General features: G+C 46.5%; 1 pseudogene; it reads right to left on the reverse strand.

The window, feature by feature from the left end:
* Positions 1-25,764: 25,764 nt before the first annotated feature.
* Positions 25,765-32,843, reverse strand: LOC123050773 (disease resistance protein Pik-2-like; annotated as a pseudogene).
* Between the last annotated feature and the right edge of the window lie 39,246 nt (positions 32,844-72,089).

Genomic DNA, 72,089 nt, shown 5'->3' on the forward strand with positions numbered 1-72,089 from the left:
CCTGCACACAAGTAGATCACAAGAACCCTTGCCAGTTTACCGCAGGGCGGGTCATAATATCTTACATATGACAACTGATGTGTAAAAAAGAGTCACAGATAAGCCTGTTATGAATCATAACTATAATATCATACTTGTGATATTGAATTTGCATTGTCGGTTTATGTGACCTGCACAGTAAGGGTGATAACCCAATCTTTGATACGCGCATGATTCCAATGGCGCAATTCAACACATACCGGCGGCTTAAAGTCCATAGCCAGGGCCAGTTTAAACATAATCATGTATAAACAATATCATACCTGTGATATTGAATTGTACTGCCAGCTTATGATATCTGTGCAGTAAGTGTGATAACCCAATCCTTAGAAGCCAATGCTTCCACATAGATGATGATTGTCATAAGCCAGCGACTTATCATCAAAAATCAAGCCGGGTTTAAATAGAAACCACTCATATACACTTTAGATGTGTTCAAAAGAACTTTCAAATAAAATCCCAAAAATTATTTGAAAAAAGAGACTTCAAAATTTTTGAGGCTTCTGCTTCGAATACGATCAAAAAACCGTCCCAAAGGGGTTAGCTAATATTCGAATACGATCATATAGCCCCCAGTGGCTTTGGCGTTGCCGATCAAGAGGGTACCGACAGCTATGTTCTCTTTGGTTCGAATACGACCTATGTTTGAACAGGAAGCCCCCAAATGACCTTGAGAGTTGTTTAACAACGCTGATTCGAATACGATCCACGTCGGTTCCCAAGAGGGGTTGAGCTATGATTCGAATACGATCAAGAAGCCCCCTAGTGAGCTCGGCAGTGTGCCGATCAAGAGGGTACCGACAGCTATGTTCTCTTTGGTTCGAATACGACCTATGTTTGAACAGGAAGCCCCCTAGTGATCATGAGAATATTTAACGACTCTGATTCGAATACGATCAGGGTCACACCAAAAGGGTTAAGCTAAATTCGAATACGATCAGCTCCCAATGGTCATTAAAGCAGGGTACCTATGTTTAGGTTGTGCTTTGTAACAGACTCTTTTTGGTCCCTTTAATTTTTCCTGAGAACTCGAACTTTTGCGAGAGTTAAATTCTTTTTGAACCGGAAAAACCGGATATTGAAAGTTTCAAAGCTCTGTGATAAATAAATTTACCTTGAACCGGATTTTGAACCGGATTTGAGAGCTTCAAAACTTTGTGGCAGATAAATTTCCCTTGAACCGGATTTTAAACCAGAATCCTTCTTTTTAAGCCGGAAAAATTCTCGCGCCTTTAAACTTTTCACCAATATAGCGGTAGCCTCCGGGACCGAATTATTTTTCCCTCCAATGACCCGAAGTCCTTGAATGCATTGAAACCGACCAATGCTGGCGAGTTATATCATTGTAGCCCCTGAGTCTCAAGATGACTCAAGGAGTTGGCTTTGAGATTCTCCATATTGACCATAACATAAGGTGTATATCATTGGTGTTCATAACACGATGTAAATCCATAGAAGGTTGATGTGACTGCGGCGGGTTATAGATGATCCCATATGAGCCGTGTCAGCAACTCGGCCAATGGTTCCTTCCAACTGGATGTTTTGAAGTTTCACCAAACCGTAGTGGCGGCGACTTGTTCGCCCGCCCATTGAGCCGTCCAGTGCAGACGGCGGCTGATAACACATGATGATTTTCCTCCAAGTTGTTGGAAGAAAACCAGGCTTCCCAAGCTGTGACTCGCTCATACTCAATAAACAGCTCATGCAGACTGGTACGGCCCGGTATGTTGATGTAGACCAGGCCGCGAGAGACGGACGGTGAAGACGACCGCGGCTTCAGAGGCGACACAGACAGATGAGTCGGCCGCGGTATTGTAAACCGGCGTGGACGGGCGAATTAGCCACGTCATATTGATGTAAACCGGTCTGCAGAATGGCGGTTTGCACATATATTCATCGAGCTTGATGGCATGATAAGATACTAGCGCATTTATAATGGTAGCGCGAGTTTATACATCCATAGCTTTTGCAGTGAACAATTGTCCTGCATAACAATATTGCAGACCAAGGCAAAGGTAAACTGTTCTTTGACAAAAATAATATGTGCTAAAAATATATTTTAGATGGATATCACTTGATGTGTTTAGGACAAAAATAATCCGCCATGAAGTTGATGATCACTACGTGAAACTGAAATCAATCACGGCCGAGCCGGCCGCGGGAGCAGACATATGAGCCGGCCGCGGTGTTGTAAGCCGGTGTGGACGAGCAAGTTGTCCTCTTTGTTGTAAGCCGGCGCGGAAGCGTGAACTGGCCGCGAGAGTGGACGGGCGAGTCGTCCGCGGCGTTGTAAGCTGGCGTGGTCGCGAGAGACGGCCACGGCGTTGTGAGCCGGCACGGTCGCGAGAGACGGCCACGGCGTTGTAAGCCGGCGCGATCGCGAGAGACGGCCACGGTGTGGTAAGCCGGCGCGGTCGCGAGAGACGGCCACGGCGTTGTAAGCCGGTGCGGGAGTCCGTTGAGTAACGACAACCACCTGTGCCAAAAGATGTTAGCATGCCTCATCTCCGCGGTATAATATTACTTTGTAATAAATAATTCTCCTGCATGTAAAATACAGCAGGGCAAAGTAGTTTTGCTCGGATGAGTTAAAAAAATAGGGTAAATAGCACCTGATTTTTGTCCAGACGACAGATGATCCTTTGTGCGGATCAAAATTTCACTCATGGTGCCGGTTGATCTTTATCCACTTCCTTTAAACCCCCCTGGGCAGTCAACACACCCGTGAAACGGATCCAGATAGAGCCAACACGGCCAGCGAGCAGTCAGGCGCAGGCAAGCTAGCTGTAGCATGGTTGATGGATTGGGGGTGGATCAAGGCGGCCGCGAAACAGAGCGTATCACAGTGCGGCAGAACCGGCTGGGCAGCTCGACTTGAGCAGAGGCGGCTCCAAGCAGATGAACCTGCGGGGCAGTTTGACGCGCAGACGTTGAAGCATGGTGGCAGATTAGTGCACATGTGAGGCGAGTGACCCGGCTCATGGTACGGCGGTAAAAACACCCGGCCGGTTCATCGGTGGAGAAAGCTTGCAGGTGGAGCAGTACAGAGGCATAGGGCTGGTGGCCCTCAAGTGATGCAAGGCCGCGCGGCCGAAGCGGCCCATCGGCAGAAGCATGCGAATCGGCGGTTGAGGCGACTCGCGCATTCCGTTGCTGAGTCGGTTTTTCTGCAAAAATCCACGTCCGTCTCATCTTTCGGGTCGTGGCCTATTCCTCCTCTCTCTTTTTTTATTTGAACTAGCACATTAGCAAACTCACGTGAGGGATCTTTGGCGCATATGTCTTTGTCCTTCCCATGTAGGAGTAAGCAGTAATATTAGTTTTTGATTCTTGCGTAAACATTGGTGCTTGGTCCTTCACATGGGGGCGGGGCTGTAGCTTCAGAGATGTGACATCGCTACTTGAACTTTTGACAGGACCAATGGATGGACCACTCGGGGGTTGACCCTTGCCCGCACACGCGTTTGTTGATTGATCGGATTCAACGGATCACTTTGCATCGGCGGCGCACAGCAGAACTCCAAACCCTTGCGTCGGCGGCTTATTCGCTACGGGCGACTCACGGCCGTGGGCGTGAGTTTTGCACGAGGGCGGTTCAAAGTGGAGACGACCCGACAATCCGGTGAGGTGAGTTGACGAAACGGCGGCCCGGGGTGCGGCCGTTGATCGTAGCAGAATAGTAGCGGGAGGCGAGGCCGCGTGTGAGGATGCGCGCCCGGGGAGGCTGGACTCATACCCAGTGACAGATAGCAGCGGCGGCAATCAAAGACAGGGCCACTTCGGCGAGAGGGAAAACAAAAACCGGGCCGGTCCGACAGCGCGCCAGTACGAGGTCGAGTCGGAGCCGAGGAACAGTGGGGCCAGCTTGGCGCGGCAAGGATGCACGTCCGTGGAATCTCACGCCCGTTAACTTTCTCCAATGAGCCGTCATTGACGTACGACGCTGGTGATTGGACCTGTTGCCACCTTGACCCGGTGTTGCAATCCTTGTCCAAACATGCATGCTCACGTGAAGCAGGGCAGGTTGCCTCCCCAAAATCACTTTATGCAATCCGTAACAATGTATAGTCTTGCCTTCAAGCAACAGTAGCATAATTGTTTATTGGAAGTAGTACTACTCCGAGCAACAGTAGCAATAGTCTTTGGCAGATCAATTTATGAAAGCACCTCGTATTTTGACTCTTGCCCACACGCGCCTGTCGACGTAGATTGATCTGACGTGGTGTACGGCAGCTGGAGCACAATTCCTGTCAGCCTCAAAAAATTGATCTTCTATCCAGATTTGACGGATGGTGTTACATCGGCGATACGCACAGGAACGCCAAACCCTAAATTCCCTTGAACTCAAAACTCATACTGGACAGTTGCAAACTTCTCGATCCCTGGGAGCGAACCCTCCAAGAACTCAACACCACCGTGCGCAAGCCCCACGGTGGGCGCCAACTGTCGTGGAATTGTCACGGCAAATGTCCTTAGCGTGAGGACTTAGTCGTGAGGCCAGCGCATCTATGTAGTAGCTTGAGAGGGGTTGATTGGGATGAGAGACGCAGGGCGGATCAATGCACAAGACAAGGGTTTAGACAGCTTCGGGCCCGGGAAATATCATCCGGTAACAACCCTACGTGCTGTTTGAGGCTAGGTCTCATTATGATCACGCGAGAGTCGCCGGCTCCGGCTCTCGGTGTTTAGCCCTAGAGATTATTTCTTGTTGCCTGTCCCTCTTTGGGGTGCCCTGCCCCTCCTTATATAAGTTAGAGGGGCGGGTTACATTTGGAGTCCTAGTAGGACTAGGACTAATCTATCTTCTCTTACAAGTTAATTACAAGTCCGGGTCTTGCTTCCTCGTAAAGGAAATATTCGTCATCCCTTTCTTCTTAAGCCGGCCCATCATAAACGTTAGCCGGCCTTCTGGGCCTTGGGCCTAGTCTTCTATCTGACTCGCCGTCGGGGTCATCCGTGAGTCGTCAGGCTCGTGAGTCGTCTGACAGTGAGCCGCCAGACCCGTGAGTCTCCAGTCCTCTGGCGGGTCACGGTGAAGCGCCAAGTCCGGCCGGGTCATACTTCCAGCCGGGTCATACCGCGGGATATATCCCCGACACTACGGGTATTTCCGAAAGTGTCTGTTGAGTTGGCACGGATCGAGACTGGGATTTGTCACTCCGTATGACGGAGAGGTATCTCTGGGCCCACTCGGTAATGCATCATCATAATGAGCTCAATGTGACTAAGGAGTTAGCCACGGGATCATGCATTACGGTACGAGTAAAGAGACTTGCCGGTAACGAGATTGAACAAGGTATTGGGATACCGACGATCGAATCTCGGGCAAGTAACATACCGATTGACAAAGGGAATTGTATACGAGATTGATTAAATCCTTGACATCGTGGTTCATCTGATGAGATCATCGTGGAACATATGGGAGCCAACATGGGTATCCAGATCCCGCTGTTGGTTATTGACCGGAGAGGTGTCTCGGTCATGTCTGCATGTCTCCCGAACCCGTAGGGTCTACACACTTAAGGTTCGGTGACGCTAGGGTTGTAGAGATATTAGTATGCGGTAACCCGAAAGTTGTTGGGAGTCCCGGATGAGATCCCGGACGTCACGAGGAGTTCCGGAATGCTCCGGAGGTGAAGAATTATATATGGGAAGTCCAGTTTCGGCCACCGGGAAAGTTTCGGGGGTTATCGGTATTGTACCGGGACCACCGGAAGGGTCCCGGGGGTCCACCGGGTGGGGCCACCTATCCCAGAGGGCCCCATGGGCTGAAGTGGGAAGGGAACCAGCCCTTAGTGGGCTGGGGCGCCCCCCCTTGGGCCTCCCCCTGCGCCTAGGGTTGGAAACCCTAGGGGTGGGGGGCGCCCCACTTGGCTTGGGGGGGAAGCCACCCCCTTCCCCCTTGGCCGTCGCCCCCCCTTGTTGATCTGATCTCCCAGGGTCGGCGCCCCCCCAGGGGTCCCTATATATAGTGGGGGGGAGGGAGGGCAGCAGCACCACAGCCCCTGGCGCCTCCCTCTCCCCCTGCAACACCTCTCCCTCTCGCAGAAGCTTGGCGAAGCCCTGCCGAGATCCCGCTACTTCCACCACCACGCCGTCGTGCTGCTGGATCTCCATCAACCTCTCCTTCCCCCTTGCTGGATCAAGAAGGAGGAGACGTCGCTGCTCCGTACGTGTGTTGAACGCGGAGGTGCCGTCCGTTCGGCACTCGGTCATCGGTGATTTGGATCACGGCGAGTACGACTCCATCAACCCCGTTCATTGGAACGCTTCCGCTCGCGATCTAGAAGGGTATGTAGATGCACTCCTTTCCCCTCGTTGCTAGTATACTCCATAGATGGATCTTGGTGATGCGTAGGAAATTTTAAATTCTGCTACGATCCCTAACAGTTCTTACTTGAACAAAACTCATACTTATGATTAACCCTCTCACAAGCATCAACAGCTACGAGAAAATTATTAAGAATAAATTCTAACCATAACATTAAACTTTTGGATCCAATCAGTCCCTTACGGAATAGCGCATAAACTGGGGTTTAAGCTTCTGTCACTCTCGCAACCCACCATCTAATAACTACTCCACAATGCATTCCCTTAGGCCAAAATATGGTGAGGTGTCATGTAGTCGACGTTCACATGACACCACTAAGAGAATGGCAACATACATACCATCAAAATATCGAACACATATCAAGTTCACATGATTACTTGCAACATGATTTCTCGCGTGACCTCAAGAACGAAAGTAACTACTCACAAATGATAAACATGCTCAAGATTAGAGGGGTATTAAATAGCATAATGGATCTGAACATATAATCTTCCACCAAATAACCATATAGTAATCAACTACAAGATGTAATCAACACTACTAGTCACCCAAAAGCACCAATCTATAGTTTTGATACAAAGATTAAACACAAGAGATGAACTAGGGTTTGAGAGGAGTTGGTGCTGTGAAGATGTTGATGAAGATAGCCCTCCCCAAGATGGGAGAGTTGTTGGTGATGATGATGATGATGATTTCCCCCTCCGGGAGGGAAGTTCCCCCGGCGGAATCGCCCCGCCGGATGGCAAAAGTGCTCCTACCCAAGTTCCGCGTCGAGGTGGCAGCGCTTTGTCCCGAATGTCCTCTCCTTATTTTTTCTAGGTCAAAATGACGTATATACTAGAAGATGGGCACCGGAGGTGGGCCGAGGAGGGCAGCACCCACCAGGGCGCGCATGGGCCTCCTGGCGCGCCCAGGTGGGTTGTGCCCACCTGGTGGCCCCCCTCTGGTACTTATTTGCTCCAATATTTATGAAATATTCCATAAAAATTCCCCGGGGCGTTTCAGCTCATTTGGAGTTGTGCAGAATAGGTAGCCTGACGTAATTTTTTCAGGTCCAGATTTCCAGCTGCCAGAATTCTCCCCCTTGGTGCATACCTTGCATATTATGAGAGAAAAGGCATTAGAATTACTCCAAAAAGCATTATTATACAATAAAACAACATAAATAACAGTAGGAAAACATAATGCAAAATGGACCTATCAGACTCGCACACACACCCGTGTAACCGCAAAGGTCGGCTCTGATATGAATTGTAAGACCCCGATCAAACCCACTGGGTCCTGGTTGTTGCGCTTGGGATCTAGACTGGCCCCACATAGCAACACTAGTCTTCCTTACGGACTTTGTCCTCACTTATGCGCACCTAAGATAAAAATTCCAGTTGAAAACCCATCCTCATATTGCTCAAAATCACAGCACGCTTAACTTTGAGGTTCCTTTCGGATGGTCTCCTGAAAAATAAGGTGCACCTTGTTGATATGAGTAGTCTATTATTCCTATTAAGCCGAGATGTCACACTACACCTGCACCACCGACCTGACAGGCTGCGCTTCCTGTGCTTCTCTCCACCCCTTCATATAAAACATCATTGTGTCAGTCATCGCATGTTGATCAGCAATATTCTTCCCGTCCTTAGCCTGTATACACCCTAAAACATCATTATCGTGCGTACGACGATCTATGGGACCGACAACGGCCCCTTTGCGGTTTGACTATGGGGATCGACGAGCACAAAGAGCAGAATTAGCAATCAACAGAAGGGATTTACCCAGGTTCAGGCCACCGTGAGGTGTAAAACCCTACTCCTGCTTGGTGGATTGATGAATATATGTGCTCAAATTACAAGGAGCACAGCTTGCTGACAAGATGCGCGGGAAGTGCAGCTACATGTGCAAATGAGCAAAGTGTCGACCTTCGTAAAGGTAGCCATGGGCCTCCTTTTATAGATCAAGGGGTCACCATAGTGGCAAAGTGGTAATTAAATGTGCTAATAGTGGCTACAGTGCCAAATACCTAACTCTGACGAGTTAGGACCAGAGCATTAAATGTGTCGTGAGGTGTCGTGCTGGGGATGTGCCCCGGCAAGGAAGCGCCTCTCCCTCTGTGTCCTTCGCCCAACTACCTCATATTCCTTTGTCGCGCCACTAGGACGAGTGGCAGTAAAGTTGGTCTTCGGCGGCGTGCTGACACGTGCCCCGACAAGCCTCATCTAACCACCTGCCCACTCGACCCCTATTTGACAAATGACCGGCGTGCCGCTGAGGTGAAGAGGTGGAATGATGGAAGAGAGCTTGTCGGCACGGAGCTTGCTGGGTCTCCACTTGTCGGTATGTAGCTTGCCGGCAACCAGGAACTTGATCTTCAGTACTATCTTAGTACTTCTTGATCACCTACTTGGAGGTCTTCTCCATGGTTTTAACAACCAAGTTTTGAGTGTATTAAAATTCATCCTCTGGCAAGCCCTTGTCGTCCAGAGTGCTACTACTGCCCGTGCATAAGTATAGGGGTATTAAACACACATGTTTTGATACACCGTCAGGAGCCCCCGGGCCTGAGCCACACACGCATGGGAGGCGTCGTTGGGCTAGGCGCAAACAATGCATAGGCATACATGGCGGAGGATATTTGTTGTAATCATCATTGTTACTGTGCCCCCACGATGCGCATTAAATGCGGGACGTGGGAAAGGTGGACTAAAATGGCGGAGTGGGGTAGTGCGCCTGAAAAAAGCGCATCCACATCAGATAGTGGAGAGCCAGCCCCGCGCCTTCCCCATAAGAAGGCATCTGTGAGGGTGCTGATCATCTATTGCTGCCATTCCCAATCTTGTCGCCGCCATCGTCTTCAATATTGCGCAAAAGCAGAGCTCTTCACCAACGCCACACCACGCCTTTTCCACCTCCGAATCCATCTTCTCAAACCCGCCATGGTGCCAAAGAAGGCTGATTAGCCAATCGACCCGAAGGCAGAGAAGAGGAAGGCGACCACGATGGCGCTGCGGAGGGAGAACATTATCTTTTCTCTAGCGGCGCTGAATCACAATGATCTTGTAACGCGGTACGCGTACATGTGGGGGAATGAGACGATGGCCCACAGTGCGCCACACGTGCTTCCCGACAACGTCAAGCCCTGCAAGGACAAGTACCCCTTCTTCGCCGCGTATTTCTATTGCTGACTTGTCCCCACATTTTCTGATTTTTCTCTCTCAGCTCATGTGGACCTATGGGTTCCGGCTCTTGGATTTCACCCCAAACGCAGTCACATGTATGTCTGTGTTTGATCGTATGTGCGAGAATTTCGTTGGAGTAGAACCCAACGTAGCTTTATTCCACCATTTCTTCATCCCATGCATCGAAGGAGATGCCCTTTCTAGCAGCATCACCTATATCCCTAGGGCCGGCAGCAAGGAGGTCTATCTTGAAGGCCAACTGCACTTGAAGTGGAATGAGTGGCGAGGGATTGGTGTTGGATCAAGGAAATGACTTCCCAAATTTATGCAAACCCCAAACAAAGAATGTGGAACACGTCAAGGATTGGAGCTATCTTGACGCTCATGACCAGAAGCTCACAATTTCCATGGACCATATCCTCTGCCTCGAAGCTGCTGGCCTCACCATTGAGATGGTGGACGCTGATTTCCTTTGCCGCCGCATTGCTCCTATGCAAAACAGGAAGTGGTGTGCTTGGGACTTCAAGAACATGGCTGACATTATGCGTCTTCACACGGGGCTTGGCTCCAACCTAACATTTCTGCAACATACTGCCCTTTGCCACCAGCTCTTTCGCGTCACCGACAAGTTCAAGTTGCCGGCAATTGTGGTTCCATTGTGCAACAACTCCGCCGAAGACTCAATCTTGGCGATGAAGCCATCGTGCAATGCACATTGAGTTGAAGGTATGTGGCGGGATCCACTAGAAGATGTAGTGAGGGCATGGTTTGATAATCTGGTGGAGAGGCCCATCGCAGAGGAGAAGGATCTCATTCGCGACACCACCGACAAAAAGCTGGCTTTTATTGCCAGCAGAGCAGATGAGGCGCAAATGGCTGAAGGTGCTGGCGATTCTGGATCCGCGGCAACCGAAGATGACAAAGAAGTCGAAGACGAGTTGGCAGAGCCTGCAAAAGATCTGTCGGAGAACGGGACGACAAGGTTGCCAAAGAACCGGAGCATGAGGAGCCCCTGGTTTCTCCAGTTCCATGGAAGAGAACTCATGACCTGTGGAAAGCAGTCTCCATAGACCCTGTTAGCCCATCGTCATCGGGTGATGAAGTTGTTGAGAAGAGGACAACCGCCAATGTTGCCCGGCAGCAGGGGGCTCGAAAACAAACCTCTCAACAACAGCAAACACGGCGCACCTCTTCGAGGCGACCAGCCACACCAGCTGCTGGAGTGGCAGGGTCTTCGTAGCGTGCCGCATCTCTGGCAACCAAGTGTGCCAGGACACCTGCACCCGCATCAACCTCCGGCACTCGGAGTGAACCCTTTTGGCATCTCTCTGTTCTCAGCGACCGTGAGGAAGAATAGGGGTAAGTGCCTCCGGTCTTTCTTCTCCAACTATTGATTTCTTTGGTCTTTGTTGATCTGATCTGTTTCATCTTGACTTGACTTTGCAGAGACGGGGAGATGTTGGCGCAGAGGGCGACAAAGAAAGCGACAACCGCAACCGGGGAGGGGGGTGAGTCGATGACAAGAATGACACTGGACCCAGATATCGTGGTTATCAGCCCCTAGTGTAGCCCCCAATGCGAAACCATCGTGCAATATTCATTTGCAAGCTCCGGTTAGGATGCCCCTGTCTCTAACATCGACAAGGATCTGGGAGAAGAGCGTCAAGAAGAAGAACGCCCGCAGGCAGATCCTTTAGAGATGCATCCATCAACCAATATCCCGGAAAGCAACTCTCAGGCAAGGGCCTCCACTAGTGAACCTGTCCACACAAAGGACGTGCCAACAAGCGGAGCTGCTGACAACCAGGCAATGACAACAGAGGTTGTCAGAGAAGAGAACGTCTCTTCTCAACAGACCAACACAGGTAATCCTCTTGTTTTTTAGCACTTCTTTTTCGTTGTCACTTTCCCTCTTTGTTTTCTTGAACTTGATCTTGAATTTTGCTTTCTTCTTCCTCCATTCTCATAGACCCGCTCCAATCGAAGATATGGATACTGATATCAACATCGAGGGGATCACCAAGGATGTCGCCGATGAGGCCAGCGAGATCTCAACTGTTGAAGCTCCAGAGACTGCCGACGACAAGGCCGCCAAGACCGCTGCGGCAGAGGCCAACAAGGATATTGCTGAGGAGGCCATTAACAAGAGTGTCGAGGCCACTGATGACATTCCTATCTCACGAGCGCCAAGCGCTAGCATGACTATGGAAGCGGGAGCATCCGACAAGATGGCGACGACCGCTGACAACCATCGCTTGACATTTGAAACGCTCCGGCAAGCCAGTATCTGAAGGTTGGTGATCTGCAGTTCATCAGCGTCTCGGGCACATCAAGCATTAAGGCATATATAGGAGAAGAAGTTCTTGATGGTGAAGTTTCCACCGCCGGGCATGAGGTCATTGAAGGCCAGTGCAAGCACATCGACGAAGCCAAGGAGCACCACATTCTCATGGCCATGAACGATAGCTTTAAAAAGCTTCAGGCGCATTACGTCAGCCATGCAGAGCGCCTAGACCGCCGAGAGACCATCATTGCAAAGGCGAGGCAGATTTCCAAAAGCGGGTCGAGGAAGGGCAAATCTGGTATGCTGAAAGCATTCAAGACATTAAAGGTCGCTATGCCCAGCTTGCTAGAGATAGGGATGAGTTCAACCTGGATATGGCAGCGGTCGACAAGGCACAAGAAGAGGCCACCAAGAAAGCAGCAGCAACTGATGTAGATTTGATCAGGCGTTAAGTCGACCTTGACACTCATGAGGAAGAACTTGCCGCTCGAGAGGAAACGCTTGTAAGTGCATATAAAACATGCAAGATGATACTATAATAACTTGGAACAATCAAGAATTGTAGATACGTTGAAGACGCATCAGCGACAGATGCAAAACAAAATTTGCTACCAAGGTCTTGGCAGTACTGCATGAAGTTGTGGCTCGTGAATTGTGTCGTTGTCGATGATGATCCTGTTAGGTACTCCAAAACGTCAAACTAATCAGTTGAAGAACTTGACGGCTGATTATGCTGTCACCCTCCTCACTGGCTCTACCTCAGGCCACTTTGTGAACTTGTCGATTGCAACATACAAGAACTCAAAGCCCCCAGTAGCACGGGGAAAAGGGGCCCAAAATATCGAGCCACTAGACCAAGAAGGTCGAGGAGAGAGGAATCATCTGAAGAGCATGAGCTGGTTGATGTATGTCCTTGGAATGCAACTGGCACGCTTCACATGTTTTTACTAGTGCAGTTGCATCCTGGAGAGTAGTTGTTGGGGGGATGACCCCCGGGTAGGCACATCAGGACTCAGCAATTTTCCAAAACGACTGGGCGATGAGCGCGCCTACGGATCCAAATCATTTCCCAGCCGGTCGTCCGGCTCTAGGCCGGTTAGACGCGGCGATGAGGCTCGACTCGGCCAGGTCGGCTTCCGCTCCATCTGACATGACGACCTGACAGCCCCCCTCCCACGGTGGGGTGGGTGTGGCTATAGTACTCCTGTCGCCCCTGACCAGGGAAGTAATTGGCGACAACCTTATCGTCTCATCCCCCGGCAGCCTACACTGCAATAGTGTAGATGCCTAAGAACTCTGACGTGTTGAGCTTGCCGTCATATTTGTCTGGCAAGTCTGGCTTGAAGCTCCGGGAATATGGCCATTGGACTTGTTGCAGCTCACGAGTGAACGTTGGGCAACCTACCTTGTAAGGTAGGCACCTAGGGTACCCTGGCGCAGTCTCATCTATGCTACTTGTGAGCTGGAATTTCCCCGAAGAGGAGGGGATGATGCAGTGTAGTAGAAATAAGTATTTCCCTCAGTTATGAAACCAAGGTCATCAGTCCAATAGGAGAACCAAGCAACACTATGTAAGCAGTACCTGCACACAAGATAACAATTCCTCGCACCCAACGCGAACAAGGGGTTGTCAATCCCTTGACGGTTAATTTGCAAGATTAAATTGTATGGTGATAGATAAATAGATCGCACAAAATATGAAATAAAATAAATAAAGTAAAAATTGCAGCAAGTATTTTTTGGATTTTTATATGATAAAAGATAGACCCGGAGGCTGTAGTTTTCACCAAAGGTTTCTCTCGAGAAAATAGCATACGGTGGGTAGAAAAATTACTGTTGGGCAATTGGTAGAAAAGCAAATAATTATGATGACATCCAAGGCAATGATCATGTATATAGGCATCACATCCAAGATTAGTAGACCGAAACGATTCTGCATCTACTACTATTACTCCACACATGGACCGCTATCCAGAATGCATCTAGTGTATTAAGTTCACAAGAAATGGAGTAATGCCTTAAACAAGATGAAATGATGTAGACAAGATAAACTCACGCATGAATAAACCCCATCCTTTTACCCTTAATAGCAACGACACATGTGTGTCATGTCCCTTTCTTTCACTGGGATTGAGCACCGCAAGATCGAACCCATTACAAACCTCTTCCCATGGCAAGATAAATCAATCTACTTGGCCAAACCAAATCAATAGATTGGAGAACAAATACGAAGGTATAACAATCATGCATAAAAGAGTTTAGAGAAATGCCAAATAATATTCATTGATAGATCTAATAATAAACTCACAATTTATCAGATCCCAACAAACACACCGCAAATAAAAATACATCAGATAGAACTCCAAGAACATCAAGGAGCACATTGTATTGAAAAACATTGAGAGAGAAAAAGCCATCTAGCTACTAACGACGGACCCGTAGGTCCGTGGTAAACTACTCACGCATCATCGGAGGGGAGGCAAGGTTGATGTAGATCCCCTCCGTGATTGATTCCCCCTCCGGCAGAGTACCAGAAATGGTCCCCAGATGGGATCTCTCGAGAACAGAGGCTTGCGGTGGTGGAAAAAGTATTTTGTGGACTTCCTCGTAGGTTTTCTGATTTTTGAGAATTTATAGAGGCGGAGTTAGGTCAAACGGAGGTTTGTGGGCCCTACTAGGTACCAGGGCGCGCCTTGGTGCCTAGTGGGCCACTGCTTCGTCTTCTCATGGACTCCCGAAGCTTTTAGGGTCTCTTATCGCCAGAAAAAAATCTCCAAAAAGTTTCGTGGCATTTGGACTTCATTTTGTATTGATATTCTGCAAAGTACAAAAGAAGAAAAAAACAGCAACTGGCACTGGGCACTAAGTTAGTAGGTTAGTCCCAAAAAATGATACAAAGTTGCTTGTAAATGTATATAAAACATCCAAGATTGGTACTACAATAACATGGAACAATAGAAAATTATAGATACATTGGAGCTACAACTGGCCTTGGGCACACGTCTGATTGATGGAGCATTTCCCATCGTCGGTCTTGGATGACTTGGCGTTGGTCTTGATGGCCCCGCAGATCGGACGATGCCATAGAAATATCATCATGGGTGTCGACTCGCTGGTTTTACCGCTGTTGCCGAGGAGAAGATTCCATAGTAGGTGCACCGCCCCCAGTTCTCTCGCCAGGTACACATATTGGCGCCATTGGCAGCTGCTGTGAAGGTCCCACCTGCTACGGTTTGTCGTTGTTGGCGAAGCTAAGGAGGCTCTGGATAGTATCCCTCCATTCTTCCATCTTCTCCAGCGTAGGAGGGAAATCCAACAACAACTGAGCTCGTGCCAAGGCCTCCGTTGGCGTGTTTGGCATGGCGTGGCACAAAGAGTGGGCGGTGCTCTTACTTCTAACAGAGCCAGAAGGAGCTCCGTCCCGCTCCTGCAGCCGCTGTCAATTTTTGCCGACAGGCTGGTGTGGAGGCTGCCCGTGAGCATCTTGGGAGTGATGCACAGGTGTCTTGTCATGACGGCGTCTGAAGTCGCGACGTCGCGATGCTTTGTGTCACATCCATCCCATGATGGTCGCAGTGTATGTGCCGGCATGAGAGTCTTGGACGTCGTCGCGTCGTCCTTGGATGTCACCACGCCACCCGTAGGCCGTGCAACTCCATCCTTGGACTTGGCATCAGCTGGATTCTTGTTCGTCCCACTCCGGACGATGCCACTCGTCTGGAGATGATCGCCAGAATGTCATGGAAACTGTTCGCCGCCTCCGCCATCGCCCGTGGGCGTTGGTGTTGGAAGCTTGGACGTAGATGGAGTGCCCATCATTGTGCCCTTGTTCTTGGGTGCCATGGGCAGTTGATGACCCACAATTATAGGGGATCAATCATAATCCTTTCGATAAGTAATAGTATCGAACCCAACGAGGAGCAGAAGGAAATGATAAGCGGTTTTCAACAAGGTATTCTCTGCAAGTACCCAAAGTAGCGATAACAGATAGTTTGATAGCAAGGTAACTCGTAACAAGTAATGAGTAGCAATGTTAAGAAGGGTGCAGCAAGGTGGGTTAATCCTTTTTATAGCAAAGGAGAAGCCGGAATGAACTCTTATTATAAGCAAAGCGTTCTTGACGGCACATGAAAATTTCATCTAGTCACTTTCATCATGTTTATTTGATTCGCGTTCGCTACTTTGATAATTTGATGTGGGTGGATTGGTGCTTGGGTGTTGTTCTTACTTGAACAAGCCTCCCACTTATGATTACCCCCTCTCGCAAGCATCCGCAACTAGGAAAGAAGAATTAAGATAAATCTAACCATAGCATGAAACGTATGGATCCAAATCAGCCCCTTATGGAATAACGCATAAACTAGGGTTTAAGCTTCTGCCACTCTAGCAACCCATCATCTACTTATTACTCCACAATGCCTTCCTTTAGGACCAAGTATGGTGAAGTTTCATGTAGTTGACATTCACATGACACCACTAAAGGAAGCAACAACATACATATCATCAAAATATCGAATGAATACCAAATTGATATGATTATTTATAACCGGAGTTCTCTCATGTCCTTAAGAACAAAAGTAACTACTCACAAATCATATTCATGTTCAAGATCAGAGGGGCATTGAATATCATTAAGGATCTGAACATAAATCTTCCACCAAATAAACCAACTAGCATCAACTACAAGATGTAATCAACACTACTAGCAACCCACATGTACCAATATGAGGTTTTGACACAAAGATTGAATACAAGAGATGAACTAGGGTTTGAGATGAGATGGTGCTGGTGAAGATGTTGATGAAGATTGGTCCTCCCATGATGAGAGGATTGATGGTGATATTGATGGCTTCGATTCCCCCCCTCCCTGAGAGAGGTTTCCCCGGCGGAATCGTTCCGTCATCGAGCAAAAGTGCTCCTGCCCAGGTTTCGCCTCGAGGCGGCGACGCTTCGTCCTGAAAGTTTTCTCTTCATTTTTTTCTAGGGAAAATGGCTTCATATAGCAGAAGATGGGCACCGGAGGCCTGCCAGGGGGCCCACAAGCCGCGCCCCTAGGCTTGTCGCTTCCTGGTGGCTCCCCTCCTGGTATTTCTTCCGCCAATATTTTTAAAATAATTCTATAAATTTCCAGGTCATTTGGAGTTGTGCATAATAGCTATCTCTATTGTAGCCCTTTCCGGTCCAGAATTCCTGCTCCAGCAATCTCCCTCTTCATGTGAAACTTGCAAAATAAGAGAGAAAAGGCATAAGAATTGTATCATAAAGTTAAATATTCATCCAAAACATAATAAATAACTCTAGGAAAAACATGATGCAAAATGGATGTATCAGCGGTGATGATGAACCTAACGGGCAGACCGCTGCATCAGGTTCACGCAAGCGATCCCCCTGCCTAGCGCGCCATAGATGTCATGTGTGCGACGATCTATGGGATCGACAACGGCCCCTTTGCAGTTCGAATGTGGGGATCGACGAGCACAAAGAGCAGAATCAACAATAAACACAAGGGATTTACCCAGGTTCAGGCCACCGTGAGGTGTAAAACCCTACTCCTGCTTTGGTGGATTGATGAATATCTGAGCTCAAGTTACAAAGAGCGCAACTTGCCGGCAAGATGCGCGGGAAGTGCAGCTACACGTGCAAATGAGCAAAGTGTTGACCTTTATAAAAGTAGCCATGGGCCTCATTTTAAAAATCAAGGGGTCACCACCGTGGTAAAATAATAATTACTTGTGCTAAATAGTGGCTACAGTGCCAAACACCTAACTCTGACGAGTTAGGAAAGAGCATTAAATGCACTGTGAGGTGTCATGCTGGGGATGTGCTCTGGCAAGGAAGTGCCTCTTCTTCCGTGCCATCTGCCCAGCTACCTCATATTCCTTTGCCACGCCACTTGGACGGGTGGCAATAAAGTTGGTCTTCAGCGGCGTGCTGACACATGCCCCGACAAGCCTCACCTAACCACCTGCCCGCTCGACACCTATTTGACAAATGACTGGCGTGCCGCTAAGGTGGGGCGATGGAGTGATGGAAGAGAGCTTGCCGGCATGGAGCTTGCCAGGTCTTCACTTGCCGGTATGTAGCTTGCCGGCACCCAGGAACTTGATCTTCCGTACTATCTTAGTACTTCTCGATCACCTGCCTGGAGGTCTTCTTCATGATTTTAACAACCAAGTCTTGAGTGTACTGAAATTCATCCTCCGACAAGCCCTTGCCGCCAAGAGTGCTACTACTGCTTGTGCATAAGTCTGGGATATTAAACACCCATGTTTTGATACACCGACAATCACTGCTCTCTCCTCACCGCAATCTCCCGTGAGCCAGCTAAGAGACTAGATAGACACTTCCCTTTGGGAGCAGATAGATATCAACGAGATGACCACCAGAGCTCCCTTCTCTAAGCGAAGAATCTTCCAAAGCCGTAGTGAGCGAGGGCACGTCTAGAGCCTATGTAAAGTTGTTTCGTCCCATCCACATGCTACGCAGAAAAGACTTAATTTGATGCGGCGTCGATGAAGTTCTGATCCCACAACGATAGCCACACCTTGTGGTTTTGGACTGAGTAAGATGGTTCTAGCCTCCCAGTCTTCACTTTGTTCATGTCCATCCAAAGGCGATGAGCTGACCTAACTGTAAAGACCCCAAGACCGCCTATGGTAGTTTGCATTATATCCGTCACTTCATCATGGGAAAACATGGCATCGAGTTTGACTCTATCCCAAACTATGCCTTGGTGATCCAGAAGGTCGCTAACCCATGGTATTCCTTGCATGTAGGTCTGGCCTAGTGGCCTAAGACATCCCCTACAAGGGATCCAGTTATCATGATGTATGTTAATTCTTGGACCATAACCTATACTCCATGTCATCCCTGCTTGCGACAAATCATGCCCATGTAAAATGCTCCTAAAGGTGAAGGGTCCATTGCTTGGGCATTATCATTCATAATGTTTCCCTCCTTGAAATACCTTGCTTTCAACACATCAAGACAAAGGGACTTGCGGAATTTTCCAAGTTTGTTTTGCAATCAAAGCTTGATTGAAAGCTTCATAATCTCTAAAACCAAGGCCCAACTTGCTTTCTCGTGCACATCTTATCCCATACTATCCAGTGAACCTTCTTATCACCATTTGCTGCACCCTACTAGAAGTTCGAAGAGATCGAAAACAGGTTCTGACACATTTTCTTTGTGAGTTGAAAATAGCTCATGGTATAAGTAGCGTGGGTTGAAGCACATATTTGATAAGCACCTCCCTAGCAGCCTTGGAAAGGCCCCGCCCCTTCCATCCATAAACTTCCTCCCTAGATCTCTCTCGTACATGATTATAAGTTCCATACTTTGACCCACCAACTACTGTTGGTAGGCCAAGATAGCTCTCACTCAGAGCCTCCGAGTTACTACCAATGATTTGTTTCAAACCAACTTTATCTTTCACCTTGCAACCCTTACCGAGGAAGATGGAAGATTTTTGAAGATCGACTCTTTGGCCTGACACAACTTCATAGTCATTTAATATTGTTTTGAGAGCTTCAAAATTACCTTGTGAGCCTTCTAGAAAACCTACACTTCATCCATGAAGAAGAGGTGTGTAACAGTGGAGCTAGTGCTCCCGAAAGACACCCCTTTCGAGTGACTCTTTCTTTCAGCATTCCTCAGCAAAGCTGAAAAACCTTCCACACTGAACAAAAAAGATAAGGGGAGAGAGGGTCCCCTAACAGAGCCCTTTTGAAGGAGTGAAAGAATGAGATTGAGCTTCACAGAGAACCTTGCTATAGTAAAACACCTCATCGCCATCTCCACCCATGCTCGCCCAAACCCACCTCTACTCAACATTTGCTCAAGAAAAATCCATTCTACCCCGTGGTATGCCTTCATCATATCGAGCTTGACTGCACATAACAGTATTTTCCTTTTTCTCGTCCGGATGACATGTACACATTCATAGGCGACAAGCACGTTATCCATAATTTGTCTTCCCGGTACAAACACACATTGTTCTTCAGAGATCAAGACAGGTAGAACAAACTTCAAATTGTTCGTTAGCACCTCCGCCACAATCTTGTATAGCACGTTACGCAAAATGATAGGGCAAAATTGCGTAAGTAACTCCGATGTGTTAGCCTTTCCGGTGCTAGCACTCAGTTGCAATCTATGATCCCGTCATATATATTTTGGTCCCCAATAGCTAGTGAACGATCCCGAGAAAAGGATCGCATTCGCGAATGTTTACTCTAGCAGTTTTAGTTATATAGGATGATAATTTCTTCAGAAGAGGGATGATGATTTTACAAAAGAAAAAGGCAATTTTTCTGAGAAAACTGTCATTGCATGATCACGATCCAATGACTGTAGGGCATTCCCTGGTACCTCCCTTTTAGAGAAGAATAATACTACACACATGGGCTTTTATAGGCTTTTTACCGAATTTACCAAACAATAACTCTATGTCCCCCTGATTTGCAGGGGGTGGGCCCCGTTCCATGTTGCCCTGTCTGTTGAATCCGTGAACAATCCCTCCGTGAGTCTAGCATTGCTCTTTAGAGAATGTCAGCTAGTTAACTTTACTGTATATTTTTGCAATACGCTCCCGTAAATTCGTAACTCCACACGGTACCGCGGCAAGTTGAGTTGAAGCCACCAAAGAAACTCCCGTGCACACATCACCGTCAACGGCATCTGGATCGCCACCGTCAACGTACCGTACCCAGTTAATCCACACGGCTCACCCACCACATCCAGGGGAAAACGCAGACGAGTCAATTTCCCACGTCTCACTTTGCCGGGTCGTGTTCCCTCGGCTACGGCCGAGAAGGAAACTGAGTGCTTCTACTGCAAAGGGACTGGTCACTGGAAGCGGAACTGCCCCAAGTATTTGGCGGATAAGAAGGATGACAAAGTGAACAAAGGTATATTTGATATACATGTTATTGATGTGTACCTTACTAATTCTCGTAGTAGTGCATGGGTATTTGATACCGGTTCGGTTGCTCATATTTGTAACTCGAAACAGGGACAACGGATTAAACGAAGATTGGCTAAGGACGAGGTGACGATGCGCGTCGGGAATGGTTTCAAGGTCGATGTGATCGCTGTCGGCACACTACCTCTACATCTACCTTCGGGATTAGTTTTAGACCTGAATAATATTTATTTGGTGCCAACATTGAGCATGAACATTATATCTGGACCTTGTTTAGTGCGAGACGGTTATTCATTTAAATCAAAGAATAATGGTTGTTCTATTTATATGAGTAATATCTTTTATGGTCATGCACCCTTGAAGAGTGGTCTATTTCTGTTGAATCTCGATCATGGTGATACACATATTCATATATTGATGCCAAAAGATGAAAAGTTGATAATGATAGTGCAACATATTTGTGGCACTGCTGTTTAGGTCATATCGGTGTAAAGCGCATGAAGAAACTCCATGCAGATGGACTTTTGGAATCACTAGATTATGAATCATTTGATACTTGCGAACTATGCCTTATGGGCAAGATGACTAAAACTCCATTCTCTGGAACAATGGAACAAGCCAATGACTTATTGGAAATAATACATACCGACGTATGCGGTCCGATGAGTATTGAGGATCGTGGCGGGTATCATTATTTTCTGACCTTCACAGATGATTTGAGAAGATATGGGTGTTTCTACTTAATGAAACACAAGTCTGAAACATTTGAAAAGTTCAAAGAATTTCAGAGTGAAGTGGAGAATCACTGTAACAAGAAAATAAAGTTTCTACGATCTGATCGTGGAGGTGAATATTTGAGTTACGTGTTTGGCCTTCATTTAAAACATTGTGGAATAGTTTCACAACTCACGCCACCTGAAACACCACAGCGTAATGGTGTGTCCGAATGTCGTAACCATACTTTATGAGATATGGTGTGATCTATGATGTCTCTTACCGATTTACCACTATTATTTTGGGGTTATGCATTAGAGACAACTGCATTCACATTAAATAGTGCACTGTCAAAATCCGTTAAGACGACACCGTATCAACTGTGGTTTGGCAATAAACCCAAGCTGTCGTTTCTTAAAGTTTGGGGATGCGATGCTTATGTCAAAAGGCTTCAACCTGATAAGCTCGAACCCAAATCAGAGAAGTGTGTCTTCATAGGATACCCTAAGGAAACAATTGGGTACACCTTCTACCACAGATCCGAAGGCAGATCTTTGTTGCCAAGAATGGAACCTTTCTAGAGAAGGAGTTTCTTTCGAAAGAAGTGAGTGGGAGGAAAGTAGAACTTGATGAGGTAACTGTACCTTCTCTCAATTTGGATAGTAGCTCATCTAAGAAATCTGTTCCCGTGATGCCTATACCAACTAGAGAGGAAGCTAATGATGATGATCATGAATCTTCAGATCAAGTCACTACAGAACCTCGTAGGTCAACCAGAGCACAATCTGCACCAGAGTGGTATGACAATCCTGTTCTGGAAGTCATGTTACTTGACCATGATGACCCACGAACTATGAAGAAGCTATGATGAGCCCAGGTTCCGATAAATGGCTTGAGGCCATGAAATCTGAGATAGGATCCATGTATGAGAACAAAGTCTGGACTTTGGTGGATTTTCCCGATGATCGGCGATCCATAGAGAATAAATGGATCTTCAAGAAGAAGACCGATGCTGATGGTAATGTTACTGTCTATAAAGCTCGATTTGTCGCAAAATTTATTCGACAAGATCAAGGAGTTGACTACGATGAGACTTTCTCACCCGTAGCGATGCTTAAGTTTGTCCGAATCATGTTAGCAATTGCCGCATTTTATGATTATGGAATCTGGCAAATGGACGTCAAAACTGCATTCCTTAATGGATTTCTTAAAGAAGAGTTGTATATGATGCAACCAGAAGGTTTTATCGATCCTAAAGGTGCTGACAAAGTGTGCAAGCTCCAGCAATCCATTTATGGACTGGTGCAAGCATCTCGAAGTTGCAATATACGCTTTGATGAAGTGATCAAAGCATATGGTTTATACAGACTTTTGGAGAAGCCTGTATTTACAAGAAAGTGAGTGGGAGCTCTATAGAGTTTCTAATATTATATGTGGATGCCATTTTGTTGATTGGAAATGATATAGAATTTCTGGATAGCATAAAAGGATACTTGAATAGAAGTTTTTCAATGAAAGACCTCGGTGAAGCTGCTTATATATTGGGCATCAACATCTATAGAGATAGATCAAGACACTTGATAAGACTTTCACAAAGCACATGCCTTGATAAAGTTTTGAAGAAGTTCAAAATGGATCAGTCAAAGAAAGTGTTCTTGCCTATGTTACAAGGTGCGAAGTGGAGTCAGACTCAATGCCCGACCACTGCAGAAGATAGAGAGAAAATGAAAGTCATTCCCTATGCTTCAGCCATAGTTTCTATCATGTATGCTATGCTGTGTACCAGACCTGATGTATGCCTTGCTATAATTTTAGTAGGGAGGTACCAAAGTAATCCAGGAGTGGATCACTGGACAGCGGTCAAGAACATCCTGAAGTACCTGAAAAGGACTAAGGATATGTTTCTCGTTTATGGAGGTGACAAAGATATCATCGTAAGTGGTTACGTCGATGCTAGCTTTGACACTGATCTGGATGACTCTAAGTCACAAACCGGATACATATTTATATTAAATGGTGGAACTGTCAGTTGGTGCAGTTCCAAGCAGAGCGTCGTGGCAGGATCTACGTGTGAAGCCGAGTGCATAGCTGCATCGGAAGCAGCAAATGAAGGAGTTCATATCCGATCTAGGTGTAATACCTAGTGCATCGGGTCCAATAAAAATCTTTTGCGATAATATTGGAGCAATTGCCTTGGCAAAGGAATCCAGATTTCACAAAAAGACCAAACACATCAAGAGACGCTTCAACTCCATCCGAGATCTAGTCAAGGAGGGAGACATAGAGATTTGCAAAATGCATACGTATCTTAATGTGGCAGACCCGTTGACTAAGCCTCTTCCACGAGCAAAATATGATCAGCACCCAGACTCCATGGGTGTTAGAATCATTACAATGTAGTCTAGATTATTGACTCAAGTGGGAGACTGAAGGAAAAATTCCCTAGAGGCAATAATAAAGTTGTTATTCTATATTTCCTTATTCCTGATAAATGTTTATTATTCATGCTAGAATTGTATTAACCGGAAACTTGATACATGTGTGAATACATAGACAAAACACCGTGTCCCTAATATGCCTCTACTTGACTAGCTCGTTAACCAAAGATGGTTAAGTTTCCTAGCCATAAACATGTGTCATGACCCATCCGTTAGCTTAGCATTATGATCGTGTCAGTTTCATTGCTACTGCTTTCTTCATGACTTATACAAGTTCCTCAGACTATGAGATTATGCAACTCCCGAATACCGGAGAAACACTTTGTGTGCTACCAAACGTCACAACATAAAAGGGTGATTATAAAGGTGCTCTATAGGTGTCTCCAAAGGTGTTTATTGGGTTGGCATAGATCGAGATTAGGATTTGTCACTCCGTGTTTCGGAGAGGTATCTCTGGGCCCTCTCGGTAATACTCATCACTATAAGCCTTGCAAGCATTGTGACTAATGAGTTAATTGCGGGATGAAGTTTTTTGCTATATACTCCTGAAATGGAACTCAATTTGAACTGCGTAAAAACCTCAAAGAAATAATTTTATGGTCCTTCTTGGCTTAATCAACCATGAATTCCTGGTTGGGCAGCACATTGTTGAAGAACTTGTTGTTTCTGTGCCTCCAAGTACACCAGGCATGCATCAAGCATGCAACCTCAAAGAAAAAGGGGCACTGGAAATTTTGTTTCCCCTGATACATCATCTCTGCTCTGGCATGCCCAGCCGTAGCTGCCAGATAAGACCCATTCATTGCCCAACAGGTGTTGCTGAAAGCACACTGAAGAAAGAAGTGTCGTGATGTCTCCTCTGTGTTCTCCAAATCCACACTAGAGCATCCTTCTTGATAGCATTTACTGTCTTTTAAGCCACCTCTCCGAGCATCATAACCCCGTGGGCAAGTTTCTCCTTGCTCCTTTTGCAATTAGCATGCATGTGGCACTGTTCTGATAACCATTGCAACATGATAACTTTCATCACATGGGGTACTTGAATTGTCACTGTTCAGTTTTGTTAAAGAAGAGAAAATGCAAGTGATTTTGCCAAGGTGTGCATTGGTTTTCGTATTGTTGGGGCTCACTTTTATCATGTGTGGTATGGTGTGTCAACGTCGACTTCTGGTAGAGAAGAGAAAATGCGAGTGTGTGCATGGGTTTTTGTATCGCTAGTTTCGACAGATTTTAGAATAACTGACAAGGATAGTGGTGGACTTAATCTTGTCAGTTGTGATGCATTTGTGAACTTGTTCGTGCTAGGTCAAGAATGTGCATGGGTAGACAGTTCTTTTTGCAGATTCGGTAGCTCGTTAAATACATCTTGATAATCGGTTGTGTATTTCTGTTTTCTATTCAATCATATTGATTTAGTTTTCTTCTTGTGTATTTCTGCTTTGATCATATTGATTTAGTTAGTATTCTTTTTGCGGGGGATTTGGTTAGTAGTTTAGTAGTCAATGATCTGATATCTGTTTTTCTACTTGCCCTTTTGCTAGGCCTAAATGGTTCTCATGACACAGAGAAGGAGCGGAGTCTAAATTAATTTTATCTATATCGCGCTTTCCTTGTGGCAGCGGCACTATTTTCAAGGCAGTGTCAAGCTTTAAAATTATTGTAGTCATTTTATAGCTAAATTTCTGTAATCTTTATGTTTCAAAAAAAAACTAGTTGATGTATCCTTTTTATACTGTCAAATTGTTGTAACTACTAATTTATCTGCAACTCTTCCTATATCACTAGTCCCGTGGACAGCTTACACCTGAACTATACTAAGCTAACAGAACTTTACCTGTTTTCTATCATGCATAATCCTAATATATTTTTTATATTAGCATAAGCTTTATAGTGATAGTCCTGATGCTAAGGTATTTCCTCCAGTTCATCGCCCTCATTCCCCTTACCTGCTTATTCCTTCCAACAGGAAATCAACTTTTTCATCAATTGCTCAACTGAAATCAGTTCTTACAAACATCAAGATGAGACAGGAGAGTTTTAGCAGGAAACCCGCTACGAGTGCTGGCCATCGAAACACCCACTACGGGGCAAAAACCTACTAACACTATGGATCTAGTTCAGAATAACAGACCAAACGACAGGGAAAACAGTAGCCAAAACATGTCCAAAAAAAAAAAGTAACCAAACTATTAAGTATGGTACATAAATATAAGAGTGTTTGGATAACTAGAGTAGTGATCTAAACACTCTTATATTAGTTTACGGAGGGAGTATAATTCAACCAGGAAGATGGCATCGTCTCGTCATTCAGCTGGCAAGTTGCAGACTCGCAGTATTGCAGAGTTGGAGGAACGTGTGTCTGTCCACATTACCTGGTCCTGTTGCCATTCAACAATAATAGATACAACTGAATCAGCCCAACGTAAAACGTAGCCATCATGGTATCTGTTTACTTGTAGAAGTAAAAAAAGCAGACTTCGAGTTCATTACCAGCAAACAGGAGCTAGTTGGCGGTGGCGAGTCACTGACATCAATCTCGCTATTCCCGTACTCCTGCAGAGGAGATATGGGAGGGGAAGACAGACAAATGAATAAGAGTGACAAATGAAATGACAAAAAACAGACAAATTGTTGCCAAAGGTGTATACCTCGTCAGTCATGTCCTCGCCGCTCTCCTCGCTTCTCTCCTTGTCACCCTTAATGATGTTTTCAGTTGATGTCTTATAAACGTCAACTTGAAGAGCGTGGAGGTTGGGATGCAAGGCGACGGCTTTTTGAACTGCAGCCTCCACCGCCTCCACTTCGCCCAGAGTTGCAAAACGACAGTTAGTTTCGACATGGAGGTGTACAAGGCCTGAGAGATGTTCGATGCCAAGGTCAGCACCATCACATTTCCTGGACATAACTCGGCTTGCAGTCCAGGAAAGATGGAGACGTCGGAGTGCTGGCAGAGCACCTTGTGCAAATGATATCCCTGTTCCAGAGCTTAGCACAATTTCATAGTGGAGCACCTTTAGAAGCTTAAACCCGTCGCCACCAACGGTGAGCTTTTCCCTGACTCCAATCCGATGGTATAGGGTTAGCCCAAGGTGAGTCAGACAAGGCATCCGCATAAGAAGATGCAGGTCCTTCTCATCAAATTGTCTGACTTTTATGACTAGTTTGACTATGCTGTTCAGGGAAGCCATTCCCTTGGGAACCCGGTGAATAAGTGTAGATATTTCAACATCTTGGAGGTGCGGAAAGGTACAAGCAGGATCCCTGAACAGATTTTCTCCTACACTTCCAGTAATATGAAGATGTTGAAGGTTGTGTTCGCCCAACTCATTTAGAGAAGACACCAGAATTCTCACAAGTGCTTCTGCATAATCACCATTTTTGGCCTGGAGAAGAGCAACAGAACAAGGCATATAGATTCTTCTCAGGTTTATTAGATTCCGAAGTTGTTCTGCAAATTTCACTGGGTTGTCAACATAGCTGATAGCTGATACTTCCTCCAAGGCATGCATTCTTCCAAACACATCTGCGTGCAACATAAGTCTGTCATGGACGAACAGGTGTGCCAGCTTCCGCAGCCTAACCACAGTTGATGGCAGCACTGTGAGTGAATAACAACGCCGCAAATCAAGAGTCTCCAAGTACTGTAGCATCCCGATTTCTTCAGGAAGCTCTGTGATTTCTGAACTGTGAAGTCTTAAATACCTCAGCTGAGATAAACTTCCTATATTCTGTATTTGCTTTTTTCCGAACCAGATACAAGAACCTTCACGTAGATCCAACACCCGCAAAGAAAGGAAGTTAACCACTAGGGGTATCTGCTTAAATTTCCCGAACACATGCAGTGAGCGAGCATGCAACTCACTTCTTCCGATGGCATCAACTGCTACTTTTTGTTGTTGGACATTAGAGTGAATAGAGAGTCGGCGGATCTTGCTTGGCAAAGAATTGCAGACACGCCCATTCAAAACTGTGGCGAAATTCTCTTCATCCGACAGAGATATTATAAGTTGAAGCACCATATCATGAACCTGGCAACACTGTATAGAGCTGTCATAGTTCATATCAACCAGTTGGAGCATACTTCTATTGACAAGTTCATTAAGATAGTTCTCTGCTTCTTGACCCAAATTTCCCCACCGTGTATCAATGAATCCTTCAGCTATCCACTTCCATTTTAGTTCTTCGCACTCAATATGGTGATCCTCCGGATATATACACAAGTACAATAAGCAAGTCTTCAAGTGCTGTGGAAGATCCCAATAACTAAGTAACAATATATCTCTCATAGATTTTAAACTATCATCATTTTGTGAAGAGTCGATGCCAATGGAATCTTGCAGTCTCTCCCATTCATCCTTGATTCGTGGTTTATTGGCTAGCAAACTTGCAATTGTAATTATAGCCAATGGCAGTCCACTGCATTTTTTTAACAATTTAGCTGAAACCGTCTTCAGATGAGGAGGGCATGCATTGCCCAGGCCGAAAATTCTCTTAAAAAACAGTCTTTCAGAATCAATACTACTCAGATGTGCCATTTGATATAGCTGGTCACCAGAATTACAACAACATGACTTGGCAACATTGGTAATTCGGGTAGTAGTAATTATTCTGCTACCGTTATCATTCCCAGGAAAGGAAGCCTTGATAAATTTCCAGTCTTGTTCTCTCCATACATCATCAATAACAATTAAGTACCTGTATGCAATTTCACACTTGTAAGATCATGGCCACAAATATACGTTGACTTGTACTGCCCCTTATTATTATGTTTTGAGCAAATAAATGTTTTTTTAATATCAACTACTCCCTCCTATCCATATTAATACCGAAAAAGGCTCCCGCCCCGCTTTATATATAAAGCAACGACCAATCATCATACAACTCCACACACCCCACTCCGGCAACACAACACACACGCACTCAAGGCACGATACAAGGGTGATAAGAACAGCCACACAGAGAAGCTGTGTATGACGAGTCGGAGCTTCAAGATGGTGCCTTCACGAATTGACCGACACCTAAATGCCGCCACTGCCCAATCCAGGGATCGGGGTTTCCCTCGGAGCAACAAAGGAGACGAAGAAGAGCCATGACGACGCCTTCAAGAAGGGAACGACGCCATGGACGCCGCCACCGACGACCTGGCAACGCCAGAATGGGTTTTCACCCTGGCACACCCTCTGCATCTCCCAGACTGAGTACACCAAGCCCGTGCAACGCACCACCGTCACCGGCCGCCGCACACAGACCACCATGCTGCCTGCACGACCATGGCAGCCAGTTCACACCCTAGCCGCGAGCTCCGCCCACGAGCACCGTAGCTACCAGCACCAAGGCTGCCGCCCCGGAATCCAAGACCACGACGCCGCCCCCACCCAAGATGCGCAGCTACGACGACCAAAGAGAGAAGCGGAAAGGAGCCTCCTTTCCCACCTCTGGGCATTCCCCAGCCTCGGGACCCACCCTCGGGCCGGCCAGATCTGGCCGCCACCGCCCCGCCCCATCGCTCCCTGGCAATGGACGAGCTCCCCGGTGGCACACAACAAACCGATGGGAGGCAAGGACGATTCCGCGGCCAACCTCGCGGGGGAATCATCCCTCAATGATGGATGATGACTAGGAGAGGACTAACCCTCCAACGAAGATAGCACATGCACGACGAGGAAAGGAGGAGGAGGCCGAAACGGTCCGCCTGCAGACGAGCCGACGCCGGAGAAGCCGGTTGTCGCCGCAGCCAGAGCCACTGAGCTACCGTTTAGTATCGCGCTGCAGAAAGGCCACCGCATAGGACCTCGCCGTGCCACCACCACCCACGGCCAGAGTAGCAACCACGCCCAGCTCTCTCTCAGTTTACAGGGCGTGCGCGTACCCCTAGGTTGTCAATTTGACCAACCTAATACAAATCATATATTACAAAAAATATACCAACATAAACTTCGGAGTTTCTACTTTCAAAAGGTATAATTTTTGTGTTATATAGTTTATATTAGGGTGATAAAATTGACAACCTAGATATACGCGCATGACTTGTAAACTGAAACGGAGGTAGGGAAAGTGTGGAAATATCTCGCTGCAAGTTTTGAGAGCAGAAAGTAATCTACTCCACAGAATTTGCCCCGTATGATTCCCAAACTCCAATCAAGATTACTCAAACAGAAAAACTCCAATCAAGAGGATGGGCAGCGGGAAGCGGGCACGGCATCCGCGGGTCCACGCCAGCCGCCGGCGCCGTCCGGCCGTCGAGCACAGCTTTTGCAGTCCGTCGCCGAGCACCACATCCGCAGTTCGCATGTCGACACCAGCCGCCGCCGCCAGGCACTGCGTCCGCACGTCCACACCAGCCTCCGGCACGCATTGTTTTGCTCATGCCATGGACTCCATGTAACTCTCGATTCCATCCAGTAGGCCTTCCGTTCCTTGGCATGTTGGGTCGAGATCCAGTATTTTGGCTCGCTGAATCGAAGCTGCAAACCTACGTTTACGGGGTCGCGTTCCCGTCACTAAATTGCGTCGTTCCCTATGTCGACCCCGACCCTCGATCCGGGTCGATGTTCCCGGTACAGGGGACGTGGCACCGTTCCCCGTTCCCGGCAACTATGAGGGAGGGAGTCGGGGCAGAGGCTGACCCGAGGCCACCGAGCAGGGGGGCTCCCCGCGATACCCACCACCCGTGCGTGGCAGGAAGTCGCTCTGCCGCCGCATGCACCACGCGGCCTTTGGCCAGGGACGCCACCGGCGGAGGTGAGGTGTCGGGGGCGGCGGCGCTAGGGTTGTCTCCTGAGGACGCCCGTGGGAGCAGACCTATCCATATTAATTGACAACTTTGTACTAAGCCAGCATCAATTAATATGGATCGGAGAAAGTATTAGATATGTACTTTGGGCATGCAAAGTCAATCAAAGATTAAATCTGTATAAATGCTTTCCAGCGGTGTAAATCCCTATTTGTGATTGCTTATCTTGATGATGGATAGCTCTGTCTTTTCAACTCAAGACTTCGCTGTTGTATTTCACATATGTCTAGCGTTGGCTTTGAAAAGTTCCAGGGATGTGAGGCAAGTTCTACTGGTGCAAGTCCGTGAATGGACAGTGCCGCGTCGGAAGGGTTGGGATTAACTTAACAGTTTTGCTAAAGCACATCTAGAAGTGCTCTAAGTATTGCACATCTAAGTCTCATGTCATTGATTTTACACAGAGATTTGTGCAAACATTTTCTTTTGTTGTTTTTCTTTTCCTTCCTTATTTGATTGAGCCACTTAGATGTGCAATAACTAGGGCACCGATGTGCCCTAGTACTTATTTAATTAGATTCAGTTTTGCTAAAGCATTCTCATTAGTCTTTTTTCTTCTAGTATGATTGAGTCCCTTAGATGTGCAATAACCAGAGCACATCTAGATGTGCCCTAGACAAACCCCTTAACAATTAGTTAATATAATTGCGGTTTAAAACTATGAAAGAATAAATCTACCTCCGATTGAGAATTACTAATATGCCCTAGAGTGAAAATTTGATCGATCAGTATTGCTCATTGGATCAACTAAATACTACCCACCGTAAAATGTCTCTATCCTTTTTTTCGGTTGTAAAATGTCTCTATCTTAAATATGTTAATTACCTCTTCATGAACTAGCAAGTTATTTATTTATTTATTTAACTATAGAAAATTTTAATCATTTTGGGGAACTGTTTTTTTTGCGGGTAATCATTTTGGGGAACTTTGTGTACAATAATTACCATGGCTCGTGGGAGCTTTTTAAAACATTTTTTGGTCGTGATTTTTTGATACATAAGTTGGCTCGAATACATTCTGTATTTTTTATTTTATCATTTCTTTTATGAAAATATTTGATTTCTGACCAGCCTTCGAGTAATAAAAAAATCTGACCAGCCTAGATGAATTGATGATGCCAAGGAATCACAAATTTCGACAGAAAGCTAGAGAATAGGTAATAAATTTTAACCACCTAAAAATGTTTAAATGGATCACGGAGTGAGACGGGAGATTGGGAATTCAAATGAGTCACATGTACTCCCTCCATTCCAAAACAAATGGCGTGATTTTATAGTTCAAACTTAAATTAAAACTATGACACTTATTTTGAAACGGAGGAAGTATATATATGGATATATGGTCTATAATCACATACCTCTTTCCTGTCAAGATCTCTGAGATTTTTCGGATCACTTGTTCCTTCTCCCAGTTCTGCGATTGACATTCTGCAAACTCCTTTTTGCCGATCTGAGAGAGGATATCCTTCAAGAGCTTCTCCAGATCAAGGGTACACGACACCGATACGCAAGCTCGGTACTGAAAGTTTCCCCCAATCTTGCGATAGGCTTCCATAGCAAGGGTCGTCTTCCCCAGCCCTGCACATCCGACGATGGATACCACTTTGCGCTCATTGCTCTCCTCCGTCAACCAAGCGATAACCTGATTCAGTGGGCCATCAATCGCCACCAAACCCTTGACCTCCTCATACATAGTGGTTAGCCGGGGGTCTAGTTCGACGACGGGCTTTCTTGGTTTGCGATTGTCAAGCGTGTATCTATCACGCCGCTTGCTCTCCTCCATGACGCGGGCCTTGAGTTCTTGGATCTCGGTTGCGATATCATGGCGCTTCCACAGGGTCTTGAGCCGGACCACCGTCTTCTTCACGAACCCGCGCTTAACATCGCCATTGCCAAGGCGGTCAATGAAGCGGTCGATGCAGTTTTCTATATCGTAGGTGAGCTCGCGCAGCTTGCCTTTCCAGTCCTTCTCCATGGGCTCAAGCTTTTGCATGTCAGCCAGTGTCTCCAGCAGAGCATGCATGCTGCGGAGCTCGCGCTCGAGGAACGCGACCTCCTTGCGCACGCTCTTGAGCAGCGTGTACTCGCCGCTGAGCAAGGTGGTGAGCTTGCCGAGGAGGGAGCTCATCGCCCCCGTCCCGGCGCCTACACCAGCCATCTCTTACTCTGCCTCTTGAGAAGAAGCTGCTAAAATCAGCGCTACGGTGGTGCGGTTCGATGGAGGAAGGGTTGTGTGCTTTTGCTTGAGCAGGGCTACGCCATTGCCTATCAGCGAGCACTGCATCTCGAGATGAATGGGTCTGCCTCACAATGAAGGTTGGCAGGTCATCTTTATTTTTTTCGGGGGCCTCTAGGCATTTCTTGGGCAAACCAACCACATGGTGCACCCAGTTGGTAGCATGTGTTGGCGCTAATACCCAGATTTGTTGTCGTTTATTTGTGCGTGCTAGCCTTTGATCGATGCGTTGAATTAATTAATCGTGGAGATCTGACCTCCCACAGCCAGCGGAGGAGCTACAGAAAAAAAATGCTGGACGGCCAGAAAGCACAAAAAATAATTAAGAGATGATTCAGGGCGCGTTTGGTTACTGCATCGTTTTTGACGCTTTGTATACTTGTTCCAATTGAGTCTAGTTAACTATATGCAGGCAAAAAAAAACATCTACATGTTGATTGGTTGCAAGCATCCTCTCTAGTTTGCATGTGCTAAAACGAAAGGCCGGCTATTTGGTTGCAGACTTGTTCGAGGGGAAACACAAGTCCGGTTGTTTGGTTACATCTAGAACAGTTGTGTGCTAACATCCTACTCGATGTGCTGAGGTTACCAAAAGCACACATGAACTACTAACAATTAAACTACTAGCAACCACTAGTAGAAAAAGGCCCATTTGCCCCGGTTCATAAGGCCCATTTGTCCCGGTTCCTGAACCGGGACTAAAGGGTCGGTACTAAAGCCCAGTACCTTTAGTCCCGGTTTTTATACGAACCGGGACAGACGGGGCTCCATGTGGCCGATGCGGCTTGCCCAGGCAGTGGGGCTTTTTTGTCCCGGTTGGTAGCACCAACCGGGACCAATAAGCGTCCACGCGTCAGCAGTTCAGGGGCTGGGGTTTTTGTTTTTTAAGGTGGGGAGGGGGTTTGGGGGTTTTGTAGGGTTAAATTAGGGGTTTCATATATTGTGTTAGCTAGCTAATAGGGAGAAGTGTCCTCTCTTATCTCCGTGCTTGGTCGACGCTATGTACTATACGTATAGAGAGGACTCAACACGCTAGTTAGTAAGCAAATGAAGGAAACCATTAAGTACACAAGATCATCATGAACATATATACAAATTAAGAGAAGTGATCGACCTCTCTTTCTCCAAGAGATTGGTCGAACAACAAGTTTTCGTACATCTATCCGACGCTACTAGTTACATATATACAATATAAGATCTCTTACAATCCCTAGCATCTGATGTCAAGTTTCACATGATATTCTCCGTCTTCATCTATGACGTGGTCAAGAAAGAATCCCACCAATTCCTCTTGAATCGCTTTTATGTGATCTTGTGGTAGGAGTTCATCCCGCGGCTGCCAAAACTAATTTGAAGAAGGGGGTCAATATATATATATATATGAATGAAACTCAACACAAATGAAGGTAATAAAATAAAGTTGTGAATATTATTGCTTACGCACTTCATAATCTTCTTCAGAGTAGCCCCGGTTAGAGGTCGCCGCGTTGTAGATGTACTCGCAAATGTAGTATCCACAAAAAGTATTCCCGCCTTCTTGCCACAACTATTTTACGAGAAATAGAGGTCAATCAAACTGATAATCAAGCATTATAAATGGTATTGATGAAACTAGCTAGAACCAATGGAAGATGCGCGGAACTAGCTAGTAGTACTTACTTTCGGGTGTGTAAATCGCAGATTCCCCGGCTATCCCGGAGCTTCTGCGGTGAACACTTTTCAAACCCTGCGAGACAAACAAAATAATTATTACTTGATATCAGGAAATGTACAAAGTTGCCGATATGATGCGATAATGATCGATTGAACTTACTTCTGGAGCTTTTCAGTCATGGCCGCATACTCCTTGGGATCTTTTCGTCTTGAGTCTAAGACGGTTACTAGTCCCTTCTCAAGCTTAATCTCTAGGAGAATAAAGTGGAAGATGCGCACGCATGCATAACTCATCAATTACATTACTATAACCTCGAGTAATAAGGGAAACCGAATATGCACAAGACAATAACACTCACGTGAATTCGTAAGGAAAGAGTATTTTATCTTGGTTTTGATTTTTAAGCAACGATTTTAGCAAGTTGGCCTCGACTTCTTTGGCATCATGTTTAACCGTCCATTCATCTATGAGATTTGTGTTAATGAACCCAATATTATAGATTTGTCTTTTCTTGCATTCGACGATCACTACTAGGAAAAGGCCTACTAGTGGCGCACCAGTTTTGCGTACTAATGGCGCACTACTGGTGCGCCACTAGTACCACGCCACTAGTATTTTTTACTAATGGTGCACCAGTGGTGTGCCATTAGTATAGGCCACGGTGCGCCATTAGTATAGGCCACTGGTGCGCCATTACTATAGGCCACGGTGCGCCATTAGTATTTTTGAATTTTGAAGGCGGGAAAATAGTAGTGGCGCACCGTCTAACCCCCACCGTGCGCCATTGCTATTTTTGAATTTTGAATTTGGATCTGGATCGCGATTATTTTGCCCATTTTTTGCTCGTCTTTTTGCACGATATTATTTCAAATTTTGTTCCCGTTTTTGGATTGTACGTTCTTTTGCCGTGTTCTTTTGCCGGAGAGGAGTTCGCCGGAGAGGAGGAGGAGGAGGTGACCGGAGAGGAGGAGGAGGTCACTGGAGAGGAGTTCACCGGAGCATCGGAGAGGAGGAAGGAGAAACCATGAGGGGATGGGAGGAGAGGAGGGAGGAGGAGCTCACCGGAGAGGAGGGAGGAGGAGCTCACCGGAGATGAGGGAGGAGGAGCTCACCGGAGAGGAGGGAGGAGAAACCGTGAGGGGAGGGGAGGGGAGGAGAGGAGGGAGGAGGAGGTCGCCGGGGAGGAGGCGGAGGTCGCCGGAGAGGAGGAGGAGGAGGTCGCCGGAGAGGAGGAGGGTAGTATGGTGGAGGAGAGAAGGGAAGATGGAGTGGAGGAGAGGAGGAGATGGAGTGGAGGAGAGGTGGAGTGGAGGAGAAGAATGAAGAGGTAAGGAGGAGAGGACACGCCCAGCCATATATACGGCATAGTAATGGCGCACCGTGGGCAGGTGCGCCATTACTAATTATTTTTTTGAATTTTGAAGGCGGGAAGATACTAATGGTGCACCATGGGCAGGTGCGCCATTAGTAACTTTTTTTTTGATTTATTTTGAATTTTGAAGGCGGGAAGATAGTAATGGCGCACCATGGGCAGGTGCGCCATTAGTAACTTTGAATTTATTTGAATTTTTTTGCCTCTCCAGATCTTAAAAGCCCCGTATCTTTTTTTCTGTTAGGTTTTTGAGGATTTTGAAAATGTTTAACGGGGTTCCCCCAGTTAAATTTTGATGTAACTTTTCGAGTAGATAATTTTTCATATAAAAAACTTTTTCATCCGAGTTCGTATGCAAAAGTTATGCCCATTTTTACTAATTCTCGAGAGATTTTGCAAAAAAGTCGAAAATTCATGTTTGTAAATTTTGCTAACTAAACCACATATCACATGGGAATCTTATTTTCTTTTATTTTTTTGACATTTCTATCATTTTCTTTTATTTTTTTGAAACTGAAAAGGCGGCCCAGGGGGTGCATTCGGGGGAATGTTTGGGCCAAATTACTAATGACGCACCGTGGGATGGTGCGCCATTACTAGTTCAACTAGTAATGGCGCACCACTCCCACGGTGCGCCATTACTAGTTTAAAAAATAAAAATAAAAAAAATTGAATTTTTTTTGAAACATAATTACTAATGGCGCACCGTGGGAGTGGTGCGCCATTACTTGGCGCACCACTCCCACGGTGCGCCATTAGTAGTTTTGAAAAAAATAAAGAAAAAATTACTAATGGCGCACCGTGGATATGGTGTGCCATTAGTATTTGCACACTAATGGCGCACCAACACTTGGTGCGCCATTAGTATTTAGTAATGGCGCACCACATGTACAGTGCGCCATTAGTGTCCATATTGGCTATAGCTGTTTTTGTAGTAGTGGATCTTCAATCTGCATAATATAGTGAGGATAATTATGTATACATGCAATGAAAGAGCTGAGATATATATAGAGACTTAATTACAGAAGTAGTACTATAGACAGTAGCAAGTGACGATTATTTTATCGAGGGCCTTTTGATTGAAAAACTGGAAGAACTCCTCAAATGGAACAGAAAACAGATCAGTTCCAACAAGGTCGTGCTCCTCTTTAACTCTCAGCGTCAAAATATCCTTCCCAGACTTGCAGGTGTCCATGTACCACTTATGGAATCTTCACATCATCATTGTTACAGGAGGATGACCAGGTTTGACGAGAGGCTCCCCGTACAGGTATTTGTGTTCGTCCACCTCCATTGATTCAAAATGTGCTTCATCGGGCAGGTAATCACCAGGATTGGTACCGGGCAGCATCCCCGGCAGATTTACGACGATATCACTAGACACCTTCAGCGTCAAAATAGATTTTTTAGTGATTCTTTTTCCTGCTATTTAATATTATTGTGTTTTATCATTATATTAAATTTGGTAATTTTTAGGTTATTTTAAATGTCATTTTTAGTTAAGAACAGATTTTGTTATTTTAGTTTGCTATTAAAGTTTCTAATAAACAATTTTAGTTGATTCTTTTTGCTATTTTAGAATATTGTAGTTTTGTTTTAGTCGATCATAACAGAATATTTTTTGCAGTTTTCCAGTGATTTTTCGTGCATTTACTGTTTCTTTGAGCTATATGACCCTGAAATTGAAAAACACTACAAATGAACTCTGAAAAGGTTTAAAGTTGGCATGGTATCATTAATGCACCCACATAGCTTGTGCTAAAAAGTTGAGAGGGTTACGGCAAAAACTGGATGCACTTCGTGTACAAGACGGACAATCTCTTTCGAAGTATCAGGGTTTCGAACGAAAACTCGTCTGTTACAAAGGGATTTCATTTTTTGAACTTATTTGAACTCCAGACTTTTTGCGTGTTCAAAATGCACCATTCAAAGCCACATCACCAATTTTCAACCCTTTCTGACTTCATTTGTTATTTTTCATGCATTTACTCATTTTTTTGAGCTATCTGACCCTGAAATTGAAAAGCACTACAAATGAACTCTGGAAAGGTTTAAAGTTGGCATGGTATCATCATTTCATCCGCATAGCATGTGTTAAAAAGTTGAGACGGTTACGGCAAAAACTGGATGCACTTCATGTACAAAATGGACAATCTCTTTCGAAGTATTAGGGTTTCATATGGAAACTCGTCTGTTACAAAGGTATTTCATTTTTTTCAACTTATTTGAACTCCAGACTTTTTGTGTGTTCAAAATGCACCATTCAAAGCCACATCATCAATTTTCAACCCTTTCTGACTTCATTTGTTATTTTTTCATGCATTTATTGATTTTTTGAGCTATATGAACCTGAAATTGAAAAGCACTTCAAATGAACTCTGAAGAGGTTGAAAATTGGCATGGTATCATCACTTTACCCTCATACCATGTGCTAAAAAGTTGAGAGGGTTACGGCAAAAACTGGATGCACTTCGTGTACAAAACGGACAATCTCTTTCGAAGTATCAGGGTTTCATACGAAAACTCGTTTGTTACAAAAGGCATTTCATTTCTTCACATCTAACTGCAGTGATATTCTAGATCAAAGGCATCATCATAATAGTTGTGGAGAGAAAGTCTTCACTTTTTCTTCGCTTGTGTCCTTTGCTTATTGCGCTGTAACCATGGGTAATCTTCATCGTTTAACAGGCTGCTTGGGTCAGCCTTGACTTTCAAGGGAGGAATTTTATGAAACTTTTCATAATCTTCGGACATGTCTGTCTTGCCCTCCACTCCCACGATGTCTCTTTTTCCTGAAAGAACTATGTGGCGCTTGGGCTCATCATATGATGTGTTCGCTTCCTTAACTTTTCTTTTTCTCGGTTTGGTAGACATGTCCTTCACATAGAAAACCTGCGCCACATCATTGGCTAGGACGAATGGTTCGTCTGTGTACCAAAGATTGTTCAGATCCCACTACAAAAAAGAGACACATCCGTGACATTTTGGGCCGAACGAATTTTTTTCTGTCATACATATGACACATCTATGACGATAATTGTGACAAAACCCGGTATCATCATAGATGTGGTGGGCTCCTACTTCTATGACAAAAAACATGACAGAAAATGGGCTTTTCGTCCTGGGCGGGCCGGAGACGCAGCTGCATGACATTCTTTGGGCCGTCCATGACGGAAAAAACCGTGGTGGAAGCGAGGGCGAGGAAAATTTCGGGGAGTTCCCGGTTACGGTGGGAGGTCGGGGGCCGAGCGATGCGCGTTTCTCTTGTACACGTACGCGCGCGTGTGTGCGAGGCGTTGGCTCTAACTGAACCCAAGCGAGGAGTTGGGATCTAACTGAACCCGAGCGATTGCACTGCAGGCTACGCGTTACTGAACCCGAGCGATCGATCGATGGCTGTTAACTGAACCCGATGGAGCGATTCCTTTGCTACTGCTGCTAACTGAAGCCGGTCGATGCTGCCTCTGGGATGAACAGTGAACGTTGCGGGGGGGGGGGGGTTTGGATGAACAGTGAGCGGTGGCGTTGCCTCTGGATGAACAGGACCCCGTGGTGTGGAGGGCTGGATGAACAGTAGACGGTGGAGGGGTGCCCGTGGAGGGGTGGTTGAACAGGACCCCGTGGTGTGGAGGGCTGGATGAACAGTAGACGGTGGAGGGATGCCCGTGGAGGGGTGGTTGAACAGTAGCCGGTGGAGTAGCGCGTGGTGGAGGCTGGATGAACAGGAGCCCGTGGAGGCTGGAGGAGGTCGATGGTGGAGATGAACAATATCCCATGGAGTCCCGTTTTGCGGTACGCCACACCCCTCCCGATGAACAGGACCCCCGTTTCGACCGTAGCGCTCCAACACAAGTCCGTTTCATCCGTTTTGCGGTACGCCACACCCCTCCCGATCAACAGGACCCCCGTTTCGACCGTAGGAAGTCTGTTTCCTCCGTTTTGCGGTACGCCGCACCCGTCCTGATCAACAGGACCCCGTTTCGACTGTAGGACGTCTGTTTCCTCCGTTTTGCGGTACGCTAGACCCCTCCCGATCAACAGGACCCCGTTCTGAACGTAGGAGGTCCGTTTCCTCCGTTGTGCGGTACGCCAGGCCTCGTTTCCATCGCCTATTCCGTCCAAGCCCTCCCGATGAACACGACCACGCATTCCGTTCCGACCCAGCCGGTTGGCTCCCACGCGTTCCGTTGCCTCCCGATGAACACGACGCATTCCGTTGCCTCCCCATGAACACGACGCATTCCGTTGCCTCCCCATGAACACGACGACGATGCTGTTTCTCCGTTCCGACCAAGCCATGTACATGAGCCCTAGCCGTACGTATGCGTGAGTAGGCGTTCGAGACCCCGCCCGTATGTACGTACGTGGCCGTATTTTCTTTCTTGCACCCTGGCCGTTGTACGTACGTGTACATGCTACATGCGCGCCTCTACTACGACACGTGCGCGCCTCTACATCCACCAGTATGTACGTACACGTTCGCGACCAGAATGACAACGCTACGTACGCTTCGACCAGGTGGGTCCCGACTGTCAGGCACTTCCTTGTGTGCGAAGATGTAGCTGGTGGGTCCCAGCAGACAGGGGGCGAATCATATTTTTTGCCCGGACGCACTTCCTTGCGTGTGAAGATGTAGCTGGTGGGTCCCAGCAGTCAGGGGGGCGAATCATTTTTTTGCCCGGACGCACTTCCTTGCGTGCGAAGATGTAGCTGGTGGGTCCCAGCAATCAGGGGGCGAATCGTTTTTTTTTGCCCGGACGCACTTCCTTGCGTGCGAAGATGTAGCTGGTGGGTCCCAGCAGTCAGGGGGAAACGTTTTTTTCACGAAATACAATGGCCCGTCCAGTGGGTCCCAGCTGTCAGGTGGAGGAATCATTATTTTCCGCGTAATAAGGAGGCACTTCCTTGCTGCGGCCGTGGACCCAGCTGTCAGCCTCTCCACGTACAGTCCACGTCCGATGGAAGTCGTTCCTTGACCACGTTGACCAGGCCGCGTCGAGAGCACCACGGCGGTGGACGACGGCGAGGCCTAGGAAGGGGACGACGCGGAGCCGGGGAAGACGCGGCAGTGGAAGCCCGTGCGGAGAGGAGTACGAGGGTTCACTGGTTCGGCTGCGGTGTGAGGCTGCCGTCGCCGCAGGGCCTGGCCAGCGGTGGGAATAGTAGGGGGCGGTGAGGCCTCCGCGGCAGCACAGCCGGCCACGGGAGGCAGGAGCATGCGGCACGACCGGCGCTGCTTTGGGCGGCTGGAGCAAGAAGACCAGAGGTTGAAGAAGCACTACGGCCGTTGGATGGACATCGTACGGTCACTGGAGCTAGAATCGTTCATATTGACTAAGTTGACAAAGCCCTCCGTCCCCGTCAACTTAGTTGGCCCACAAGTCATCCTCCCACTATGGTGGGTCCCAGCTAGCAGGGGGGTATTCATTTTTTTGTGCGTAATAAGGAGGCACTTCCTTGCGTGCGAAGATATAGCTGGTGGGTCCGACATGTCAGCGGGGGGAACATTTTTTTCGCGAAATACAGAGGCCCTTCCGGTGGGTCCCAGCTGTCAGGTGGAGGAATCATTATTTTGCGCGTAATAAGGAGGCATTTCCTTGTGTGCGGCCGTGGACCCAGCTGTCAGCCTCTCCACGTACAGTCCACGGCCGATGGATGTCGTTCGTTGACCATGTTGACCAGGCCGCGCCGAGAGCACCATGGCGGTGGACGACGGCGAGGCCTAGGAAGGGAACGACACGGAGCCGGGGAAGACTCGGCAATGGTTGCCCACGCGGTGGGGAGTACGAGGGTTTACTGGTCCGGCTGCCGTCGCCGGAAAATAATAGGCGGTGTGGTGTGGGTGAGTAGAGGAATGGCCTAGCCAGCAATGAAGTAGGGTGGGGCGGTGCGGCCTGTGCGGCAGCACAGCCGGCCACGGGAGGTGGGAGCAGGCAGTCCCACCAGAGCTGGTTTGGGTAGCTAGAGCAAGAAGATCAGATATTGAAGAAGCAGCACGGCCGTTGGATTAACATCCAACGGTCACTGCTGCTAGAATCGTTTGTGGACTAAGTTGACAAAGCCAAAGTACACGTCAACCTAGTAGACCCACAAGTTAGCCTCCAAATCTGTCTCAAACAGCATACAGCCCGAAATTTCTAGCCAGATTCAAATTAATTTTAAATCTAAATATACCTTAATTTAAATTCAATGAAGTTTTACCCGCACAAAAACAATGAAATTTAAAATATCAAAATCCGAAAGAAAACAGTATTTTGGAACTAATTGCCTGTTTGCTGTATTTTTTCATTTTATAGCCCATTTATTATTACTTATAGCCCATTTCATATTACCTATAGCCCATTTCTTATTACTTATAGCCCATTTTCTAGGCAAAATGCATCCCTCCTCGTCTTGAAAGATTTCCGGCCCAGCAGGGCATAGAAAAGCAAGTAGGCCTATGTTGGTTATTCTGCAAAAAACAAAATCTGGCTAGCCATTTTTCAAAAAGGAAAAAAACAAACTGGGCTGGTCATGTGCTAAACATATGAAATAAAAGCCTGGGCTAGATGGGCCACGGGTCCCGCACAACCCAGTTGATACCCTTCTCCGTCCCGAAAAAACAAAATTACTGCGCGCGCTGCTAGGTCCCTACTGTCATCCTCACCATGTACAATCATCTCCTTATTCCTCTCGGTTGTTGACCATGTTGACAATACCGGAGGGCGGCGCCGCGGCGAGCGAACCAAGGCGGAGGACGATGGTGAGGCCTCGGACGGGAACGAACAGGAGCCGGGGAAGATCACAGCCAGCCGTGGGAGGCGGGAGCAGGCAGTCCCGCCGGCGCTGGTTTGGCTTTGGCGGCTCGAGGAAGAAGAGACTGAAGAAACGCGACAGACGTTGAATGTCAATCCAACGGTCAAGGTTGGCACAATCGTTTGTTGACTAAGCGGACACCAAGTAGCATACTTTTTTATATATAGGAAGAAAACTGCGTTCGTCTGCCGTCCTCCTCACAGGGAACGTTCGCCACATAAGTGACTAGCACCCTTGGTTTTCAACCGAGAGGTCTTGGGTTTGAGTCCCGGGAACTCTCAATTTTGTCCTCCTTCAAAGAAAATCAAAGACTTGGGAAGGCGTACAGAACAAGCTGGTGTACCAGTAAAGAGACGTTGCCGAGTTTTAGAAAAAAGAGAGACGTGCTCCTGTAGCTGGTTCGAATCCAAACCTAGACTATGACTATATATGGTGCTATGCTACTCTGCAAGTAATGAACTGACATATCCAACGTTCGCTTCTCCTCTTCTCTACTTACTCTGCCTAGCATCAGAAGCTCTGGCCACAGCAACCATGTCCGTTGGCTGCTCGTCCACCTGCTCTTCAGCAGGCAACAACCAGATATGCGCCAAGTCGCCACCCGTACCATCGCCTGTGGGTCTCATCACACCCTCGCCGGCACGCGCACCGCAGCCGATTGCTGATCGCAACCCGCTGCCGTTGGTGCGGTGCCACTACTGCAAATCACGCAGAGTCATCCGTCGCGTCTCAACCACAATCCTCAACCCTGGCCGAGTCTTCTACAAATGCCCGAATCATGGGGTAATAATATGTTTAAGTGTTGTTTTGCTGCTTTCAGTTGCTGATTTTTTAATAGTTTGGTTGATGATCTTCCAATTTGATTCGTGCAGAAAAGGGAAGATTCGTGTGATTTGTATTTCTGGGAAGTTGCTGATGTGGGGGAATGCAACTACGCTGATTATTTGGTTAGCCGAGGAATCCCAATACCAGCAGGTTGGGGTGTTGGACAAGTAACTGAAGGAATGGCAGAAGAGGAAGATGCAGAGCAGAAGGTTAAAGATGCAGTTCCTCTGATCATGGCCAAGCAACAGCTGCTGAACGGCCTTGACAGCAATGAGGAGATGAAAGAGCTTGTGAAGATAATGGGCAAAATCGATGTGCTCTGTAGGATGATTGTCTCTTTATTTGCAGTGTATGTAGCACTCGTGATGTATTCAGTGGCTACGACATGAGCACTTTGCTGAAACTAGTAATGAATGAAACCTGTGTAGCAGGCTGGGCGTAGTGTTGTGAACATCTAATGATTTCTATTAACGGAAATCAGGGGGTATCCCCTTTTGCTCATAAATAAATAAATAGCAGAGGCCCTGTCGGGTCAGCTTTGTTCTCATTCGAAGACGTCGAGCAAATTGCAGTCCAACAGCAAACTATGTCATCAAATTCAAGTTTCACAGCCAAATATGAGTACAACTAAACAACAATGTCATCATGTTTTAGTTGTCATACAATCACCAAACACAAATCAGCATACATAACAAGTGATGTTCTCACAGCAAAATACTAAACAACATGTTCATCAGGTTTCAGTTGTCATAGCAAACACAATTTCACATAGTAGATAAAAAACGTCTTCTGACAGGCAAATACGACAAAAGCAATGTAATCATCATCCGCAGCAGCAGCGTCAACATCTTCGCCATGTGTATCAGTCTGAATCGTAATTCCCCATGGTGTCATCTTCTTCTTCGTCCTCAACGTCCTCGAACGTTGGCTTCTTCTTGATCAACTCTTGTATGTCCACAGCACGACAGGCAATCTTTTCGCCGGCGTCATTGACGTGATGGTTCTCAAAGATATTAGGAACATCTGTGTTATCTTGTACATCAGGAGCAGTGTAAGCATCATCTTGTTGTGCAACTTCATTAAACGAATTCCTCTGCTCAAACCTTTGCAATACTCTCCAGTCATCGCTACGTGCAAATGTGTCTTCCAAGAAAAATATCTGTGTTGCTTGATTTGCCAAAATAAAAGGCTCGTTGGTCTGGTACGCCGCCTTGACATTGATGGATTTGAAATAATCATCAGCTCTGGGTTTTGCGATCCTGGAAAACAGGTTATACCAACGACAGCACAACAGAACCACACACCGATGATCCTCGAAACTGGAGATATACTGCAACTGAACAATGTCTGTTATGTTAGCATACATTTCAGTTGTCTCTTTGTCATACGTATCCGTGCTCATGATGGCACTGTTTTGTGTCTTCCTGCCTTCGTCTCGTGCAAGGGTGTTGTAGCGCACATCTCCAACAACGCAAGATTCATAATGTCTTACCCGAGTATCAGGACCCATTGCTAGTGAGTAAAGGGCATCATCAACTGCCTGCCCATCCTCCCGCATCTTCTTAACCTATGGTTAGAAAATAGACAAGCTGATCATCTTATGTACTCAATATATTAAAAAAACTGACAGTGCACTTCAAAAGCTTACATGGTTCTTGAACCATTTCGCAAATCCTGCCATAACCAGTTTGTCAATGTTTCTTGGATTTTGCGGCAGTAACTCCTCTTTGTAGATGCTGCACAACATAGTGATCGCGTCAAACATCTAAATATATAAGAATGTGCTGCAAGTTTAGTAGATTACGATGTATAAGCTGCAGTACTGCACTTACTTGATATAAGGTAGTATCTCAGGACAGTTATTCAACACATACCAACCATTTTGTCCAAATCTTTAGGTTTGTCCTCTTGTCGACTCTTCCCTGTAACTCGAACAGAATAATCGAAAACATTGAGCCCGGGATTGTCTTCACCCACCTCTTTGCTAAGCTGATCAGCTGTTTCAATGTATTTTGAGCAGAATGTCAACGCTTCTGTAGCAATGTAGGCCTCTGCAATGGAACCCTCGGGTCTAGCTCTGTTCCTAACATAGCCCTTGAAAGTGCCTAGCCGCCTTTCAATAGGGTACATCCAGCCATACTGTACTGGACCTCTAAGTAGTGCCTCATCAGGTAGATGAACAGCCAAATGCACCATCACATCAAAGAAGGCTGGAGGATATATCTTCTCAAGGTCGCATAGGATAGTTGGTATCTTGTCTCTAAGACGCTCCAAAGCATCTATCCTGATATTTCTACTGCAGAGTTCCCTGAAGAATTGTCCCAACTCTGCAACTGCTCTGTATAAGTCAGGGCGGCCCAATCCTCTAAGGATAACAGGTAAAACCCTTTGAAGTAGGACGTGGCAGTCATGAGTTTTCAACCCTTGTACCTTGTTTCCATCTGCACTGACTCTCCTTTCAGGGTTGGAAGCAAATCCATGTGGGAATCTCACACGTGACAGGACCTCGCAGAATTCTTTTCTTTTTACCTTGTCCAAGACGTACACAGCTGGTGCCATATCCCGTGGTTTACCTTCATCTTGCACCTGCAAATCCTTTCTGATACCCAGGTGTGTCAAATCAATCCTAGATTTTAAGGTATCTTTCGTCTTGCCTTCAATATTAAGAAGTGTGCCGATAATGCTGTCACATATATTTTTCTCGATGTGCATCACATCAAGATTATGCCGCAGATCCAAATCTTTCCAATACTCCAAGTCCCACAAAGTGGACCTGCGGGTAAACAATAATCTCTCTTCTGCCCTGCCACGCTTCCTTTTCCCGCTACCATTACCAGGATGGTTTCCTGGTGTAATATGCCTGACCTTCTCCAATTCCACTTGCAACTCATCGGCGGTGAGCCTCTTTGGCGCATCACGGTTTTCATGCTTTGCATTGAACACATGTCTTCGGTATTTTCTAGGATGCGGCTTGTCCTTGGCAAGGAAACGGCGGTGTCCAATGTAACAGATCTTGCTAAGTATTGCGTATGACAGCGGATTCCTGTCACAGCGAACACATGCATTGTAACCATGTGTCGTTCGCCCTGACATAGTGCCCAAAGCCGGATAATCATGGATGCACCAAATTATAACAGCACGCAGAAAGAAATCAGCTGGTGGGCTGCTATATAGGTCTCGAGTGAGAACACCCTTCCATAGCTGTTGAAGTTCCTCCACAAGAGGCTCCATGAACAAATCAAAATCCTTTCCAGGACTTTTTGGACCTGGGATGAGCAAGGCCATCATGTAGTTTGATTCTTTGGTGCAGACATTTGGAGGCATGTTGTAAGGGATAACAAGCACTGGCCACATGCTATATGTGGCGCTCTGGTGGCCAAATGGGTTAAATCCATCTGAAGCTAAGCCAAGTCTAATGTTTCTCGGGTCAGCAGCAAACTCTTTGTGTTTATCATTGAAGCTTTTCCACTCACTACCATGAGATGGATGGCTCATTACATTCTGATCTCTGTACTCCTGGTTCCTAGAATGCCACAGTACATCCTCTCTTGTTTCAGCATCATGAAACAACCTCTGCAATCTTGGTGTAATTGGAAAATGTCTCAGAACATTATGAGGAATCCTCTTCACAGCATCGCCATCTTTCCATCTTGATGATTTGCATTTCGGGCATTCACTTAAGTTGGCATAATCCTTCCGGAACAGAACACAATTATTCTTACAAACATGGATCATATCATATCCAATTCCAACTGCACGAAGGAAATTCTTCATTTTACTGTAGGTGTGTGGCAGCTCAGACGCATCTGGGAAAGATTTGCGGAAAGCAGCCAACATCGCATCGAATGATTTGTTGGTCATCCGCTCAGATGTCTTCACCTGAAGAAAGGTGACCATAGCTGAGAATACTGACAGCTTATTTCCTGGGGTGACAGCAACGTTGCATTGTTCCAACATGCGGGCCCACCGTTTTTCTTCTGCAGGTGAAAGTTCACGGAATGCACGAGCATTTCGTAGCATTGTTTCAATGTTGGTCAAACTCACTGGCTCCGCCACCACCACCTCCTCCTCCTCTTCCACCTGAGCATCAGGCAGATCAAGATGGTGATCTGCTGCTTCCACGTAGTCAATAACATTGACGTTCACAGCTTCACCATGATGAACCCACCTAGTATATGTGACCGACATCCCATACAAGTGTAGATGATTTTGCACAGTTGACTGGGGTCTTGTAACTGAATTCATACAACTGCTACACAGGCAGAGCACATCTGATTTCGGACCACCGTACTCAGCTCTGATAAAGTTCATGAAGTTTTCAACCCCCTCGACATATGCAGCGGAGAATCTTCGAGCAGAAGTTATCCAAGTCCTGTCCATCTGTTAGACATACAAATTAGTTCTTCTACTAGATATTACAGGAAAAACGTATATGCTTTTTTATGAAGTCCAGAAAAAATACCTAGGTCGATGTCTAAAGCTATGGCAAGATATTTGGACGAGCAGATCTAAGTAACGAAATATATGTAAAGCTAATTCAGCAAACAGATTTGAGTGCTAAATTATGGTAGGCTACTTCAGCAGTCAATGAGGCCGAGCACACAGCCATCGTAGCAACAAAGATCGAGTATAAAACGGTGTAGAGCTATTTCACCTAACAGATTGGCTACTAGACCATGACAATCTACGTCACAATAAATATATGGCAGGATATTTTAGCAACTAATCGGCCTTGGTATGCCATCTCAGCTAAGCAGATTGAGTGCAGAACAGGGCAAGGAAGCTTCTTAAGCAGAGCATATTGACAGTAAACTACTTCGGCAAACAGTGAGATTAACAGCATCTATCAGCTAACATTCAGCGCTACACCGACATGAACAGGGCCTCAGTCTAGAATGCGCGTACCGTGGGAGAAGCTGACCGCCGTGCGTCTCCACACGAACGTCGCCAGCGGTGGCGGCGCTGACCGCCGTGCGCCTCCACAAGAACGTAGCCAGAGGTGGCGGCGCGGCTAGAGGACGGCAGTCTACGAGAGCGTACTGTGGGAGCGAGAGGATCGCCGTGCGTCCCCTCGACGAACCGCGGCGCCGACGTATCGGCGCGGCGGGGAGGGCGGCTTTGGCGGAGCGAATGGAGTGGAGGGGGACGGGAGGGGGGAGGGGGGTTTGGGGAATATTATTGGCTAGTTGGCCGAAGGGCGGTTGAATCGGATTTGGGGGATTTTTGTGTGTGGGGGGGGGGGAGGATTTTCGCGCGGTGGGCGGGGGGAGTTTGGCGCATGGTCGGTTTCTCCAAGTGCAGTCCCACGTGTCAGTGAAGAGGCAAGCCGAAGCGCGTTCCGTTTGCGTGAGCCGTGTGCAGGACTGAACGTGTGTGGGGTGCAATGCGACCGCGACAGGAGTGCTGTGAGTGTGCTGCCTTTTTTCCTTTTAAACTAGGTGCTTCGCCCCATCAAAAAAAAATTGTTGCTTCGCGTGATCCATCGATACTACTACTAGTAATCCGGTAATCCCGACTAAAACGGCGCGGCCGGGTCTTTTCCCATGCGATATGCTGGGAGGTTGGCTTAGTTGGGTTTTATGTAAAAGCTGATGTGGAGAAAATTAATTGGGCTAGAATTAGAAGCTGGGGCCCACCCCCGGTGAAAATCAGGGGGCCAAGAGGATTTGTTTGGAAGGTTACGTAGGTCTTCGTAGTCCATTCGTAGACGTAGCATTATTGCTATTGGAGTGCCTAAGATAATTTGTGTCTGTATAGACCCTATGTGTTTATTTTACTTCGCATGTTAGATTTGTCTCGGTTCAATAAAAAGCAGAGTTGGTGATGATGGTGTGCCTGTCATCCTGCAATATAGGCCGTCTGATCTATATCTAACGGATAGGAAGGAAACTATGACAATTTACCCGCACTCCTCTCCACATTTGCAGATAAAGGCTTTCCCTCGTTCATCCTTTTCTCCCACAAGATCTTGATCTTCCGTGCAACGCACGGGCATCTTGCTAGTACTCCTACAATATGTATATTATTGTGAAAGTTCATATACACTGGCCGAGATTAATGCAAACACGGCAGATTTTCATTACATTTCGAACTTTTATAGGACAGAAAAATAAAAGAAACCCGACCCTAAACCTATTCTACGGCGGCGACCGACGTCCTCCATCTGCGATCTCTATGTACGGGGGCGGGGTTCAAGACCCGTGAAGTGAAGGTGCGGTCTCCGGCGAGGAAGAGTAGAACACGGGATACGGACCGGCCAGTTGGCACACCATGCCCTGCCGCCTCCCATGCCCTACTCATCCTCGGAGGAGTCCCCGACCTCGGCGGTGCCGGACGTTGGACGGCGGCAAGTAGGACGCGTGGCTGACGGTGCTCCCGTCGTCGGCCGCCAGCGTGGCCACCGCTTGTGCGATCGCGTCCGCGTCCGGCTACGCCGCTATTGCGTCGCGAGAGGCGACTTGAGCGAGGGCGGCGACCTCGAGCTTCATCCCCGAAGACAAGCTCTCCCGCAGAGCGTTCGCACTTGCGGTCATGGCGGATGTGGTGCCAGGTAGGAGGACGATGCGCTATGGTGTGGAGGTTAGCTGGGCGTTGCCGCTTTAAGTAGCGCATTCCGGTGAGGCCAAGCGTCCGGGTGCGTCATTAAGTCGCCGGAGTTGGTTCCTCAGGCACCAAGCCTCTTAACGACGGCATACGAACGGACGGCGTGAATGCGGGCAGCTGGCGCCGGCTGGGAACGCACCGCGCGACGGCGCGAGGGACGAGGGTTTTGGTGTGCCAGGGTAGTCAGCTGCAGTCGTGGCAACGTTGGAGATGCCCTTTGCTCACATGCGATCCCCGCATGTCATTGAAAAAGCAAGATGACCCGGCATGGTCTCAGGTCCAGAGGATGCAGTTGGCCGCGCTACCCCCCTCCGCGGACGCGTCGCGGCGCCCCGTGCATCCTCCACGAGCCGGGTGTTGGGGTGTGTTTGGATTGTGGCCAAAGTGCACCTTACAAAATTTTTGGTCATGACCCAAAGATTGGTCTTTGTTTCGATGGTTGCCATTTTTTTGGCATGCCAATGAAGTCTAGCCAACTCTAGTTCATTTTTCTTGCCAATGTCAGCCAAATCATGGGCAACCAATACCTCAACCAAAATTTTGGCTACCCAATGCTTTGATGGGGCAACCTTGGGCACAAACCAAACATACTGTTGGTCGTGCCACAGCACTAACGCCACCCTCAGCACACTGAAACCGACCATGTCTAGCGACGATATGAGCGTGTCGCTCACCGCGGTCGCCGTGTCCAGAGGCGGTGCTGCAGCTGCGCCCCGTGGTTGGCCCCAACGACCCACATGAACGGTTGTCGGTGGCGAGGAGGTGGTGGGCCAGCTCCTCCATTGGACTAGTCTGCGCTACGTCGTCCCGACGGGTGTGCCCCACATGTCGGTTTCCCTGTTTTCCTGGCCATATTCGAGCGTCAGTGCTCCGCGTTGTGCATTAGGCCTTTCACTATGTAGGCCAAGCGAGGCAACTTATTGTTTATTTGAGCCGTTCAAGTATAATCATGTGGCGTTTGCTTATTTCTCATTCCTCTCCAACCCTCTTCTCCATCGATCATGTCGTCCTCTAGTCGAGTCCATCCTCCTGCATGCCTCATTTGAACATTGCGCCGAGTATCATTCGCATGTACCCACCCTAGTCCTATTTCAATAGATCTCCGGACCCTGAGATGAAATCGAGAGGGAACGAGTGGGGGCACGTGATACCTAAGGCAGATTCAAAATTTTGAACCGATGACCATAGCATCCGCAAATCATATATAAAGGGTATTCAATGTTCATTTCGTTTTTGAACATACAATATACTCCCTCCTATCCTTTCTAGTTTACATATAAGTTTTATTTGTAGTCAAAGTATCTCTACTTTGATCAAAAAGGTATCAACATTCAACAACGCCCAATCAATATTGTTAGATTCGTACGTACTCATAGATTTGTACTCGAGATGGTTTCCAATTTGACTATTGACAAGATTAATAGTACATGAGATGTATAATGTGAAAATTATATCATTGGAAACTCCTTTCACATACGAATTTGACCGTATGCTTTGTGTAAGTTGCATGTCATATATTGTTACTCTAACATTTGGTCAAAGTTAGCCTCGAAAAACGTATTAGGCCCTGTATAGTAAATGGAAGGAGGGAGTAGTAGTGGAAGTGGATCCTCTGACGTAGGTATCCCTGTCTTACCCTCCCTTTCGGTCACTTACTGGCGGACCCCATGCTTGCTAGGCCCCGCATGTCAGTTACTCAATGGGTTCGGCCACGTCAGGGGATCCTCATCCGTAGTATACTCCCTCTGTTTTTATTTACTCCGCATAAAACGGAGGGAGTGGTAGTATAATAAATGACGCGGGCGGGGGAGGGGGAGGGACGTCGGTTTGCTCTCAACTGCGGTCCCACAAGCGAGCGAAAACGCAAGACGAAGCGCGTTCCATTCGGTGAGCGACGTGGAGGGTCCAGCGTGCCGGGCTGCAATGCGAACGCGACAAGAGCGATGTACAGTCAAAACCGATTGACCGGTCGTCACCGGAACCACTATTCACACCAGAACCTTCGCTGCTCGGCCTACGCCAGCCACTGCCCTAAAACCACACCAAATCTCCAGCCCATTCCCCCACCTTTCGATCCCCTAGCACGCATCAAGCGTCCCCTAGTTCGCCGGAAAGCCATGGTGCGCCGCAAGATCACTTACTACAAGATGCTGACGCCGGAGCGCCGCGCAGAAATCGCGGCGGCGGTCGGCGCCACAGACCTCCGTTCCCAAGCTCGCTTTGCGGCGGGCCAATCCCCGAGTTCTCTGGAGCCAAGCTACGAGGAGGAGGAAGCCGATCCAATCTTCATGGCGGAGGTCGCGGCGCAGAAGGCCCCGATGGGTATGAGACGATGGACATCGACTTCGTGCCGGCGTCCGAGTCCCCCATGGTGCACGCGGACCAGTGGTTCAACATGGCGATACTAAAGGAGGACCGGGAGGTAGAGGCTCAACTCGACGCGGAGCACGCGCATGCCGCTGCCATCGAGGCTCTCCTGCAGGCGGAACCGGATGTCGTGGATGTGAACCGGGCGGCGGAGGCTCAACTTGAGGCGGAGCGCGCGGATGCCGCTGCCATTGAGGCGCTCCTGCAGGCGGAACCGGACGTCCTGGACTTGAACCGGGCGGCAGAGGCCCGACTCGACGCAGAGCGCGCGGATGCCGCTCTGATCGACGCCCTCCTGCAGGCGGAACCGGACGTCCTGGACTTGAACCGGGCGGTGGAGGCTCGACTCGACGCGGAGCGCGCGGATGCCGCTGCCATCGAGGCCCTCCTGCAGGCGGAACCGGACGTCCTCGACTTGAATCGGGCTGTGCTCTCGTCCGTGCAGAGCGCCCGCACGCTCCGCTTGAACGAGTAGCTGGAGGCCGAGGACAACCACGGTGCGGAGACACACGTCGGCAACGACGGCTGGTTCGTGCCGGCAGCCAAAGACGACGAGGCCGTCTCTTTCCGCGAGCAGTGATAGTTTTTCTTTATGTTGTTATTTTTATGGATATTTTGCTGTGTAAAAACATATACTATTTGTTATGCAAGTCGCTTGACTTGGGTCAGTCTACCATTTCAGGCGGTTGGATGAATATCCTACGTCTCCTAACCCTTCTTTCCTTCTTCCTCACCTCTTCTTCTTCCCCAACAGACCACCGCACGGGCCGTACGGATACTCCCCAACATGCGGTTGGATAAACATACTCTATGAACGAAAATTATGTGTCAGCGATAGGATGGCTGAGTTTGGTTTGTTCACATGTGACAGCACGTGTCAGTGAGGGTGCGTTCCCTTGGTTGGGTTTGTGGCGTGCAGGAGCGACGGTGTGAGGGAGCGGTGCGACCGCGGCGTGCAGGAGCGACCGTGTGAGGGTGCGGTGCGACCGCGACAGCCGTGCGCAAGTGTACCTCCTTCTCATTTTGAAAACTTTAGGCAAGCTTGGCAAAAATGTGTGGCGAAGTTTGGCAATGCAAGGCCTAGACCCAAACAGGATAAGTACGTATGTACTAGGAGTACTAGTGTTAAAAAAGAAAGGCGGGGTTTTCCTTCGCAGGATTTAATCGATACAAGTCCTCGTTTCATGTGCCAATTAATGCGTATTTTTTTCTCCAAATACCAAAGAGCTAACCATCTCACTCCTCATCGCTTGATTAATGCAGCGCCATGCAAACCAACCTTCTCACTTCCGCATGAATGCAGGGGATATTAATGTCCTTGGTTGCTAACCCCATCAATTTTGCCTCGATTAGTGTTAGTGGCCCTTTGCAAATTGTAATTTTGATATACTGGCCTTGTGTACAAAAAAATGGAGGTAGTAACTATATTTGACTTCCTTCCCCATTGCGGTGACGTCGACGATATCTTTTTTTTGTGGTTTGGCGAAGTGCGTTCGCAAGTGCCGCCTGCAAGCCGAGACAACCGCCTTATTTGCATCCAGGATGTCCGTTGAACCAAAGGACTAGTACTACTAGGAGTACTAGTGCAGTGAGATGGCTTCTCGAAGAAGACGATGGAGAAGCGGAGTCAGCGAAGAGTGAAATGATGGTTGCTTCGTCCGTGCTTTTGTGATTTGACGCCTTGCTGCTTTGTGATTTGTGATAGAAGGGACAGGGGAGTAGACTCTGTGCTCTATACTGTACTACATGCGTCCAAGCATGGGAGAAAGAGGAGAGACGTTGCATTTTTCTATTCCTTCAATCAATCAATCAGGGAGCTTCGGTTCCATCTTTTTGGCTTTGGCAATACCGTCCACAATGGTTCCCACGATGCCTAAAGCTATTTTCACATTTGGCTACACATTGTGGATGCCCTTAACCGTACCACTTGGTTTTGCTCCTGTGTGCTATCTATACAAATCTCAATTATATTGATCTAAAAAATTATAGAATCAAGAATAGTAAAAAGGAGGTGATTTTGCCGTGCGGATGGCGGGGGAGGTTTCTTATTTTCGGAGGACGTTGTCCTGGCGGTTTGCTAACATGCGGTCCCACGTGTCAGTGCTTTACCAAGCCGATCCGCGTCCCACATGAGGCAGAACAACGGCAGAAGCAACACGTGGTTAAGTTGAAGAAGATGAGGGAGAAGCGGATTCAGCAACGAGTGAAATGATGGTTGCTTCGTCCCTCCAACTTCTTTTTTTAGCATTATTACTTCGTCCCTCCAACTTAACTGCGGGAAAGGTGCAGCTTTGTGATTTGACGCCTCATTGCTCATTACTACGCCGGCGCCATGACTGGGGTGCTTCACCCCGGCTGCTCTGCACTGTATTCCAGTATGGCACGTGGACCCGGTAGCTTAATGTCCCACATGTCGGCGAAAGGGACTAGAAGATTTATGAAAGCGAGCGCTCCGCTCTTACGACGGGGGAGTAGACGACACGACGGCCCAGTGAACTGTCACTTGTACTTTATAGTACTATAGTTTTGCTGTTTCACACGATCCATTGATACAAATCCGATTAAACAGGAAAGAGCGGGACTTTTCCTGCGCGGTGGATGATACTGGCCATATATTTCAAAGGCAACTTTAATGTATGCAAACTGAATAATTATAAGTAACAATATGATATCTAGTAAAACTAAAAACACATATGATTTATTGTGTTAGAGTGTAGTAGTAGTGTTGTAACATGCGAGAACCGTGTAGAGATGTAGTTTTGGAGGGCCTACAGAGAGAAAAGCGTAATACCGTCACCGAACTTCAGAATAAGCTGATTACGGTCACTATATACGTTTTGCGGTGATTACACGGTCACTTGCTCACGGTTCAGCATCGGATTGCACTCTGTTGACCGGCCAAATAGTCTGCATGGCGCCATGTTGACTAGTTAAATTGACCACGTTCCTTGTGGGTCCCACCTGTCAGTTCGCATAGGGAAAAGGTCAGATAAACACAAATTTACGCAGGCGCGACAAGGCTCCAACCCGTGCGCGGGAATCACCTGGTTGTGTATGTGTCTGTCAGGGCCTGATGTGTGCGCATGCACGTGTAGGTTGAGCACTTGAGCGTTAGAGTGTGTGTTGTCGTGTGGTGTACTGGTGTGTGCATGCATGCGTGCGTGTGTGCGTGTGAGTGTTGCATGCGTGCGTGGCTGCGTGTGTACGTGTGATTGTTGCGTGCGTGCGTGGGTGCATGTGTTTGTGTGAGTGTTGCGTGGATGCAGTTCATGTGCATGCGTGCGTGTGTGTATAATCACCACACCAGCTCCTGTGTGTTAAAACAGACGGCTCACTGGCTCAGCATACCAATACAAGGCCACCTTGTCCGCTGTGCCCGCGGTCATGACTTCGAACCACCGTCCAAATACTTTTTTGTCGTTTGTTTTCATTCTTACTAGCAAAGATGCCCGTGCATTGCACGTAACATCAAGATGCATTTGTATGACTTGTTTATCTTGTGAGAGAAAAGGATGAACGAGGGAAGGCCTTATTTGCAAATGTGGAGAGGTGTGTGGGTACCTTTTTGCAAAATTGCCATAGTTTCTTTCCTATCCGTCAGATATAAATCGGACGGCCTATATTGCAGGATGGCAGGCACACCATCATCATCAACTCTGTTTTTTATAAGAGTGTATTTTATGTATTTTATAAGAGTGTAGATGTAGAGTAGATACAAGTCGACAGGTGGGCACGATGGTAGTGAGATAATGTGATGCAACACTAGAGGTGCCATGTGGAGCGTTTAACTGGTCAACTAGTCATGTCATGAGCAAATAGAGAGTTGTACGGTGAGCCCGTGACTGTATAATAACCACTAAATGTAAATGGTGACCGTAATGAGTGGATTCTGAAGTCCAATGTACGTATCGTGCTTTCGCATCAAATACAATGATCGTCATTGCATATATCACGAGAGAAAGATGAAACATGCGTGAATTTTCTGGGGGCTTACTTTTAGAGGACCTGGAGATAGTTTTGTGTGCATACGTGAAAGGGGCGTACAGGGGGGGTATGCGATGGAGAGAGAGATGCTCTTCGTTTCTCTTTATTATGATTAACTTTGTATATAGTATAAAAATATACAAATTCATAGTGCGGAATAAATATCATTGTGGGCACCATGCAATGCAAATTAGCATTCGTACTCCTCCGTATAACTTTGTAATGTTGTATATATGTAGAAACTCTAAAATAATTTTTTGGCCACACTTTATTCAAAAGGAATGTTGTATGCGAAATAAACATGAAGAGAGGGCTTTTTAGATCAATGGGGTACGTGATGTAACATGTGTGAATGTGTAGTTGATGCATTTGGCGGGGCCTAGAGAGGTATGTGTGTGTATTACGTATTCGAGAGAGGCATGGATAGAGGGGCCGACGGGGGGGGCGTGGGAGAGATAGCACGAGAAATGAGAGTGGTCTAGAGAGAGAGAGACGAATATGACGTCACGACGAGAGATTCCGTTCCCTTGAGTGTGTATATGCAAGGGGGGAGGGAATATAGGCACCAGGAGAAATTTTCTGTGTGTGTGGTGTTTGTGTTGGTATGTGTGGGTGTGAGAAGATAATGCGACGAGGGGGCAGAGGGTGTGTCACCGCGTGAGGTCCGGTGGGTCCAGGTTAGGCCCTTCGTTCGGTTCCGTCCTGCGCCACATTGGTCGGCCCGTGACGCATTTAGGAAGACCCATGGATGACTAGTCGTACAAGACAAAGATAGCAGAATTGTGAAGGACTCTGTGTCCACTGACAAAGCCGCTAGGATTTGTAACCCTAGGTTCTCGGACTAAGGTAACCCCTTTATCTCTGATATTACTATTCATCCAACCTAACTTTAAGGGGCATCCTACAGAATGCTCTGCTAGAATCATACTCGTCGATTAGGAAGAGAGGTGTGAGACAATGTGTGAGAGACAGGCCTAAAGATAATTTGCGTACATGAGACACGTAGGCAGGTCCATGTATATAGAAAGGGTCGATGGGGATTGTGCGTGTGTATGTTTGCGAGAGGAAGAGTGCTTATGATAAAGGTTAGTGAAAACAGTTGTAAATGGTTACGAGAGAGAGGGAGGGTTATATCTAGAGCATGTGTGCGAGAAAGACACCTCGGGAGAGAGTGTGTGAGCATGTGTGAGAGACCACCGATGGAGAGTGAAACTACACGTAAAAGACTGTTGTACACATTGATTAAAGATATAAACTGTATCCAAATATTAGGATGGGATCATGATATTTGCAATTCGCGTAAGGAGCGGTCATTGATCCATCAGACATCTAGATTCTATCGAATTTGAGCATGTCTATGTTATTATTCGACACAATTGATCCACATAGTTAGTATTTTGAACTCCAGACAATGCATCGCTTTAGCAATCGAATATAAACGTGATTATAGTTCATGTTGTGTGTGTAAAGCACATTATACATACGAAAGTTACACAATGAACATTATAAATAGCTACCTATGAACTAGCAGACATTTGAATTCAACTTAAGGTGGTTTAAAAAAATCGAATTCAACATGAAGTCCATTCAATTATTTGAATTTGATATCATGGCATTTGTAAACCATACCTAAATTATGGGGGCACCAATCTTTGCTCTGATTTTGTACATAATAGCATATGTAGTCGTGTACAAAATAGATTCCAATTTAGCTCCTCCATTCCAAAATAATCGTAGTTATAGGATTTTCAAGTGTCAAAATTTCAAAAAGAAGCGGATAATTTAATGAGGTTTTCAAACATACAAGGTCAAATATAATGTTGTCTATTTAGGTCAATCCTCATAGTTCAAGGGTACTCTAAACATGAATGCTTGTGTTTCAAAATTTCGAATGAAGCGCCAAAAGAGCCTCTACTCGCCCGAAACCGCGTGAGACCAAGGTTTGGTAGTACAAGGAAATTACTTTTCTAATAACTCTGACCCGTGAAACCTACCGGCCCGACATCCAAAGGTCTAAACCGGGGTAGGTTTGTAGCTTCATCTAGACGCCACACAACCGCCTCTGAAAAACATTCATACACAATGGCCGCCTAAGCACACATGCGCGCGGCCGAAATCGCTCCCACCAACTATTTGGACACCTGGGATTACCATCCTACCCCCGACCCGCAGTAGGTCCGAAATTTAAGAGGGGGGCAAAGTTTGTACTTTCCCCAAATTTCAAACAAGCGCGCCCCATCTTTTGTTCAGAAAAGCCAAAAACAAGCGCGTCCCAGACCGAAACATGGTTCCCCCCCACCCGTCCGATTCCCCATTCGTACTCCGTGGGCGCCAAAACTACCTCTCCACCAGCCGCGAAACCCCGGCGTCCTCCGTCCGCCACCCCATCCCACCCATCAACCACCGCCCTCCTCCATCACGCCGGAGCCGATACCCCGACGTCGTCGTCCACCGCAACCTCAACCGCAACGCCCTCCACGGCTAGTAGTTGAAGCCGAGGCCGAGCCGTGCGTACCCGAGCCAGTTCAACCACGCCGTCCTGCGCCTCACCGCTGCCGCTCCAACTTTGCCACCCTCCACCGCACTAGAGTTGTTCTTGCTACGCCGTCCTTCGCCGCCTCGGATCTGCTTCCCCTCCGCCGACATACGGCCACGGCAACATAGTCAACAATTTGGCCATGGGTTCGTCCAAGCCTGCACCCTCCAAAACATCGGTTTCTCCGGTAAAAAGAAGAAGATCGGCGCGACATGTGGAGGTGACCACACCGGCAACCGAAAAAGGTACTCCTCTTCCCTTATTCGTGCAAATCTTACATCTCTGCTTGCACGGTATTCATCCCACAGAAGACACTAGTTGACCGCTTCTTCTTGATACTAGATGTTCCTAGTAACTCGCGATGCACAAGGTTTCTCCTCATATACTATTTCACCTTAGCTAGAGGTCCGTCGCCCCCCTGAATTTCAATTTCTGGCTAGTTGATTCACAATTAACGGAAGCATTCCCCGGCGTAACAGGCGCTAGTACGCCTCTTACGCCGGGGAAGCAGCGCCTTGGTGTTTATCTTAGGTACGTGTGCGGCCTAGAGCTACTGGCGCCCGATCTGGAGGTCGGCCAGGATTAAAGGGATGGCCTGGGGGCGCTGCCAAGCATGGCGGTGGTGTGAGGTCGAGGGGAGGGCGGGGCGGCGGAGGCAGGGGTCTGGGCCGGTGGTCGCTGGCGGTTCGAGAAAGATCGTCAACAGTGACTAGCGGGAGGTAGACGAAGGCCATCTACCCGTTCCTTATAGATCGGACGGTTCATTAAAAAAATCGACTAACCTATTTATTTTCAGTCGACTGTTATCTTAGATATGACCACATGTGGTGGTGTGCTGGAGGAGTACCTGCATTTCCTGTGCTCATATATTACAAAATCATACGGAGTAGAATCTAATTTTGTTTGCCATGCAATGTTGTAGAGCTATCAAAACCTGGCTCTGATACCACTGTTGGGGAACGTAGTAATTTCAAAAAAATTCCTACGCACACGCAAGATCATGGTAATGCATAGCAACGAGAGGGGAGAGTGTTGTCCACGTACCCTCGTAGACCGAAAGCGGAAGCGTTAGCACAACGCGGTTGATGTAGCCGTATGTCTTCACGATCCGACCGATCAAGTACCGAACGCACGGCACCTCCGAGTTCAGCACACGTTCAGCCCGATGACGTCCCTCGAACTCCGATCCAGCCGAGTGTTGAGGGAGAGTTTCGTCAGCACGACGGCGTGGTGACGATGATGATGTTCTACCGACGCAGGGCTTCGCCTAAGCACCGCTATAGTATTATCGAGGTGGACTATGGTGGAGGGGGCACCGCACACGACTAAAAGATCAAACGATCAATTGTTGTGTCTATGGGGTGCCCCCGTGCCCCCGTATATAAAGGAGCAATGGGGAGGCGGCCGGCCAAGGAGGAGGGCGCGCCAAGGAAGGAGTCCTACTCCCACGGGAGTAGGACTCCTCCTTTCCTTGTTGGAGTAGGACAAAAGGAAAGAGGGGGAGAGGGAGAAGGAAAAGGGGGCTGCACCCCTTGTCCAATTCGGACCAGAGGGGGGGTGCGCGCCTCCTTCCTTTTGGCCTCTCTCCTCTATTCCCGTATGGCCCAATAAGGCCCAATACTTCTCCCCGGCGAATTCCCGTAACTCTCCGGTACTCCGATAAATACCCGAATCACTCGGAACCTTTCCGAAGTCCGAATATAGTCGTCCAATATATCGATCTTTACGTCTCGGCCATTTCGAGACTCCTCGTCATGTCCCCGATCTCATCCGGGACTCCAAACTACCTTCGGTACATCAAAATACAAAAACTCATAATATAACCGTCATCGAACTTTAAGCGTGCGGACCCTACGGGTTCGAGAACTATGTAGACACGACCGAGACACGTCTCCGGTCAATAACCAATAGCGGAACCTGAATGCTCATATTGGCTCCCACATATTCTACGAAGATCTTTATCGGTCAGACCGCATAACAACATACGTTGTTCCCTTTGTCATCGGTATGTTACTTGCCCGAGATTCGATCGTCGGTATCTCAATACCTAGTTCAATCTCGTTACCGGCAAGTCTCTTTACTCGTTCCGTAATACATCATCCCGCAACTAACTCATTAGTTACAATGCTTGCAAGGCTTATAGTGATGTGCATTATCGAGAGGGCCCAGAGATACCTCTCCGACAATCGGAGTGACAAATCCTAATCTCGAAATACGCCAACCCAACAAGTACCTTCGGAGACACCTGTAGAGCACCTTTATAATCACCCAGTTACGTTGTGACGTTTGGTAGCACATAAAGTGTTCCTCCGGTAAACGGGAGTTGCATAATCTCATAGTCATAGGAACATGTATAAGTCATGAAGAAAGCAGTAACAACATACTAAACGATCGAGTGCTAAGCTAACGGAATGGGTCAAGTCAATCACATCATTCTCCTAATGATGTGATCCCGTTAATCAAATGACAACTCATGTCTATGGCTAGGAAACATAACCATCTTTGATCAACGAGCTAGTCAAGTAGAGGCATACTAGTGACACTCTGTTTGTCTATGTATTCATACAAGTATTATGTTTCCGGTTAATACAATTCTAGCATGAATAATAAACATTTATCATGATATCAGGAAATAAATAATAACTTTATTATTGCCTCAGGGCATATTTCCTTCAACAGTGGCCTCAAGAAGAGCTTTTGTGCTCCGGCTCCGCGTCGTGGCGAGTGCTCCGGCACCGTCATGGAGCTGAGGACCGTGTATTTGCATCAAATCTTTCTTCTTTTCCATCGCCGGCGAGGGAGGGTGGTTCTTCGGCTCGATTCTCCGATGTGCTGGTTCTTCTGGACTGAGGCTCGCGACTTTCGTCTGCGGAGATCCCGTCCGCACTAAACAAGGTTTCGCCGGCTCCGAGTAGGAGTAGTGGCGGCGGCGCGACATCAGCCCGCGTTGGTGCTTGTAATTGTTTGGTTCCTCAGGGACCCAAGTGTATTCTCTCATCTTTGTGTACTACTGGATATCCTTCTTAAAAGATCCAGGGTGTTTTTCGCAAGAAAAGAGTCTCCTCTGACGGGCACAATGTACTCCTCACATGTCAGTTATGACTCGCTATCATTGCAGTAACCAACGTTAGCCTAATTGTTGTCTCTCTAATAATGGCCAGGGCCGCAAGACCAAGATCGCAATGCTGATCCACAGACCTAGAGAGCCAGATTAATTACGGGTCCTGATAACGCCCACACGTGTGGCATACTAGACATCAACCCACACCTCGTGTGTGGCGTGAGCAGGACGCAGCCCACACATGTTGTGTGTGGGCGAACATTAGAATTGTCCACACGTGTCGGCGCAGCTACTTCATGCCACACACCAACAAGTACTACTCGTCCCCATCCCGCGTGTGTGGCACGAAGCAAATATGCCCACACGTCCTGGCGCAGCTACGTTAGGTACCCGTGGGATGACGATTTAGTTGCCATTCGGGATGGCGGATGTAGTTATACGGGATGGCAAATGTAGTTGTAAAAGCACGGCAACTCACTTTGTTTTGTTTAACTATAGTTGCCATGTCTAATTTATGGTAGTTGCGGCATGTAATCAAACCATAGTTGCCGTGTGTGATTAACTACTTGCCACATATGGTCAAACAATAGTTGTCATGTGTGTTTACCTAGTTGTCATGTATGGTCAGACCATAGTTGCCATGTAGGGCTAATCACAGTTGCCATGTGTGTTTATCTGGTTGCCACATACACGCAACGAATCATAGTTCCCATGTGTGTTTACCTAGTTGCCACGTACGCGCAAGTGCAGTTGCCATCCAACAACGTACGGGTGTCGTGTGGGCGAAAAGCAGTTCGCCCACACGCACGTGGACTAGGTGGTGGCTGTGTGGGCAGAAACTAGTTCGCTCACACAGCACAGCTGGCAAACCGCGTGCTGCGGGGCGTGTGGGCGAACTCTCCAACGCCCACACACGATGATGCCCACGTGGCACTCAGATTCTAACAGATTCCTTCAAAATTCGTCCAAAACAGAGAATCAACATGGATCAATGTATATGGACGATATGTGCAAACATGCCACATGTGTGGGCGTTATCATTTGGGTTAATTATCTAGAGGACCCTTTTCTTAGGTGTTGTGTGGGGATACTTCCTCCGTAGCCCTCCTGCTGTAACAACAACTCTCTTATTCTAATATCAAGGAAAAGCTGTTCCGTCAGCATTTCGTCAAAAAAAAAAAAGATGGCCGCTGCCATTCGCCCGTAAAGTACGTACAAGGGTTCTCAGCTGGTCTGCGGTGCACCTCTTCTGATAGACAGTCGTACGCCCGTCAGTGGTGACGAGCAGCAAATAGTTTATTTATTTATTTTAGCAATATAAAATAAAGCAGTTTCGTGAGTCGTCCGATCGAAACTCAACACATGTTCAGGGCTTCTTTCATTCAAAGGATTCTTAAAGGAATTTTGAAGGATTTCTAATCCTTAGGGTTTTTCCTATGTGGTTTGTTTGATTCTAGGATTGCAAATCATAGGAATTTTTCATAGGATTTATTTGCACTGTATTTCATAGGAAACTTTTTATCCACTCAAACCTTTTTGAAAAAATCCCACGTTTTTTCTATGGACAATCAAACACTCACACAATCATGTAGGATTCAAGATGACATGCCGTTCCAATCCCACGTTTTTCTTATTCCTGCGTTTTGAAAATCCTACGAATCAAAGAGGCCCTCAATTAAGCCACAACTATTCCATGAATGAATGTGACATAAGATTCTGAAATAGACACATACAAATATTTTTTGTCGATGAATGTGACATAAGATTCTGACATAGACACATACAAATATTTTTTATCGATGAATATGACATAAGATTCTGACATAGACACGTACGAATTTTTTTTGTCGATGAACATGACAGCCCAGTTCATCTCCACCTATAAAGTCTTAGTTTCGACGTCGACAATGTGTTTTGATCCGACCATGCAAACTTTTGACTGGAAAGATCAACAAGCTCAATAGCCCATCGGTTCAGGATTGTCCACAGAAACACGCTGAATCTTCCAGCCTCCAGCCTGACACACGTACACGAGACTCAACGTCACCTTTCAAACCAGACAAATTTATTCTTCGATCTGAATTAAAGCTATGAATAGAGTGGTTTCGCGAACGTGGCACTCTAGATGGCATAAAAATCATACCAAGTCAATAAACATAGAAAAACATTTGCAAGCGCGTTAAAACTAAATTTAGAAAAAGATCAATCAAGAACTGTTCCTTAATAATCAAAGTTTTATTCAAAATTTCAGGAAATGTGGAAATAAGAACTGTTTTAGAAAATGTATTTAAAATAGTAATTTTTTAAAGAGAAAATAATATTTCAAAAAAGGAAAATCATAGTTATTCATGTCTATTTGAAATATGAGAAATCTCACTGGTAATTTAGGATGATATTTAAGTTGAAATTTTCTATTTTTCCTTGACTGCTTAGACTATTTGTGAGTTTTATTAAATTCAATCGTCTTTTCATAATAGTTCTAACTGGTTTCTTCATTTTCTAAAGCCAGTTTTTATTTCAATAGTTGATACATTTTCCTATGTTTTCGAGAATATTTGCATTGTTTGATTTTAATAGATTTTAGATCTTTTATTCACGCAATATTATAATTCCGAGGTTTATCTGATTTCTCGAGTTTCGTGAACAGAACAGTGTTCCCCTGGCCGCGTCGCTCGGTAGTAGGGGGAGGAGGCATTCGAGCGTACAAACAAGGCGGTGATCCATGACAAGAGAACTCGAGGGCAGACGAAGAGTCCAGTAGAGAGATTGAAGAAGCTCTTCGCGTCTTCGCCAGGGTGGAGGCCATAGCCCTCATGCAAGAACATCCAGCGACGCGGATGTAAGTGATAACCGTGACAGTATGTCGTGCGGAACGGACACGAGCAATGAAGTGCGAGCAATCTAGGTGGTCAGTCCTTCCACATGGTCGGGATGCTGGAGCACACGGCAAGTCCATTCAGTGTCTTTGACCGAGACCTGGGACTAGGAGTACACGGCAAGTCCATTTCATGGACTGAGAGTACAATGGGCAGTACACGAAAGTTCAGCTTATGGCGGTCCCAACGCTCCAGGTAAATTGGAGCATAGCCTAAGATGTCCACTTCGGGATTTGTATTATGTGCAGGAACAATCAAGAAGAGCGAGATAGAGAGAGTTGTCGTGCAGCCCAAGGCCTGTTGCCTCTTGTCTGGATTTCAGTTCCTTGGACTGAGATATAGAAATAAGATGTTTCAAGATACTACAATGCTTGTTATTAGTGCTTGGACGCATAAATATTTGGCTGGCCATATCTGGATCCATGGCAACTCGCTTGCCTCGCTAGTCTAGACGGAAGAAGCTTCTGAATTCACGTGCCTGTGACCTAGCTAGGTCGCAACTCTTTCCACGCAGGATGCTGGAGCACACGGCAAGTCCATTCAGTGACTTTGACGGAGACTTGGGATTGAATACACGCCAAGTCCATTCCATAGACTGAGAGAGTACAGTGGGCAGTACACGGAAGGTTCAGCTCATGGTGGTCCCAATGCTCCAGGTTAATTGGAGCATAGCCTGAGATGTCCATGTCAAGATTTGTATTATGTGGAGAAACAATCAACAATGAGAGAGAGAGAGAGAGAGAGAGAGAGAGAGAGATGGCCTGCGGTGCACCTCTGCTGATGGGCAGTCCAACGCCCCTCAGTGGTGACGACCAACAAAGAGTGTTTTTTTAGCGATAAATCATGAGTGGACATGGTGCCGCACGAGGATGTTATCAGCCCCGTCCATTGCCACGTGATTTGTGCACTTTGTGTACAAGGGCATCGTATATTAATTCATATACACTATATCAACATTTATATATTTCTCGTATTGATAACGCTGGCGCAAGTGCAGAGCCCACGTGGTGAAGCATTGAATAACTCTACCAGTCCCCGCCCACAAGCCAACCAGCAGAATCGTTTCAGCCTGGCCACATCCATTTAGGAGCAGCAAATTTTGTTGTAAATGGCTGATAGAACATCAAGTCACCCAGTATCTTTTAAATGCAGCAGACCATTCTTTATTCACCCCGCAGCTCCTATCTCACTCATCATGCTTCTCTAATTCTTGCCACTTTGTTCATGTATATGGCTAGAACTCATCCATGTGGAATAGTTCACAGACTCCTCTAACACCAATATTTTTATGTTCATGATTCAGGTTCATTTATGAAGGGGATCAACACACTCGAGCAAAGCAGGAAAAACACAAAATTAGAACACATCCTAGATTGGTGCTGTATCTATACTAGATAACATGATAAACGGGAAATCTCGATTGGTGCTGTGTCTATACTAGATATAATATCATACATGTAGTCTCACCCTAGTGTAATATGTTAATCTAAGCTTTGTCCAATAAGTCGTTTACTTTTGTCATTATTTCATAACAATATTATGATAGTGCTAAGTATGAGGAAAATGGCCAAATTGTTTCCCCGTATGATTGTGTATATGTTATCTATAAATTTTAATTAGCATTTCCCTAAGCAATCACATTTGAATGAATGGTACCCCAACATAAAGATGCACACACTCACATTAATTGACACATTAAGATGTGATACCCCACTGCCTTTGCTATCACTAAGAATGTGTCATTTACCGCAAAAACTTTCTTAAGAATGTGTCATGGAACATAAACGTGTGCATTCACCTTCTCTTGCCTACGTTTAATTTGCTGCAAAGACCGTTCTAAATGGCGGAAACGGATCCTCTAACATTCACAAGGAAAGTCACCGTGCTACAGTGCCAGTCTAGTGTAAATTTAAGAAGGAAAGTTAGGGACTGTTAGCAGGCTGTTTACTGTTGATATTTACTGTAGATATAAATAATTCAAAATTAATTTTATTTCACGATCAATTTGTTTGTATGTAATTACTATAAATGTACATAGTAGACCATCAATTTACAAATTAATTTAAGTCATTTTAGCGTTAATCACTTGGATAGAAAGAAGGAAAGTTAAGATACTGTAGCTTCTCTAACATTCTTTATCAATGTTAGAGGAGCCGGTTCCCTAAATGGCATGCAGGCCATCAAGACACCCAGTAGCTATTAAATCCAACACATCTGTGAATGTACGGGAGTGCCAAAACCCAACCACCTGGCAAAGCTGCATGCATACAAATTTAAAGCTTCATTGCCCACTCACAGCTGTATATTCCTATGTATTATTGTGCAGCTGTCATGGTATTGAAAAAAGTCCTATATTAATTAGTAATATCAAAGCGCAAGTGGATGGCCAAGATAACGGCATCGCGTGGCACCATGTCCCAAAAATTCGCGTCCTTTTTTTAGTAATAAAGTAGTTTGGTCAGTCTTCGGATCCAAATTTAACGCGTTTACAATTGAGCCACAACTGTTGCATGAATGAATCTGGGATAAGATTCTGACATAGGCACGTATGAAGATTTTTTGTCGATAAATTAATGTGACAGCCCAGTTCATCTCTGCCTATGCAGTCTATGTAGTCCTAGTCTCGCCTGTGTGTGTGTTTTCTTTTTTGGAATTGTTTTGATTGCTTACAACATGTGTCACGTGGTTCGTTGACGATGTGTTTCGATCCTACTGGAAAGATGAAAAAGCTCAATAGCCCATTGGTTACAGAAACACGCTGATTCGCTGAATCTTCCAGCCTGCTATGATCGCTCCCCTGACACATGTACAGGAGACTCATGCCTTAACTTATCACGACAACTTCGCAATTTCATCGGAAATTACACCCCACCTTTCAGACCAGACAAATTTATTCCTCTATCCGCGTCAAAGCTGTCAAAGACCGATGATACGCTAGTGGTTTCACAAACGCGGCATTCTAGATTGCATAAAAATCATACGAAATCAATAAACATAGAAAAACATTCATAAGCGCGTAAAAACTAGATTTTGAAATAGTCGACCAAAATCAACTCCTCAATAATCAAACTTTATTAAATGTTAAGGAAATGCAAAAAATAACAAGTGTTCTAGGAAATGTATTCAAAACCAATGTTTTAAAGAAAAGTAATATTTCAAAATATGAAAATCATAATTATTCATGTCTTTTTGAAATTTGAGAATTCTCAGTGGTAATTTAGGAAAATATATATTTAATTAATATTTGTGAGCTTTATTAAATTCATTTCTCTTCTCTTAATAATAACTAGCAGAGTGGCCCGCCACTATTGGATTCGCCTACTTTGCCGAGTTTCCAGGGAACTCGGCAGAGCCTTGAATAAACTTGAAGACGTGTTTGCCTAGTTCTGTACTCGGCGAAAATGACTCGGCTGGACACAGGTCGACAATCATTTGAAATGCCGTGTTTTTATTATCATTTTATTTAAAATTTTGCTATCACGATATTGAATTCTGCACTGCTTCTCTAAGAGCCCTAAACAAATCACTGCAACCGATGCTTATTCTGGCACATATGTAATGAAAGAAACAGAAGAATTTTCAGTATCAATTTACAACAGGGGTAAACAAATGGATTACTGAGTAAATGTCATATGGAAGTAGAAATTACAGGGTCGGAGGAACTAGCCAAATATTATGGAAGGCCATCTAAATACTCTGCATTCCAAATGTGTTGTCAGCTTCTTATCTCCCCCTGTCTCTTTCAATTCTAAATACTCTGCATTCCAAACAAGTAAACAGATGATATCGTTTTGTAGGAGACTAATGCAGGTGTTTTGCACTAAATTACGGCTAGGCTGGAGAGGGAAAGCATAAGCTACAAGAATGTATATAATCTGACAAAAGGGGGAATTTTGCAGCGTGGATCCTAGATCGGGTTTGGAATCAGATCACACGTTTCATCAAGGCAGAATCCTGGGGGGATTGTAACTGCAAGAAACATTTCTTCGAGAGGGAACCAAGAAAGAAGTCCATAAAAATTTTCGCCAGGATGACGAATAAACGACTCTCTCAATATACCCGTGGATCTCGCCGAAGAACGGAATCGCCGTCGCAGGTACTAGCCAAGCGGAAGGGCAGCCGCGACCGATCCCGGAGGGGAGGGAGACACGCGCCCTAAACCCTGGGAGACCGCCGCGGCAACCGCTCGCCGGCCGCCACACCCTGGGATCCGGAGGAGGAAGGAAAGCAGAGCAGAGCGGGTGTTGTGTTGAGTTCTTGCGACGACAGAGATCCATCTGGACCGCACGTTCCACATCCATCTCTATCTCAATCTCTACTATACTTCCAATTTCACTTTAATTTACTTACCAAATTTAAAATCAAATCTCTACTACTTAAGAAGAATGTAATCAATCACCTTAATATACTTACGTACCTTCTAAACTAATTTCATTTTAATTTACTTATCAAATTTGTAATCAAAATATAAGTTAATTCACGGACAGAATTTGATGAACATTTACTTACACAATCGCATTATTATTGACAGGTAAATCATAAGCTAACGTACTAGAATATTTATATCCGTTACAACGCACGTGCATTGTTCTAGTATTTGCTTAAAATCCTAACGGCTTCTCGGCTACAAGTTTGCTAAAATCGTAAACTTGGTCAAACAAAACGAAATTTTACATTGGACAAACCTAGAACTTCAAATATTTTGAAACAAAGGGAGTGCTTGGTTTCTTTTCTTTATCCTGGTACGATTTTCTATCATTCTTGTCATATTGTACATATAAAATGTACTTCTTCTGCCTCAAAATATAAGATGTTTTTTGGTGTAGATTTAAGTGACTGGCTAGAAACCAGTCGACTATAATCTAATTGGGCCAGTCGATTGGTTTCAGCCGTCCGATGAAAAATAGACGGCCAGATGTGTGTCTTCAACCTCCAGCTGTTCTCTTCTTCCTTCGACCCGCCAAGCCACCGTTGGCCTAACCGCCTGCGGTCGACGCCCGCGGTCAGCAGTGCTCCCGCACTAACGTCGCCAGCCCCCTTCCCCGGCCATCCTGAAAAATATATATGGTGTTTTAGTCTATTTATGTGGTCTAAAAAAGCACAAACCTGAGCTAGGGACAACCAACAAAGGTGAGCCAAGAACAAGCTAGAGACAGACACGACATAGCTAGTCGCGGCTTCATAAGTACAGGTGAGGTGGTGGGTTAATGGTATGGGTAATGGTGTTTGTGGGGTGTATGTCTGTCGGTGCCTGAGCCGGAGAAGGGTAGGGACACCCATGTTGAGATCATAGATTAAAATCGCCGACGAAATTACCGCTATAGTGGCGCGGTTCAGAATCTTCCACGTGATTTGCTTCCTTCCCTAAATCGCGGGAGATCGCGCCTTCCTTCGTATAATTTCGCTGCCAATTTTCTTGCCGCTAAACACTTTCGTCCGTGATTTTAATCTATGGTCAAGATGCATGGCACGACGAAGGTCAACTAAACCTGATTTTCTCTATCAACCAACATGAACATGGGTGCCCTTATTTTAGACAATTTAACTGATCATTCTCCCCGTTAAAGCACCTTTTTGCATTTTTCTCTTCCCTTACTCCCTCTATTTTCTTGTAAAATTCTGGAAATTCCAGATTTTGACAAGAATATGTCGCCCTTTTCTCTAAAAGGTTGAAATAGCAAAGTTCGTGGAAAGGAAAATTAAAACAATGATCTCACAGCTCGCAAGAAATATCGGGCAATTCTACTATATTATCTACAAGGTTCCATAGTTTTGTTGTTTGCCCAAGCTAAACTTATGTTAATTTTTTCATCAAAGATATGATGAATGAACCAATCAACACTTTCCTCACACAACTAAAGGTATAATAATAATGCCCTGGTTTCATTTGCCAATGAATATTGCATACAAAGTGCATAAACAACTAAATTTTGTCTCGTACAAATACTACTTCAATAATTTAGCTTGTACAAGCCACCTTTCAGGACGATTTTTACAACGCTGATCCAGCAGGCATCCGCTTATATAAATACGACCTGGTGTTCATAAAATGGTGAGGATGTGTCGAAACTCCTTTCTGTTAAGGTGTCGTTTTGCAAATTTCCTATTCCGCAGTTCCTCCTTAGTAAAACGAGGTCGAGCAAACTCCTGGTAGCTACCGACCTTGCTGACTGAGTAGAGCTGCCCGGTATATGTATACCCACAGTCCATCCATACCACTGGATCTACCACCATACGTTCGAGCACAATAGCATTACCAAGGATGTAGAGCGACAACTCGGCTATCCCCACCAGATCACAAAATCCAGTAATGTGGACGCTCCTGAGGTGTCGATGCACAGGCCCAGGAACAGCCTTCACTATCCTTGTAGGATCAGGATCAACAAATCTATCATAATCTATCTGCACATGTATATCCAACAAATAATTAATTTAAATATACATATTGGTTCGACCGGAGAGATCAAACAGATGTTTTTACCGTGTTCAACGATTGAATCACTTACTTGCAGTTCCAGTTCTTCTAAGAGAGGCGCTGATTCCAAGAGGTAAATAAACCCAATAACCCAGCTAACATCCTCTGGATCGTGTCGGACAATAATGTTCAGGTTCAGATGCCACAAATTGATGAAAGTTGTGTTGGTTTTACTGAACTTTTTCACCTGGAACAGAAACAATGCACATCGACAACAATAAATCAACATGGGATGGATCAAGGTGCCAAGTCAACAACTCAACATGCACATGAGTGTAGGTATCGTGACTGCACAAAAAAAAAGAATGAGATAAGGCACAGAGCAAACCTCATAATCAATAACCAAATGTAGAAAGAGTTTCTGCATACAAGGAAGTGAAGTCGGAAGCTCATTCAAGATATAGTTGAAAGCGTCAGAACACCTGTTGTACCGCATGTTCTTGAACACAACGGTTGCTTCTGACAACTTTGAAGATTCCCTTAGCACAATTTGTGTCACACAGTCATCAGCGAACTTAAACGTGGTAAGGTTCGGAGCTTGCAACTGTATCGTTGGCACCGCACACTCGCGGACGCTCAAGTATTGCAACCGGCAGATCTCCTGACGTATACTGAAACTT

Source organism: Triticum aestivum, chromosome 2D (assembly GCF_018294505.1).
Source record: "Triticum aestivum cultivar Chinese Spring chromosome 2D, IWGSC CS RefSeq v2.1, whole genome shotgun sequence".
Lineage (NCBI taxonomy): Eukaryota > Viridiplantae > Streptophyta > Magnoliopsida > Poales > Poaceae > Triticum > Triticum aestivum.